We start from the raw sequence: 72,089 nt of genomic DNA on the forward strand, positions 1-72,089 counted from the left end.
CAAATATCAGAAGGCAATTAATGGACCAAATCGAGATGTATTCGCTGGCGATCTCGTGGCATCGAAAGGATACCGAGATCGTGCCAGAATACAAGCTTGGTTACAGAACGTAACCGAATTCGCGCGAAGTTACAATCGAAGTGTAAGCGAAAGAATGGAAGCAGAAAATAGCTGTCATTAGCACAGTCAAACAAAAGCACATCAAAACAAACACTGGTACAGTTGGTTATAATAATAATTGTTTTTATTAAACCAGTCGTGTTCTCGTGATAAACGTGAGTCACCACAAAAACATCCAGTAGCTCTAAAACATGAAAGTTTTACTTGACTTAAGAATGGGTTATTTGAGTATGATTTATGTTAGTCTATTCGTGCTGAATTGATGTTTGTTAGTTTAAACTTGTTAGTAAATGCTACAAAAGGGATAAAATTGTGAAAATAAAAATGTTCGGGCTATTTTACTGATGATTTCCGCGCATATTTTTATTTTATATTTATTAGACACTTGGGTTACTGTGCTCTCGTATTATTCTAATTAATAGTTTACCTTTAGAGCGTAAAACATTTTTGAGGGTTTTTACTCCCTTCATCTAACGTTATTCAATCAATGACCTATTAATTAGTCCTTGCTCATCTGGGTGGTTTTTATAGCCTTGTTGTAATTTCCTATTAATGTTAATGTGCTACGTACGTATAAAGTAGTACCACCTGTCATTATGGTTTTCCGCCGTTGTGAAACAAAAGAAATACAGGTTATTGTCACCTCCAGGTCAGTCATTTGAGATGCTTGTGTTTCCGTAGTCAAATAGTATTTTAATTACTTTAGGCAGGTATTATATCTCTTTCCAATTACAAATCCCCCAGTAAAACTCAAGTACTTACCCAAAACAGGAACCACTTAAATGTCTGGCTGTTCTCAGTTTACAAGTTTGAAGGACCGAACTTTCAAGGACATACAGAAAGAGATGCGCTAGGTATGAGGATTTTCACTACGTTGGGGATTTGGTCTACTCGGTTAAAAGAAAGTACTAATTCTTTATGGATCCCTGGATTTTTAAATCTCAAACCGGCTCTGAGTGTACGGTTTGTCTCTGTGGATCTCAACGGAGATGATGATAAGGTTGGACGTATTATGATTATTTAGATTTTCAAAGCCAGTTGACATTCCGGATCCGTATCATAGGACGAAAAAGAAATGTTTTATTTGTGAAAAAAACATTCCTTTAGACTACAAGGTATGAATACCGCTTCTTTGTGATAAATTATAGAATGTTCGTTTATTATCACAATTCGTTTCTCCATACACTGGCCGTATCTACGGGCGACACATTACAGGAATGTGTATTCCAATGCAGAAAAGAATATCCAAATTAATTATAAGGTCTAGACAATTCGGTAAGGTCTGTTCTCGTTTCTTACGGGCTACTTAGGTTTCATGCCTTTCGAAAGCAAAGAAAGTGTGTTCATTGGCGACCCTAGGATCACTGTTCGCTCAAGATGAGAAATTTCCACATGTACAGAACCCGGTTTACAATACACTGTTAAATTAGTTTTTTGGCCTTGTCTTTTACGTCCTGATAGCTTTCATAAGCTGTAATATTCAACTCAACTGCCTGTTACCACACAGAGGAGTATAGGCCGTTTACCAGCATTCACCATCCAACTCTGTCCCAGGCAATGCTTTCCAGTTCTTCCCAGTTGTTATTTATCCTTTTAATGTCTGCTTCCAATTCTCGGCACAATATGTTCATTGGTCTTCCTCCTTTCCTTTTCCCTTCAGGATTCCAAGTTAGCGCTTGTCTCATGATGCAGTAATGTATGTCTTATCCATCTCCAACGTCTTTTCCTGATTTCCTATCCAGTTGGAAACTGGTTTGTTCTCTGTCATAGTGAGTTATTGCCGATAGTTTCTGGCCAACGGACACTGAGTATCTTGTGTAGATAATTGTTTATGAATATTTATACGTTTTTGATGATGGTTGTGGTAGTTCTTCAAGTTTCAGCTCTGTTCAGTGGAAGTATCTTGACGTTCGTATTGAAAATTCCAACTTCAATATTAACTGACAGTTGTTTTGAGTTCCATCTGTTCTTCAGTTGTAGAAATACTGTCCTTACTCTACATCAGGTCCTCTTTAGTAGTTGATGCTGACCGAGTGCGTGAAAGTTTCCACGTTTCCCAGATTTTCTCCAACTGTGATGGGGTTGGTGTCCTCCATGCTGTATCTGAGGTTTTTGCGTTTTCGTTTGTGTATGTTGAGGCCTACTGCCTCAGAGGCTTCTGTTACACTAGTTGTCTTCATCTGCATTTGTCAGTATGTATGGGATGGAAGGGCTAGGTCATCTGCCGAATCGAATTCGTTTAGTTGCATGCAAGCTGTTCATTGTATTCCGTGCTTAATCTCAGACGTGGATTTCTTCATAATCCAATCAACCACCAAGAGAAAGGGCGAGAGTAAGCAGCCTTGTTTGACATCAGTCCTCACTTGGAATGCATCTGTCAGCTGTCCTCCATGCACGACTTTGCAGTGTAATCCGTCTCATGGGCTCCATATAATGTCGATGATCTGAAGTACACTATGGTGTCGAAGAAGGTTCCATAAGATCCTCCTATCCAGTTTGTTCAACGCTTTCTCATAGTCACGGGAGTTGATGTATCGTGATAAGTTCCATTCAATTGATTGTTCAATAATCATCCATAGTGTCGAGATTTAGTCTGTTCACAAACGATCCTTACGGAATTCGTTCTGTTGATCTCAAACTTGGGCATCTAATGAACCTTTCTTCCAGTTTAGCAATAAGCTGTAATAGTTTGGTAAATACAGTAGTGTTGAATGCTGTTAGAGTTATGAGGGCGGTTATCATATCCCGGTTGCCCACACAGTGGAAGGGTTCTTTTAAACGTACCTGAAAAGGAAATCGGATTCAAGGTGGTCTTAGTGACCTAAGAGTGACAGTAGTACTAAAGAGACGACTGCTTGGGGTCGGTCACACATGACCTTTCTGTGAGTAATTTTCGTGTTAGCTTCGTACTTGTTGAGACCTTACCGTGGGATAAGGTGAGGTGTGCATTTTTAGGGTCGACATTTCCTAACCCCATTCTTCTTTGTGTGAAGGCAGCATCGTTGTTATGCTGGTTGTCTGAAGGAAACACCTTATTGTCGTCACATCTCTGTACAGCCAGCGGTATGACTCCGCCCTCAGACCTCGGGTTTGCTGCTTTTAGTCTTAGCGCTCTTTAACCGACCTGTCTGGCATGGTAGGACCTTGAGGAACAATTGTTTCAGCCAGTATAGCTCGATTGGTTCATCACGATAGGCAAGTCCGACCACCACGTCAAGGTGGCAGCAACGGTTTAATAGAAAACAAAGGAGTATTCAAATTTGTCTCTTCACCAAACCTTAAAAGTTTGGAACCCATCTTTAATTGAATTTAGAATCTTCGCAAATCAATTGAATTAGCTATATATCATAAGTATGTTGTATCATGTCGTTCTTCATAAGTGGTTCCCTCGAACTTGGTATCTGAAACTAGAGTGTACTTCGTGTGTTTGATCTCTTGATTGTGCTAAATGCTTTGTAAAAGTGTTCACAATATATATCCCTATAACATTCAATTGAGTAGTAATATCGATTAGATTTTACTGTCCATATGTTAATGATGCCGAATAATGGTCTACTCAAGAGCAGTTACTGTTGTTGATTTGGTTTTACTGTGATAGGTGTTTGATAGTGAACCTTAGATAATAGATATAGTCAGGTAGATTTGCTTCAGCCGGCTAGTATCCATAATGATACTATCATCTCATGTTGTAAAATACATCTTGTGAAAACACGTATTAGAGGCGCTAAGTCTTTCTCGAAAACACTCAGTTTCATAAAAAAACTGGCACTTATGCGGGATGCTTCTAATGAACATAGATGTCACTGAAAGTAGTTTTCTGTGAAAAATGTAATCTTTCATAGTTCAAACAGCCGAGAACCATTAATCTGAACTATTTCACCAGGACGTAAAGACCATTTTCTGCTCCGAAATGGCCTTTCATGTATCTTTTGGATGAAGTTTAACTTAAATGATAGGTTGCATTATTAAAACCAACTATGGATAACATCGTAAACTTTAATGAGAATATATGTCATAGTTACTCTAAAGTGAGTGGTGAGTCGTTCATACTTCCGGTGTAGTGGGTTTAGAGTAGTTTGAAAGCCCCTTAACGAGTTGAGAAAATAGCTAGAACTTACGTGCGAAATGGTGGCTTATTAGTTAAACGATTCGATTTTCAGCTACTAATGCTTTCAAACTCTACTCCATCTCAGCTCATGCAACTACATAGTATCACTAATCGTCGTACAAAAATTTTTGTTCAAAAATAAGTACACAAATGTGTATCTAGTACATGATTAATGTTAAATTACACTTAAGAAGCACTTGTTTTATGTTCAGAAACATTATTTTTAAGATAATATTGTATAGTCAACTAATCTGTTCTTTGTTCTTACCTTCCTGTGCATAATCAAAGGAAATAAAGTTGATTCTAACCCTGTAACTCTGTATTTGGCAGTCTCACCAGATCTGTCTTATTGGTAATCCTGACAGCTTAGTCGCCTGTTCCTTCTTACTGTTTCTAGGAGAAATCATTAGCAATTTACTTAGCTGCTGGTAAACAAATCGATAATCCCCTCCCTCAGCATACTTACTGCTTACATGTGAGTAGTTTTTTGTGTTATGGGTGAAGGTATTTATTCCACGAGTTCTAACTTTGTCAAATAAATTATGGTTTTACCTTGTGTTATTTTGATCGTAATAAATTCGAATACCAAAGTGATCTAGGATATAGATAAATTTAGTTTCTTATCACAATACTTATCAATGGCGATTCGGATTCTTCGACTCACTGTCTGACAGCCAACATTTGAAGTGGTCAACTAAGCATTTGACACTTAACTTCTGAGTCATGGTTTTAAATACTACTTCAATGATAATATTTTCAGTCAGCTACAATGTAGGACCAGGCACATCTGTGCATCAGTCCAAGTTGCCATACCTCATTAGCACAGCAAGATGAACACCGAATTCATTGAAGTAGTTAATTAAGTGGTAGTAATATATAAAAGGAGGTTTGTGTATAAGGATGTAATACAGAAAGAAAGAATTAGTTGGTAGAAATAAAGCAATTTAAACTCACGGTTTAAGGAAAGACAAAGAGTGTATACACCGACGCCATTGTGATCGATTCTGAGCCAGTGTCACCTAGAGTCTCCAACCATTGGTTACGATAGTGACGCGGACCCCAAACAAGTAGTCCGCATCTAACAACATGGCTCAGATCAGAAGTTAGCGACTTCAAACACTGGTGCCACGTTTTGATTTGACCGCCTCTAACTTTATTCCACCCGTCTCCAACACTATTCAACATTGCGCGTCATGGTAATCGGTGTTCAGGCATACGTAACACGTGGCTCGACCATCTCAGTCGATGAAGATTTACAACTTCACCACCTGATTTACCATCATTCCCTAATACCCTGCGTCTAACCCCACTATTACTTACCCAGTGATCCCAGCAGATGCAAGCAATATTTTAGTGCTTCAGTAGTATTACCAGCTCTCGCACGGTAGGTACGATTCTGTTTGGTAAATAAAAATGTTTGTTGTCATCCGGTCACGTTGAATTTAAAACTGACTACAAATAATCATTATTCTATTAACAGGACTACCAGGTTCCTAGTTTTCTGAATATTATGTGGACAAATCATCATAATTATGTGAATATTAGGTTCAAAGGAAACTTTTTTCTGCTTGCAATATTTTCCGTTTTCAGATAACTTTGTAATTATGAGTATACCAGTTATTCTTTGTTTCTACATATGTTCTGTTCGTTTTATATAGCTTTAACTTAACTGGTTAATCCAAATATTTACCTTATTTGATGTTGCAAACGAGTCGATTTTCTTGCTGATAATGTTAGTAAAACTTATTCTAAGTCATTATAGATGTATTATGACCTGAAACACACCTTGCAAAAGTTCTAGAAATATTCAGATCATCTAACTAGATTTTATTGGGGAGGCTTCGAACTTCTGACTGGCTAACTGATAGTTGAATGTTTTAGCATGTAGCAAAAATATCATTAGTTAGTCAGAAAGCGAGACTGCCAATTTTCGTACACACATCTAATCACGTTACAATAATTATTATTATTAGCTTTATTCAATATTATATTTTTGGTACAATATAGAATTCTCAGCGTAAAGTGTTTCAACAAGTTTTCGTTTCTTTCTTCTTGGTCGGTCCTGGAGATAAATATTGAGTGATCGCCAGTTAGATGTTAACAGTTCACTAAATGAACATCTGAATAACGTACATTCTTTTCGTTGTATATTGCCAGCAACCACATTGTCTCTTATTGAGTTTTTTGTAGCTTTAACAACGAAAGGTTGTACACTTCTCAGAAACGCAGCAGAATAGGTTATGCAATTAATAAACATAATGATATATTAAAACAAACATAGATAACTTGTTGAAATATCTAGATGACAGGAACAGGTAGCCCAGATGCTCAGGCAGGCCGCCCGTGAAACTGGAGTTAACTAGAAGGAAGGCATAATTATGTATCTCTTTACTAGTTTTTACCTATCATCAAATGGTATTTTCAATCTCGGAAAAAAACTGATATCTTTGAAACTGCGTCACTTAAACTTTGGGGCTTAGTTATTCAGAGCATGAATGATCAATACGGTGCTCAGCCCCATAATAGCGATGTTTATTGACGAAGTAGTTCGTCGTGTAGTTGATAAAATAATCTAGCGATATCCATTTCAGCGGCTTTCTGGAATGAGTTTCATTTCCTTCTAATTTATATACAAATTACTTTTTCAAAACCTTTAAACTTGGCTCTCAAAGGCAAGTAAATGGTCAGTTGAGAAATGGATGTTCATTTCCAATTTATACGATCTTCTCAATACATTTGGGGATATTAGATCCTCAAATAAAACTTATTAGAAAAAAATCTCAAAGTGTACCTATTGACTTGGGCTGATTTCTGTTCATTCGTATTTCAGTGTAGTTTCATTATATCAATCAATTTAGTGATTTTTTTGTCCGAATGACCTTTATTCAGTTTTAAAAATCCTGTAACTAATATTCATTTGATGTAATGGGGATATAATTGAATAATCTGAATTGTGGATTAATCTTCTTTAGTCTCCTTTCACTAAGTACCGAAATTTGCGTATTGGACTAGTCACGACTAGAAGAGAAGAGAGCTTTATTATCCTGGTATCAAAGTCCAGTTATCACTGCTATCGACTTGGTTTATTGGATACTTGTATACTTAAAGTCCCCATATTTTTTTCTGTTGAAAGAAGGCAAGATCTAAAATACCTGAATTGATAAACAACATTTTTGACAACAAGTTTACCAGAGAAGAAGTGGAAAACAAGTTTTCATCCTTGGATGTTTACATCGATTTATAAGATTATAGCTACGTTAGGAGAAGAGGTCGAGTAATTTTCTCTTGTACAAATAGTCACCCTTTCTATATATGTATGCAAGAGACTTCAAAAAATATAAAAAAAACTAAATACATTGCGTTTGATGAATTTCTATTCATTTTGTAGTTGATTCTATTGAATTTATTCTTCTTTTTCACCTTTCAATTTGTGAGCATATTACTTATTAGTCATAAGTAGTAAAACAGGAAATACTAAATATTGTTATAAAAGTTCTGTCAAGACAGATCAATTTGTAGTTTGTAACATGTGGGTCCAATCTTCAGGGTCTACACTACTGAACGGCTAGACAAATTTCCAGTGCTTCCTAGTCCAATGGTTATTTAGTTGGAGGCAGTCTGTTACGTTAGCTACAAATAACGTTTTAAACTTGACACGTACATTAATGAAATCGGCCATTTCGAACGTATAAAATCATTTCCCTTTCATAATCTGTGAATCTTCCCACTAAAATGTTGCAATTCACTTTTAAATTTAATGCAATGATAATGTCAAATCTGCTTTATAGTACCAGTTATTATGATCTATTGACTGGTATGTCAAAACAATGTCATGTGACAACAATCCTACAAAAACTTTTGTTGGCTATTCAACAAGGTATTCTTCACTCTTCTACAACATTCCGCATGGAGTCGTGGGGGTCCACTTATGAAGAACCTCAAATTAGTGTGAAACTAATGTCAAATACTTCCTATTTCCAAATAACCTATGAGAAAAATCATTCTTAAGTCGTATAACCCAACTTAATAAAACCAGTACTTATAAATTATTTGGAAATGAGTTATTGGCAATGAGAGTCGAAATTGAAGTTCCACATTTGGTTTAAGAAGTCAAGACAAAAATACTAATAATATCTCTTTGTGTAACACAAGAATTCATATTTCGTAACATTAATACTCGCATGATGTAAAACATCTAACTGACTTTCATTCATATAAATTAAACGGAATTCTATCCTTAAATTAGGTAGGAAACGTCATTTTCACCGAGAACAATGATTCAAATGTACAACTGGATACTGTTTGCAATCTAACTGCTAAACTCATATTTATAATCCTAGTCAAAAAAATTACACCGACAAAACAGAAGTAGACCGATGCGTCCAGTGCGCATTATAGAGTGAAATCAATTATCCATTTATTACAAACAGTGATAAAAAAAACTCATAAGACAACCATATATAACATTTCCGTTGAAGTATCATTTCTCTCGTTAGCCCTCAATCATCATAAGAGTTTGAATAACTGATAGGGTTATGCTGTAAAAAACATTATCCGTTTGTAGTGACTTTGCTTCGTTAATCGATCACCTTGATTACCATTATAATATAAATCTCAACGATGATGAAAATCAAAAGGTAATGAGAAGCGGCAACTACAGTTTATTAGGGGATAGTGCAGATCACAAAACTATAAGCAAATCAAGCGAATTTGAAGCGCAGGGGCAAATAAGTATAAACGAGCAAATACAGAAGCGAATTTATAGTCAAATTGTTGGGGTGATCCAGAAAACTTCTCTCAAAAGACAAGAAAGAATCAGGAAAACACTAAGAAGCATTTTATCTAATCAGCGTGCACTTGAAGTTTAGCCAAAAACATTAAGAAAGTGAAAAGTCACATGTAGAGTTTCTGATTGGCTGATTACTATACTGTTATTATGTTCAGTAGCATTCCAGAATTTTCAGTAAACCCAAGGACATCTAAAATATTATAAAAACCTTATATTTTCTGTGCTAAAACGAACCTTTGGAGTAAAGTGCTTCTCAAATATTTTGTGCCTTTTCTCGTGTTCAGGCCGCTGTATAATTCTAGCTTGGGGGTTACAATGATAGCTTAGGAACCGAATATAGCGTTCAATTAGCACGACTTATCACAAATCGAATACGGCATAGCTAGGCAAAGGCTAATAATAGGATCTGAGTACATATATACATGGGGAGGAGGATAAATCATCAAGTGATATTTAAGTAATCAACATTTTAGCTGGAGTCTGTCTAGTGATCATAATAGTACAAATAAATATGCGAATTATTACTGTTTAAATAACATTGTCTATTAAGTAAGTTAATAGACGAGCTTAACGATAATCGAAATTGGTTATAGGATAGTTACTATCCATTCATTCACAAATTCAAATATACTTTTCCTAATTTATATCTAAAAGATATAAACATAATGTTGATGCTTAACTTCAGAAATATTTTAACTGATATAATTTGCTAATTTTAATAGTTGAGATCATGAGTCAATTGAAGCTCGACAACCATGGAAAACATGGAAGCACTGGACGGCCATTTTCTCCTATTGTGGGACTCCTCAGAAGTGCGCATCCACGATCCCGTTTCGCCAGACTCCAACCCAGGACATATCAGTCTCGCACACGAACGATTGAGCACTAGACCACTGAGCCGGCCGGCATCCAATTGTGGTAATGTCTAACTTCAACTAGTCCACAAAATTGAGCGACATATCCACCATTTTCTTCAGTGAATTACTATCTCACAACTGATCCGATTGAACGCCATCGGTTACTACTTCTCAATAGAACTTCAGGAAATACTTTTTGATTAATATCAGAAACGGCCATCCAATGCTTCCAGGTTTTCCATGGTGGTCTTGTTCATGGTCTCAACTATTACAATTACTATAATATCCCCTTATGATAATTTGCTTATATTTACATTATATACTTTATGAAATATTCATATTAAAACGATAATTAGTTAATGTTAAATATACACTATTCAATCAATTAAGTATTTCATAGATGATTGAAAATGTAGCCAATTTATTGTACAATTAATCCAAATGCTTACGTTACAAAAACAACAAACAAACGTATGACAATGAACACGGCATCTCATTAAAACAAACAAAAAAGAAGAAGAAATATTAACACTTTAAAAGAATATAACTTAATTATAAAATGAACGTAAACGTTTCATAGGTAACATCAACTTTTGTATATATATATATATATATATGTTTGTGTGTATGTATTATCCACGTGTGTGTGTGTATGAGTGAGTGAGTGAATGTGTGTCAATTATGTGCTATGCACTAATCAACACTTTTATTCATATACAAGCATAAATCCATATATATATATACCATGTAACCAATCTCATAGTTCAGATTTATTAACCAATATTAAAATGACCTTTGTAGTTTTTTTCTCTTTTCTGCACAGACCAAAAATAAAAAATAAAATATGTTTTCATTAAAAAGAATAACGCATTTACCTTACACGTACATATTCTATTACAGAAATAATTAAATTATAATATTGAAGTGTATGGATTACGTGTAATATGTATATGTATAACATAATTGTGATAGGTGGATGGGATCATATTAATGTGTAATAGTAAACCTTCTTTATCCATCCATTGAAATTCATGAAAAAATAATTAAAAAAAAAGAAAGAAAAGAAAACTAATCAAACAATATGGATTTATATACGAATTGCTTTTGTTGCTAAGGTCTAATATTCAAAGTTTCAACACTGTTTATGTATATATATATGTGTAAAATCAATTTATTTAACCGTCGATGAAGTTACGTAATATTGTCTAATAACAAGTAATCATTTACTAATCACTTAAATTATAATACTACTCTCTATCAAATGTATCCTAATCTTATTCAATCTAATGTTGTAATCAACAAGATTATCATTATTATTATTACTTTCTATTTATTATTATTCACAAGATCAACATTATTATTGAATTCATTACATTTTAATCAAAATCATTTCAGAAAAACACAAAAATTTAATATTGAATTATGTCATAATTTAACATTGAATACATTAGCCCATCATTTAAATATTGAATTATTATCTATTAAAGAGATATATAAATATATACCCAAAATAAGTATTATCATTATTGCATATAATGAAAATTCAATCATTATAAAAAATACATTACAAAGTATATTAATGAATACATCATTATTATTATTTAATAATAATATAAAAGAGATTATATTAATTGATGATTATAGTAATCCACCTATAGATGATGATCAAATTAGAACATTAAGCAAAATTGTAAGTTATTAATAAATTGATAGATAATCGATTATATAATTGATTTATTTATATTTTGTTATTGATAAATCAATATGTATATATATATATATATATCAGAAGGGGGGTTTTGTGGAGATGTTAGTCATTTCAATTTCTTGTGAAATGGTCGTCTAGTTCTTCCAAGTTTTTCATGTTGGTCTAACTTCAATTAACTTATGATTTTGTAGTGTCTGTTATTATTGTTAAGCCCATATACCTTATTCTAGCTTTCGGACAGCCCATTCTACTTGAGTCATATTCGGACCTTGTTAATTATTTGCTTATCAATCTTGACTGTTTTTATATGAGCGTGTAGGTGTGTGTACATTTCTTGTCCCATTACTCATCACATGACTGTAACTTACTTTTGTGTAACTATAAATATTGATTAACGCTTGGTTAAAAGGGAGTTGGCTTACCCGACATCTCCACTGCGCGTCGTTTCCCTTATCTCGATTCCATTCGCTTCATATACAAAATATATGTATTCAAAAATCCATTCTCATTATTTGACTTATTTAATTCTGCTAATGACGAACGCGATTTAAGTCGATGATTATATACGGGGATAAGTGATAAAAAATATTCATACAATCACCTTGGAGTCAGATCTCGGGCCACTAAGGTGGAGAGGCTGTCAACAAACATCGTCCGATCTAAATGACAACAAAGTAACGGGCCTCCACAAAAATCTCAATAATTGAATATATATATTTCGATAATGTAATATATAGAAAACGAAGATTATCAGAACTATGTAATGATATATTGGTGCAATACATTTCGAACAATCTGATCTCACACTATATACTTGTTAAGAACATTTATATATATAAAACGATAAAAGGTTAAGTAGACTAGAAATGGATGATAAGAAGAGACACATTATTATTATTACTCTTATTATTATTATCATCCTTGTCTCTTCTCACTCTCATTTCTAGTCTAGTTGACCATTTATTTTCTACATATATAAATGTTCTTAACAAGTATGTAATGTATGATCAGATTGTTCGAAGTGTATTGCACTAATATATCATCACATTGTTCTGATAATCTTCGTCTTCTTATTACATCATGGAAATTCATCAAAGGGACTAATTGTTTTGAATATATATATATATATATATATATATATATATATATATATATATATATATATATATATATATAATGGAGATTGGTTTCTCCGAGAGAATTGGACTTTATAACCGCTATAAGTCATCAGTATATTTAATAACTCAAATACTAGTTATCTGTTAATTGTCAAACAATCTAAAATAAAAAAAGTTTATCATAAAGATTTCTAGGAAAATGGTTTGAATTTATAACCTTCGAAAATGTTTAAATGTATGGAAAATGGGAACTATTTGAAGTTTACTGATAACAGTTGTCACTTTTATCACTAATGATTGTTCATTTATTGATTCAAATGTTACATTAGTGGTTTTATTTAGGGAATGCTATAAATCTTTAAGATGTCTATAACATGTATTATGTACACTAAACATATATCTATCTGTCTGTCTACATAGATAACATTATTGTATAAAGGTAATATACATTAAACCAAAACGTGGCGATATACAGTCAAATAAAATGATAACAACAGTATCTACCTCAGTACAATGGAAGATGGTTGTGCAATTTCGTGGATTGGTTGATGTTAGACACTATCACCATTGGATGTCGGCTCAGTGGTCCAGTAGGTTAGGCGTTCGCGCGCGAGACCGAAGGCCCTGAGTTCGAAACCAGCTGGCGGGATCGTGGATGCGCGCTGCTGAGGAGTCCCACAACAGGACGAAACGGCCTTCCAGTGCTTCCAGGTGTTCCGTGGTGGTCTAACATCAATCGGTTCATGATCTCAATAAAAAAACTTAATAATCTCTACAATCCCTATACTAATATAAATCATGTCGGATATAAAGGAAGAAAGAAGATTTTCTTGTTGTTGAAAAAAAACCCTCACCTCTTCGACATTCAATGAATGGTTAGAAATTATTGTACATACGCTGTGTTGATTTATTTTAATATGTATCAGCTAAAATATTTATGTTTTCCAATTTATCCATAATCCATAATGATGTCTTATTAGGAAAATGATAAATGTGCGGAATAATGATCAAACTTGCTAAGACTAACTTACACGAGCTGATGTTGTATACAAGTTAGATGATTTCCCTTAAGTGTGTTTTGAATAAATAAACTTAATGGCTTGAATTGGAGCTGATTGGAATAACTTTTTAAAAAAACACCGATATTTTTGGTTCAAATATGGTTTATCAAGATGCGAAAATTCGGTACTCTAGTTCTCTTGTCCTACATAAGTTGCATTTTTTTTGTCTGAGTTACATCAGAATTTTGATCGGTTACTGGTCTTGTTTTCTGCTCGCTTAACTACAGGAATCATACAGATAATTGTGTTTCGTTTTCACTAAAATCATTAACTGCTTTATGCTCAGTTTTTCTATGCATGAGACATAATCCATTGAACTAGTTTTTCAAATAAGTCTTTATGTTCTGCGATAATCAGTCACTGATTAACAGTCAATGTCATGTTGTCTATTTCTTAACTCTAGCTGACTTATGTCATTTGAGTTTTCATTGTAACCACTAATGATGTGACGTCGTGAGACAAAATGCTAAGCTAATGGTTTTTTGCTAATCTCATTCAACTATCGAATAAAAATTCTAAGTTAAAACACATATCAATGTGAATAAGAGAGACAGATCAGTTGATTGATTGATTGATAATAACATGATCTAAAATAGTTTACCATTGCCGACCTAAGCATTACCACAAGTTTTCTTGTAAATCCGACCAGTATTTTTATCGTCACCCTTGTATGATAATATAATTTATTATTGGTTTGTAAATCTTTTCTCGACTCACTAATCTAAAGGTTTCACGGAACCTGAGGTTTCAGATCCATACAGAGGTCGACGATGCTTACGTTTGTGAAGTCGTAGACAATAAAAGAAACAACTTGTACATCTGATATCAGTTTATGAAGAAAAAAACAGTTTCATATTGGACAGATGTCAACTTTTACACCTACTTATTATTAAGTTATATATATTTGTAAAGTCTATATTCAACACAACAATGAACTATAAGGATAAAATGATAGTTAAACTATCTTCAACAGATCATTGTTCATATCTTAGTCCACCGACTGCCATTTAGGTACTTTGCTTACATTTGTTAATGTACATGAAATGAATATAATCAATTACCCGTTGGTAGATAAATGTATATGGTTATTCAAAATCAGTTATTAAGCAACGCTAACACAATGTATTTAATTAAAGTAATTAACTATAAAATAATATACTTTGTTTATTCTATCAAGAATTAAGTTTATAAAAACTGTGAGCAGCTCACACTATCTAGACAACACAAAGCTAATGAAATATACAAGAGGGTTAACCATCGAAATTGGAATCAGTTATAGAAGTTATGCTTACGTGATTGTAATTTATCTTCTCTATTTGATCTACAATTATCTTGTTTAGAACCTTCAAGAATAAACGTTTATTCATTTCTGATTACTCAAACAATTAATCAGTGATTTTATGTATTAATATAATATCTGATAGACTATGTTCTATTGGGAGTAACAGGTGTAAGCTAAGCTAATGATATTTGATGTTGTAACGGATAAAAAACTAATTAATATTCAGAAGGGGTTTTTTGAAGATTGTAGTCATTTTAATAGTTGAGATCATGAGTCAATTGAAGCTAGACCATCATGGAAAATCTGGAAGCACTGGACGATCGTTTCGACATATTAAATTTACTGAATGTTTAATTCTCTATTTATATTATTATCTACTAAGCAATAAGTCACACTACATATAATTTCCAATTACATTTATTGTCTTACATTGTCATTAAAATGAATATATTACGAAAATTATAAGTGTTATTGATCAACTGTTCACTCTTTTTCACCGCCATTTACTTGACAACCATCAGTGAGTGCAAAAGAAGCAGTTATTTTCAATTGATTATGTTATTGTCCTACTGAATTATTCAGCCATTAGTGTTTTAAGTTGAGATCACTCTCAATGTTTTGAATTTTTAACAAATGTGTTGTGTCTAGTACTTTCGTTTATTTTTCCAATGGTTTAGTGGGCAAGTCATTCATATTGGAGTATGATCTTTATTGAAAGATATCATTTCAAATGAATGAAGTTTTTTATTAATGTCAATGTAACATATGAAAGATAAAAGATTTTATAAAAGTGTAACCGATAATAGAAATTACCCTTTCTTGTACAGAATTTAATTATTCATTAGATGAATAGGAAAATAATCGAAAATGCTAGACACTATACACTTATTGAACATTGAAAGTGTTACGGAGAAGCTCTGACTGTACGTTATTCATTACATAGATACTTTAATGATAGTGACATGAACGAGAACTCAGGCAAGGACAATCAAATACACCTGAACGCAAATAATTTATTTGTAAAATTTTCATCAATTGTCTTAAACGTTATTGTTTCTTCATCATCACATCAATCACTCTGTGTTCTTTTTCTCTTCGATCTTCACAACCTTCTGTTACCAGGCATTCCACTTTCAATCGGTGATGCATAGTACTTATGTTTGTCGACATCAATAGCGCACACCATAATAGTACTATTACATTAAATTATTAAATACTAGTTTACTCACATCTGACATTTGACAAGATGTATCATTCTTCATAAACATCTTTAACCAAGCTTTAATTTCTTATTTAAAATAAATGAGTTACTGAAATAATTGAGATCATGAGTCAATTGATGCTAGGCTACCATGGAAAACCTGAAAGCACTAGACGGCCGTTTCGTCCTATTGTGGGACTTTCCAGCAGTGCGCATCCAGTGCTTCCAAGATTTCCATGGTGATCTAGCTTCAATTAACTCATGATATGAACTATTAAAATTACCATAATATCAGCAAAACCCCTTCTGATAATAGTGTTTTAGACGATAACAGCAGGTGGTCAAAAGTTAACATTTACAAATTTACAATTGAAGCATAATAGTTTTCTTTTTTTCTATCAAAACGAAACAAATTATTTGACAGTAACACACACACACACACACACAAAAGAGGCCACTAGACTGGTTTCAATTTTGTTTATATACTTTTTTTCATTTGTTGAAGTAATGATAATTCTGGACAGATGTCTTGATTAACATGGAACTAAGTTTGAGAAATATTGGTGAATAGTTTTCAATTATCCGCAGCTTTCGGAATTCCATGAGCATTAAAGACTAAAAAAACAAAATACTAGTTACTGCATAGTATTCAATGAATTGTGAATGCCTCAGTTCCCCTGGAGGTTAATCGCTGCCTGAATAATCCGGTGATGACATTTCAGGCTATGAAGCTGGGTGAAACGGTTCCATATCGTATTAGAAGCGACATTTTTCTGAAGATCACAGATACGCCATGGTGACGATTGCCAATCAGTATGAAGCTGACGTTTAACAGGGTTTCCAACTACATAGCAGTAAGAATGTAAGTGAAGATTTACCTCATTTTGTATAAGCGAACCCTTACTGGTTATTAAGATTTGTGTGGTCACTTCTGTTCAGAGAAATTTTTGTTTAGGATAAAAAATATTCTATCCAAAGTCAGTTTTCATTATGGACTATCATTAACCTCAGAATCATTGAAATCTGAAGAGAATAACTGCTTTATTCTAGTTTACGACTCTTTAGTAATGCAATTTTAACGAAATCACGCATAATCAAACCTAGTATTCATGGACACTACAAAACCTGAAAATTCTAAACTGAATTTCGTGTCGAGTTATTGGTTCATATTTTTAAGAATTTTTTAATACTCCCTGGTTATTTGTGACTATCCAGATGACATCTCTTCATTATGTAAATCAGATCCTGGATATAAAATAACCTCTAAATCAAATCTAATTCATCAAAATGTATACAGTTGAACCATTCTAGGTTGTACCATAACAATATTATTTCTTTTATGATTAATCATTTTGTATTGATCAATGGGCGTAGTTGAAGTTTTTCCAATAACCAATGTTTCATAATAATAATAATAATAATCAGGCAACAATATTCCTTGTTCTACATTCTTTAAATGTTCTGTTATTCATTGCATATTTCATGGGATAGTTATAGATTAGAGTTGAATGATCATATTGACATGTGCTATGACTTGATAGTTTAATGAACAGAAAGGTTTTATTTTTAAATATAATAAAAAAGACAACTCACTTGATAAGAAAGTTAATTCTAATCCTCTGAATTCTTCATGTTCCTTTTTCTTTGCTCTTTCCAAATTTATTTCGCTGAATTATACTCCTTGAATAACATCTTCAAATTTTAATATTTCTGATTACTGCTTATACTTTTACTACCTCTACGACTATGGGATTTGAATCGATAATTGTATCTGTGTGCCAATGTAATATGGCAACTCGAACTGATGTACGTATATAAGAAGTTTTCGTAATGGTTTCCTTACAAGCAACCAAGAATCAAATAATTTAGTGGTGTAGCGTCTACATAATCTGAATTGTTTAATTTGAAGTCTTTATTGTTTATCTGGCTAGCATTATCAATGTCTATTTAATGTAGAAATGAACAATTCATGAGATATAATAAATAAACCCAAAATTAATTCATTCTAATGATCGTATTTGTGGCTGGTTACACTCTGTGGTTTTTGATATTTTCATGTGTTTCATCATTCTTAGTTGATTGTTCTGTTTAGTTTACTACTGACGAAATGGTCGATATACTTTTTCTATATAATTTCAGTGGTTGAAATCATGAGTCCATTGAAACTAGATAACCATAGAAAACCTGGAAGCACTGGAGGGCCGTTTCATCCTATCGTGGGACTCCTCAGTAGTGCGCATCCACGATCCCACCTCGCGAGACCCCAACCCAGGACATATCAGTCTCGAGCGCGAAAGCTTGACTACTAAACAACTGAGCCGGCCGGCATTAAATGGTGTTAATGTTTAACTTCAACTAATCCACGAAATTGAGCGACACATCCACCATTGTCTTCAGTGAATTACTATCTCACAATTGATCCGGTTGAACACCACTGTTCACTGCTTCTCACTAGAACTCCAGGCAATACCTCTTGAAGCCAGTCACTAGTGAGCATATGTTGATTAGTATCAGAAGGGTTTTGTGGAGATTGTAGTAATTTTAATAGTTGAGATCATGAGTCTATTGAACCTAGACCACCATGGAAAACCTGGGATCACTGGGCGGTCAAACAAAATATCCCTTCTTAACTCTTTTAACATTAAAACTTGATGAGAAGATAAATTACCTATGGTAATAATAACTATTTCACTGGTTGAAATCATAAGTCAATTGAAGCTAGGCCACCATGGAAAACCTGGAAGCACTGGAAGGCCGTTTCGACGGGTTCTGTTGTGAGATAGTAACTCACTAAAGACAATGGCGGATGAGTGGCTCAATTTCGTGGATTATTGGAAGTTGAACATTAACACCATTGGGTACCGGGCGGCTCAGTGGTCTAGTTGGTTAAGCGCCTGGCGCGGTGTCTATAGGTCCTGGGTTGGAAACTCGCGTGGGGCGGGATCGTGGATGTGCACTGCTGAGGAGACCCATACTAGAACGAAATGGCCGTTCAGTGCTTCCAGGTTTACCATGGTTACTTAGCTTCAATTGACTCATGATTTCAACCCGTGAAATTTCTAAAATCTCTACAAAACCCCTTCTGATAATAATAACTATTACTTAGAATTCTGACAAAATGAAAAGTAAAGAATTTCTATGTAGTACACTATTGTAGTACAATGAAATACAATATACGAATAATTATTCACGTAATATAGACGTATTTAAAATCTCTTTAAGTAGGTTTTATTATTTTTTATGTGTGAAAAATTTAAGTAAAAAAAGAAGAAAATGATTATCAATTCATATGATCTGGTACCATGATCATAAAACATGATGAAATGATGAATAACTGTGATCAATTTTTCAACTTTGTAATCTTTTGTATACCGTAAAGTCGTGTACATTAAGTTTTATAATAAAGATATTTTTAATCACACACCGATATCATGTAAAAAACATCCTTGAAAGCTTTGATTAAATTAAAGTAGAGGGCATAAATTAATCAAGTTTTAGAATTTACTCGCAAAATCATAGTGTCATGTTTAAGTCGCTCAATTTCGTGGATTAGTTAAAGTTAGACATTAACACCGTTCGATGCCGACTGGCTCAGTGGTCTAGTGGTTAAGTGCTCACGCGTGAAACCAGTTGGTCCTGGGTTCGAACCTCGCAGGGGGGAGAGGTCTTGGATGCGCACTGCTGAGGAGTCCCATACTAGAACGAAACGGCCCTCCAGTGCTTCCAGGTTTTCCATGGTGGTCTAGCTTCAACTGACTCATGATCTTAACCATTGAAATTACTATAATATCTGCAAAACCCATCTGATATTAATCAACATATGCTCATTAGTGACTGCCTTCACGAGGTATATCCTGGATTTCTAGTGAGAAGTAGTGACCAGTGGAGTTGAACCAGGTCTGTTGTGAGGTAGTAACTCACTGATGACAATAGTGGATGTGCCACTCAATTTCGTGGATTAGTTCGATGGGATAATTTAGTTCAATTGGAATAAGAAAATATATATCTAGTTGATTTTTAAGACAAGTATGATACCGTTAAATTTAAATACTAACTATGTTAGCATAGAAAGTTCATTTCAGCTGGATTACATTTTACTCGTTTCAAAGTTACTCTTCAATAATTAATGATTTTGATTGTGAATTGCGTCATATAAACATCCGTAGTGACTGTAAATGCTCTAACTTATGTTAATGGAATAAAATCCATACAATAATATCAGAATTGAAGAGAAGTGTTTTCAGATATTTTTCGATTATAACAGTTCTATTTATCGGCAGGTTAGGTAAAATTGTACGGATTGACGGAATAGTTATTCGGTAGAGAAATCATTATAGTGGCATATTTATCAAAACAGAATGGTTTAGTTACTTTTATAGGCTGACTGTAATAGAATTTTGATATCTGAGACAGATATCGCAAAAAGGCCTCTTTCAAAGTACACTAGATTAAATGATGCTTACTATGAAGTGTATAATTAATAAACATAATCTCGAACAACTTGTTTGACATCTCTAGAAAATTCAAGTAACCTTGAGAAACTTGTCGATCATGTAAAGTTGGTACATACATTCTCGTTTCATTTGTCTATAATTACTTTTTATTAAATCAGACTTAATCATTTTTATAACTTGCTTACTAACTGGCTAAAAATAACAAACACCTATCAGAGCAATTTAACAACTACTTAATTTCTTTCCTAAACTTTATTCTTGACGAAAATCTAACTACCTCCTCAGTCTACTCTGGAACTCACTAAGAATATACCATGATGATCTTACATAGAACAGAAGCTAGAAACCTCGTTTATTGTAGCAGATACAATATAGTTGAGTATTTCCTATAAATCAAAGTCCATCGGGTCACATTTTCAATTTTAATCAGTTTATAATATTGGACAAGAATCATTCGATTCTATCCTTGATATTTGTCTCAGTTTTGAAATAAGTGAATAATAAAAATGTGAGATTCCATCACAAAGCTACCTTATTAGTAAACACATAATTGTCGTGATAAGCAATGTTTTATGTTATTTAGAAATTGAGGGATTTCGACACCTTAATTTCTAATGCCTTTATTTTGCTTCTGGCTATCTATCCTTTGATGGATTAACGTTTCACTTTTAATGAAAGCTAATCGTTGGAATATAACTAATATTAATATTGTGTACAGTGTTCAATCTTCACAAACTCAAGCTGTATTGCGTATTGACCAAATTAAAATGGTTCTTTCATGTTTAATGATGATCGATAGTTGATATTTTGGTATTTTATAAATAAAGGACGTTCCAGATTTTAAGAACTGAGTCAATTTCAGCGGTTAAAATTAATTTTAATCCATGTTTTAATTACATACGTAGTCATTGAGAGATTAGAGTTAAGGGTTGGTAGAAATAAGTCAGTTAGTTAAGTTTTTGTCTGAGCATATGCTAATAATATACTGTCTAACTCTTGATATTAATCGAAATATATCGATCTAGTGTGCCCAGTGACCAAACAATGAAATTAAATGGTATTAGAATTTCATATGATCAGGATTAATTAATTATTGTTAGTTATTTAAATACTACTTGTCGACAAAATCTCTTGGAAACCTTGAATAAGTTCATATGATTGAAGGAGCCAGCTGGTCAGTCACTTGCATACAACATGAAAAGAGATTCTGTTCTTTTAACATTACATGAACTTATCGGATATCCACATAATTATCCTGTAGATATCAATAGGGAAGATACTCATTTTTGGTTAGCTAGTACAAATGTTTGTAACTATAAAATCTATTACTGGAAATTCTATTGATTCATTTACAGGTCTGGGGTTATCTTTAACGTTTTCAGTGTCCTTCAACTGTTCTATGCCCATTATTTCCAGTTAATCTTCCGTTCAGTTAGTTAATAAGTGATAAATGTTTTAGTATAATCTTTACCGAAGATGTAATTTCAAGTGTCTAGAGTCATCTATAGCTAACTGACATGAGCATATCATTGTAGCGCAATCCAAATTCTTTTAATAAGAACACAAATATACCAAAAGTTAAGGATATAAATAAAATCATTTCTAAGAAGTACATTCTAATATCCAGCAATCACCAATTCAATGAACGGAATAATGATCAAAAGTACTAGGATACGATCAAATTAATGAACTTTGAAAACATTGTGAATAATCTCAGCTATTTATAATCACTTAAAAACAAACGTTGTTGATTGATAAATTCAGTTACAAAACATGATAAACATACCGTACAGAATTTCTGTTCAAATTGAAAACACAATATACTACTTTTTAAAACTTAATGAATAGTCAGTTTAATCAGTTGATATGAAACACTACTTAGGTTGATAGGAAATAAACTATCGAATATTGACTAATCGGTTTAAACTGATATCGTTTCGGATCATAATATTGTCTTATGGTTCATGGTTCGAACCCCTCTGATGGTACTGTTATTATTATTAATATCTATTCAAGATTATATGTTTAGTGTAATATGAAATTCTCAGCATGAATTACTTCAACAAGCTTTGTTTCATAAAACAGGAAAAATAAAGGAAAACAATCGATAATTGTATAAACGTATACCTGAATTAAGTAAATAAACTATCTGGAATTAAGTGAAATGGTTTTACTAGAATCAGAATATGAATAATTTTTAATTAGAAACATGTTTAAAAATACAAGGTACGGACTAGCTCAGCTGTTACAAACTGTTCATCACATTATATTTACTAGATTAGATATTGTAGAGGTTACACTACCTTTGTTCTTGTAGTTAGATTCTAATGTATTGACATGTTGTTTTACTGGAAGATATACAAGGAAAATGATATGAATGAAGTGGAATGGTTAATATGTGATAAGACAACACTTGTCAGAAGTTTTGAAAATTTCAAATATTAATCCATAATCATATACATTATGACCTTAAATGATTCATCACATATAACCTGATAACTATCTTCACCACTTTCCTTAAAACATTAAAATCGTTTCTCTAAAGCCCAGGAAAAAAAATATAGTGGAACAATAAAGGTAATGATTGAACACTGTCAATAAGATTTATACTAGGATGCAAAGCTGTGTCATTTCGACGTGATTTTTAACAGTACCTTAAATTTTACATCATTTCATACTTTACTCGGTTATGTATGATTCAGAATCATTTGATTACTTACTTACGCCTGTTACTCCCAATGGGGCATAGGCCGCCGACAAACATTCTCCAACCCACTCTGTCATGGAACTTCATTTACACTTCTATCCAATTGTTGTTCATTCTTTTATGTATGTCTCCATTTCTCAACGAGATGTGTACTTTGCTGTACCTCTTCTCCTTTGACCTTGAGGATTCCATATGAGGGCTTGCCTTGTGACGCAGTTGGGTGTTTTCCTCATTGTGTGTCCTATCCACTTCCAGCACTTCTTCCTGATTTGTTCCTCCGCTGGAATCTGATTTGTTCTCTCTCATAGTAGGTTGTTGATGATCGTGTTTGGCCAACGGATCTGAAGTATTTTGCGAAGACAGCTATTAATAAACACTTGTATCGTCTGGATGATGGCTTTCGCTGTTCTCCAGGTTTCTGCCCCATACAGTAGAACTGTCTTGACATTTGTATTGAAAATTCCGGAGAACAGCGAAAGCCATCATCCAAACGATACAAGTGTTTATTAATAGCTGTCTACGCAAAATACTTCAGATCCGTTGGCCAAACACGATCATCAACAACCTACTATGAGAGAGAACAAATCAGATTCCAGCGGAGGAACAAATCAGGAAGAAGTGCTGGAAGTGGATAGGACACACAATGAGGAAAACACCCAACTGCGTCACAAGGCAAGCCCTCATATGGAATCCTCAAGGTCAAAGGAGAAGAGGTACAGCAAAGTACACATCTCGTTGAGAAATGGAGACATACATAAAAAGAATGAACAACAATTGGATAGAAGTGTAAATGAAGTTCCATGACAGAGTGGGTTGGAGAATGTTTGTCGGCGGCCTATGCCCCATTAGCAGTAACAAGCGTAAGTAAGTAATTAAATAAATTTATTTAAGTAGTATCATATAGTATGAACTTAAAGTTGTTCAATTATCTCTGCATATCTGACCTCAAATCATATTTCTGAAACATTATTCTATGTACCATATAACAAACTATTTGGTATTTACTTTAAGATACATTAATAATAATAATAATAATAATAATAATGACAATTTATTCAATAACATATAAGAAATCAATTGACGTATTACTTATGAAAAGCACTAATGTATCAAAGTAAAGAGTATAACATCATTGAAGATATATGTATATATATATATATATATATGTTCAACGGTATTTAAATGCATCTTCTACCTAATTAGTTAAGTAAACAGAAGTCATTTGATCTATCAAGTATATAATGAAACGTAAATTCATTTTGTTTTGTTTAAATGATGGTAGTATTTTGAACCATTGGATTTAAACAAAAGAAAATCACGAGAATAATCAGTTCATTTAATTATTTACTTTGTATATATTTTTCTTTAAAATAAAACAAACAACAGAATAGAATAATAATAAATAAAAAAGATAACTATAATATATCAGTATGATAATTAAGGTCAAACCACCTAAAAAATATATGAAACTATTATCATTTCTTATAGGTAAACTTAGTATCATTCACTTAGATATTGTATTAAAAGTTGATTGATAAATTTTCAAAGTATTGATGTATTGAAAAATAAACATGAATTAATCTTTGTTAGGAATATGAGGATTATGAATATTTGTCTAGATTTATCGCTCCCAAATGCCTTAGTACGAACAACGGTGGGGAGAGTTAACTCTCCCTATCGAGATGATTTCACTTAGCTACTCGTATACAGCCACTGCTAGGGAAGTTTTAGTCACTACTTTCTCGCGCCATGGGTGTTGTTTACGAAATTGAGAGGACGAAAAGCGGATGTCTGGCACTTTAACCGGGTTGGTGGATATGAAGAGTCCACCTATGGAAGTTGGAATACTCTGATTTCAAACCATTAGTACACATGGGATCAACGATCCTGAGAGAACAAATGGCGTATGAATCAATTATTACTCACCGGTCATCATGACACTGCAACTCCTGACGTTACTCTACTGCCTTGTAGATCAGACCTTTAGGTCGAAGGCTTCGGGTGTGGCTCTCTGAGAAAACCACCTGTTTCGGTCTGTGCACCTGAGTAGTATCACAGTTCATACACAAATGCAGTGAATTGTATGGTGCATTTGTATTCGGTGCCCCTTTGTACCAATATTAATGTGTTCAAATGAACAAATTAAAACTAGATTTAGCTCTTTTGTTAAAAATTTCAGCATGGTTTTATTGTAGCAATCATTGGAATCATAAACTCATGTTACATCTTACCTGAAACTTGTCATTTAGATATACCTGAATCCCAGTATTGGTATTCACAATAAAGTTTGAACCTAATAATTGTCAATGTAAACGGCAATTCATTGTCCACGGAGCTACGAAGTGAAGATAGATACAAACTTGTAAAGGGTGTATCGTGTTAATTCTTAAAGGTTTGTAATATCTTGTTGTTGATAATCCGAACATCAACACTTAATTAATGAGTCACAAATAAGACGAAACACTCCTCTTGAATTTCCCTGTTACTCATAATTTCAATGTTTTAATACTTTTATTATTCTCAATGACTTCACGGCAAATATTTGGAAGAGTAAGCGTTGAGTGTTGGTTTATTCTCACTAATTCTCGTTTCTTATTGATACAACACTAAGCCTAACAACCATACGAATGGCAAAAGGTATTCTAATGAAAATTAAACTTTGATTAATATTTAAATTACTGAACAATAACAAACTGCGAAATATATAAAGAGCTTTTAGTATCCAGTAGATGTTTATCTTGATCAACTATGCAAGTTCCAAGTCTTCTGTGTGTTATTTATTCATATCTGAATCTGTTATATCCCGATGAGAATAATGAATGGTGACTGTTGGAACCTGTTTCTGGACTAATACTATACGTATAGTTTTATTGCATAATTATTAAGTAGCTAAACTATGTATATTCATGTTCCTCCTATTATAAGCTTTATTATTATACGATTTACCATTCTTGAGTTATACCCTATCTATCAATTACTATCTCCCTTATTCACAGGCACATATGGCTAAGTTTTGTACAAATGTTATTTCCTATTTTATGGTACGATGTGGTCTATCTGGTTGTTATATAAACCCAGTGTGTTTGAAATAAATGATTTATATCGCAGAGGCTCAGATTGGTGTTCTGGACTTAAATGGTTGGGCTAGGCAGGAAGGAGGACCGATAAGGGCTCTAGGCTGCTCGTATGTGTTTTATGCGTCATTGATCCGGTCGATAAATTACTGTTCTCTAACTGACGGTATCATTACGTTATACATTGATAGGCGCACAGGGCACAAGCTATAACTGAATGGACATACAATTGGTAGGTATCAAAAGATGGAAAGTGTAACACTAGAAACTTTTAATTAAAATCACTTACTGTTTTGACGACTTTAGTATAAATAAATTCAACTACATAGGTTAAATGTTGCGGAAACAGAAAAAAATTGTTTGATATTAATGAAACTTTCTAAATGGTCAACTAAAAAGTTAGATTAATTTCATTCTATTTTAAATAATTTCCTGTACTATGGCGATTCGTTTCCAAAACTTACTTACTTACCTACGCCTGTTACCCTCATGGAGGAGCATAGGTCCGCTCACCAGCATTCTCCATCCAACTCTGTCCCAAGCAATGCTTTCCAGTTCTTCCCGTTTTTTATCTATCCTTTTCATGTCTGCTTCCAACTCTCGGCACAGTGTGTTCATTAGTCTTCCTCTTTTTCGTTTCCCTTCAGGATTCCACGGCAGGGCTTGCCTCGTGATGCAGTTTGATGATTTCCTCAATATGTGTCCTATCCACTTCCAACGTGTTTTCCTAATTTCCTCCTCAGCTGGGAGTTGGTTTGTTCTCTCCCATAGTAGACTGTTTCTAATTGTATCTGGTCAACGGAAATTAAGTATCTTACGTCGACAACTGTTTATAAATACTTGAGCCATTTTGATGATGGTTGTGGTAGTTGTTTAAGTTTCAGCTCCGTCCAGTAGGACTGTCTTGAAGTTCGTATTGAAGATTGTGACACCGATATTGATTAAAAGTTGTTTTAAGTCCCATATGTTCTTCACCCGTAGAAATGTTTTCCTCGATTTGCCACTCTTCACCTTTACGTCTTCATCAGACCTCCACGTTCATCGACGATGCTACCCAGATAAGTGAAAGTTTCCAGCCCTTCCAGAGTTTCTCCATTAAGTATGAATGAGTTAGTGCTGTTTATGTTGTATTTGAGGATCTTGCTTTTTACTTTGTGTTATTTGAGGCCTACTGCTATAAAGGCTGCTGTTACACTGTTTGTCTTGACCTGAATTTGTTCGTGTGTATAGGATAAAAGAGATAGGTCATCTAAGAAGTCCGAATCTTCTAGTTGCATCCAACCTGTCTATTATATCTCGTTCTTCCCCTCTGTTATAACTCTGTTTCTTACGGTTATGACCCAGCTATTCCTATTGCTTAGTATTCTTGGACACCGATTCACTCGACAAGACCCCAAATCAAAACACGGTTGAACAGGAAAGAGATTATATTCCAAATAACAAGGTTAGATGGAGACAAGGTGCAAGCCAGAAGCCAATAGGGAAAACGTCAGTATATTTATAGTTTTTACATAAGAAGATTCCAGAGTATTCTCCAACTATCGACTAGTGCTGACTGGATAAGAATTAGCCAATCAGCGTGCACCAAAGCAATCATGCATTGAGCATGCTTTAATCTAGTCTATGTCCCGCTAACACCCTCAGATGTCTGGGTCATCATAGACCAGTCAACCACCACTGAAAGGTTGCATAATAAGCAATAACGTTTTTTACTTAATCTATTTATTTACAGTGGTGTATAGCTTTCATTACCTTGTAGAAAGATGTTTGATGGTCGGAGTATTTGATTCCTAACCACTAGGTTGTGTCGTCAGATAGTAAAATTTTCACAAAAAATATTTGGGTGAATTCCAAGTACCAAGTATGCTTTTTAGATGAATGATATTGTATTTTCAAAGTTTACTGCCTACATAGCTTCGATTTCTAAGAATTCGATTAACACTAAGATTTACATTCATCTATCTATCTATCTATCTATCTATCTATCTATCTATCTATCTATCTATCTATCTATCTATCTATCTATCTATCTATCTATCTATCTATCTATCTATCTATCTATCTATCTATCTATCTATCTATCTATCTATCTATCTATCTATCTATCTATCTATCTATCTATCTATCTATCTATCTATCTATCTATCTATCTATCTATCTATCTATCTATCTATCTATCTATCTATCTATCTATCTATCTATCTATCTATCTATCTATCTATCTATCTATCTATCTATCTATCTATCTATCTATCTATCTATCTATCTATCTATCTATCTATCTATCTATCTATCTATCTATCTATCTATCTATCTATCTATCTATCTATCTATCTATCTATCTATCTATCTATCTATCTATCTATCTATCTATCTATCTATCTATCTATCTATCTATCTATCTATCTATCTATCTATCTATCTATCTATCTATCTATCTATCTATCTATCTATCTATCTATCTATCTATCTATCTATCTATCTATCTATCTATCTATCTATCTATCTATCTATCTATCTATCTATCTATCTATCTATCTATCTATCTATCTATCTATCTATCTATCTATCTATCTATCTATCTATCTATCTATCTATCTATCTATCTATCTATCTATCTATCTATCTATCTATCTATCTATCTATCTATCTATCTATCTATCTATCTATCTATCTATCTATCTATCTATCTATCTATCTATCTATCTATCTATCTATCTATCTATCTATCTATCTATCTATCTATCTATCTATCTATCTATCTATCTATCTATCTATCTATCTATCTATCTATCTATCTATCTATCTATCTATCTATCTATCTATCTATCTATCTATCTATCTATCTATCTATCTATCTATCTATCTATCTATCTATCTATCTATCTATCTATCTATCTATCTATCTATCTATCTATCTATCTATCTATCTATCTATCTATCTATCTATCTATCTATCTATCTATCTATCTATCTATCTATCTATCTATCTATCTATCTATCTATCTATCTATCTATCTATCTATCTATCTATCTATCTATCTATCTATCTATCTATCTATCTATCTATCTATCTATCTATCTATCTATCTATCTATCTATCTATCTATCTATCTATCTATCTATCTATCTATCTATCTATCTATCTATCTATCTATCTATCTATCTATCTATCTATCTATCTATCTATCTATCTATCTATCTATCTATCTATCTATCTATCTATCTATCTATCTATCTATCTATCTATCTATCTATCTATCTATCTATCTATCTATCTATCTATCTATCTATCTATCTATCTATCTATCTATCTATCTATCTATCTATCTATCTATCTATCTATCTATCTATCTATCTATCTATCTATCTATCTATCTATCTATCTATCTATCTATCTATCTATCTATCTATCTATCTATCTATCTATCTATCTATCTATCTATCTATCTATCTATCTATCTATCTATCTATCTATCTATCTATCTATCTATCTATCTATCTATCTATCTATCTATCTATCTATCTATCTATCTATCTATCTATCTATCTATCTATCTATCTATCTATCTATCTATCTATCTATCTATCTATCTATCTATCTATCTATCTATCTATCTATCTATCTATCTATCTATCTATCTATCTATCTATCTATCTATCTATCTATCTATCTATCTATCTATCTATCTATCTATCTATCTATCTATCTATCTATCTATCTATCTATCTATCTATCTATCTATCTATCTATCTATCTATCTATCTATCTATCTATCTATCTATCTATCTATCTATCTATCTATCTATCTATCTATCTATCTATCTATCTATCTATCTATCTATCTATCTATCTATCTATCTATCTATCTATCTATCTATCTATCTATCTATCTATCTATCTATCTATCTATCTATCTATCTATCTATCTATCTATCTATCTATCTATCTATCTATCTATCTATCTATCTATCTATCTATCTATCTATCTATCTATCTATCTATCTATCTATCTATCTATCTATCTATCTATCTATCTATCTATCTATCTATCTATCTATCTATCTATCTATCTATCTATCTATCTATCTATCTATCTATCTATCTATCTATCTATCTATCTATCTATCTATCTATCTATCTATCTATCTATCTATCTATCTATCTATCTATCTATCTATCTATCTATCTATCTATCTATCTATCTATCTATCTATCTATCTATCTATCTATCTATCTATCTATCTATCTATCTATCTATCTATCTATCTATCTATCTATCTATCTATCTATCTATCTATCTATCTATCTATCTATCTATCTATCTATCTATCTATCTATCTATCTATCTATCTATCTATCTATCTATCTATCTATCTATCTATCTATCTATCTATCTATCTATCTATCTATCTATCTATCTATCTATCTATCTATCTATCTATCTATCTATCTATCTATCTATCTATCTATCTATCTATCTATCTATCTATCTATCTATCTATCTATCTATCTATCTATCTATCTATCTATCTATCTATCTATCTATCTATCTATCTATCTATCTATCTATCTATCTATCTATCTATCTATCTATCTATCTATCTATCTATCTATCTATCTATCTATCTATCTATCTATCTATCTATCTATCTATCTATCTATCTATCTATCTATCTATCTATCTATCTATCTATCTATCTATCTATCTATCTATCTATCTATCTATCTATCTATCTATCTATCTATCTATCTATCTATCTATCTATCTATCTATCTATCTATCTATCTATCTATCTATCTATCTATCTATCTATCTATCTATCTATCTATCTATCTATCTATCTATCTATCTATCTATCTATCTATCTATCTATCTATCTATCTATCTATCTATCTATCTATCTATCTATCTATCTATCTATCTATCTATCTATCTATCTATCTATCTATCTATCTATCTATCTATCTATCTATCTATCTATCTATCTATCTATCTATCTATCTATCTATCTATCTATCTATCTATCTATCTATCTATCTATCTATCTATCTATCTATCTATCTATCTATCTATCTATCTATCTATCTATCTATCTATCTATCTATCTATCTATCTATCTATCTATCTATCTATCTATCTATCTATCTATCTATCTATCTATCTATCTATCTATCTATCTATCTATCTATCTATCTATCTATCTATCTATCTATCTATCTATCTATCTATCTATCTATCTATCTATCTATCTATCTATCTATCTATCTATCTATCTATCTATCTATCTATCTATCTATCTATCTATCTATCTATCTATCTATCTATCTATCTATCTATCTATCTATCTATCTATCTATCTATCTATCTATCTATCTATCTATCTATCTATCTATCTATCTATCTATCTATCTATCTATCTATCTATCTATCTATCTATCTATCTATCTATCTATCTATCTATCTATCTATCTATCTATCTATCTATCTATCTATCTATCTATCTATCTATCTATCTATCTATCTATCTATCTATCTATCTATCTATCTATCTATCTATCTATCTATCTATCTATCTATCTATCTATCTATCTATCTATCTATCTATCTATCTATCTATCTATCTATCTATCTATCTATCTATCTATCTATCTATCTATCTATCTATCTATCTATCTATCTATCTATCTATCTATCTATCTATCTATCTATCTATCTATCTATCTATCTATCTATCTATCTATCTATCTATCTATCTATCTATCTATCTATCTATCTATCTATCTATCTATCTATCTATCTATCTATCTATCTATCTATCTATCTATCTATCTATCTATCTATCTATCTATCTATCTATCTATCTATCTATCTATCTATCTATCTATCTATCTATCTATCTATCTATCTATCTATCTATCTATCTATCTATCTATCTATCTATCTATCTATCTATCTATCTATCTATCTATCTATCTATCTATCTATCTATCTATCTATCTATCTATCTATCTATCTATCTATCTATCTATCTATCTATCTATCTATCTATCTATCTATCTATCTATCTATCTATCTATCTATCTATCTATCTATCTATCTATCTATCTATCTATCTATCTATCTATCTATCTATCTATCTATCTATCTATCTATCTATCTATCTATCTATCTATCTATCTATCTATCTATCTATCTATCTATCTATCTATCTATCTATCTATCTATCTATCTATCTATCTATCTATCTATCTATCTATCTATCTATCTATCTATCTATCTATCTATCTATCTATCTATCTATCTATCTATCTATCTATCTATCTATCTATCTATCTATCTATCTATCTATCTATCTATCTATCTATCTATCTATCTATCTATCTATCTATCTATCTATCTATCTATCTATCTATCTATCTATCTATCTATCTATCTATCTATCTATCTATCTATCTATCTATCTATCTATCTATCTATCTATCTATCTATCTATCTATCTATCTATCTATCTATCTATCTATCTATCTATCTATCTATCTATCTATCTATCTATCTATCTATCTATCTATCTATCTATCTATCTATCTATCTATCTATCTATCTATCTATCTATCTATCTATCTATCTATCTATCTATCTATCTATCTATCTATCTATCTATCTATCTATCTATCTATCTATCTATCTATCTATCTATCTATCTATCTATCTATCTATCTATCTATCTATCTATCTATCTATCTATCTATCTATCTATCTATCTATCTATCTATCTATCTATCTATCTATCTATCTATCTATCTATCTATCTATCTATCTATCTATCTATCTATCTATCTATCTATCTATCTATCTATCTATCTATCTATCTATCTATCTATCTATCTATCTATCTATCTATCTATCTATCTATCTATCTATCTATCTATCTATCTATCTATCTATCTATCTATCTATCTATCTATCTATCTATCTATCTATCTATCTATCTATCTATCTATCTATCTATCTATCTATCTATCTATCTATCTATCTATCTATCTATCTATCTATCTATCTATCTATCTATCTATCTATCTATCTATCTATCTATCTATCTATCTATCTATCTATCTATCTATCTATCTATCTATCTATCTATCTATCTATCTATCTATCTATCTATCTATCTATCTATCTATCTATCTATCTATCTATCTATCTATCTATCTATCTATCTATCTATCTATCTATCTATCTATCTATCTATCTATCTATCTATCTATCTATCTATCTATCTATCTATCTATCTATCTATCTATCTATCTATCTATCTATCTATCTATCTATCTATCTATCTATCTATCTATCTATCTATCTATCTATCTATCTATCTATCTATCTATCTATCTATCTATCTATCTATCTATCTATCTATCTATCTATCTATCTATCTATCTATCTATCTATCTATCTATCTATCTATCTATCTATCTATCTATCTATCTATCTATCTATCTATCTATCTATCTATCTATCTATCTATCTATCTATCTATCTATCTATCTATCTATCTATCTATCTATCTATCTATCTATCTATCTATCTATCTATCTATCTATCTATCTATCTATCTATCTATCTATCTATCTATCTATCTATCTATCTATCTATCTATCTATCTATCTATCTATCTATCTATCTATCTATCTATCTATCTATCTATCTATCTATCTATCTATCTATCTATCTATCTATCTATCTATCTATCTATCTATCTATCTATCTATCTATCTATCTATCTATCTATCTATCTATCTATCTATCTATCTATCTATCTATCTATCTATCTATCTATCTATCTATCTATCTATCTATCTATCTATCTATCTATCTATCTATCTATCTATCTATCTATCTATCTATCTATCTATCTATCTATCTATCTATCTATCTATCTATCTATCTATCTATCTATCTATCTATCTATCTATCTATCTATCTATCTATCTATCTATCTATCTATCTATCTATCTATCTATCTATCTATCTATCTATCTATCTATCTATCTATCTATCTATCTATCTATCTATCTATCTATCTATCTATCTATCTATCTATCTATCTATCTATCTATCTATCTATCTATCTATCTATCTATCTATCTATCTATCTATCTATCTATCTATCTATCTATCTATCTATCTATCTATCTATCTATCTATCTATCTATCTATCTATCTATCTATCTATCTATCTATCTATCTATCTATCTATAGCGTAATTTGTGTATTTTCAGTTTCATTTTTAGTGTCATACAATTACATTGAACTATCATATTATAATAGAATTATTATGAAGACTAAAAAAAGAAAAAATCTATTACTTAGGAAAATGTCAAGGTTGCATGAATTTCGGCCGCAGTTTTTTTCTTTTCACAATAAAAAAATTATTGACAGTTGTTTTTCTTTTCTTTTTTTCTCTATAAAAATAGATAAATATCTTAGTTAAGTTGAAAGAATAGACAAAAGAAAAAATAGAAGAAAAACAAAAAGAAAAAGAAAATAAAACAAAAAGAATCACTGAAAAATTAAAAAAAACAGTGATTTTTAATTTTTGTTAAAATGAATATGGTTCTATTTCTTAGTTAAATATTTACCTAGAATATTAAATGATAAATGAAGTTCAGTCTGAACTCTTGATTTTACTTGCTAATTGATTCTAATATCTTGATAAAAGGTTGCATTGATTCTAAATATTTTTTGTTTCATCATTGTTAGAATTATTAGCAAATTTATTAAACAATGGTGGTACAATTTCGTGGATTAGTTGAAGTTAGACATTAACACTATTGGATGAAGGCCGTCTCAGTGGTCTAGAAGTTAAGCGATCACACGCGAAACTGATACATCCTGGGTTCAAATCTATATATATATAGTGTGATTGTATATTTCAAGGGAAATTTGGTTAAGACCACTTACATTCTACCTTTCTCTGAGTGGATTTTGTTGCTCTGTATTAATAATTTTCAGGATTAAAAGATAGTATAATATATTTTTATTCATGAACGACTTTCTGTTTGAAGGAAGATATAATTGGCAGAGATATAGGTTATCAAAGGAAGTATCTTACTGTCACTGTAGTTTGATACAGTCAGTGACATGACTTCGGGCTCTGACATCCCTTTACAACTAACCTGACTGATATACTAGGATCTCAAAGTAAAAATATTCAAAGTGGTATAAGATGTTTGGTTTGACACAGTAAATAAGCCATGAGATCATTCCAGGCTAGCAGCTATTGTTGAGATCATACTATTTAACCTACCAAACGATTATCTTACTTTACATTTACTACTAACACATACAGTTTTTGGAAAACCTCTTATTAGTAGTATTTAACCGTAAAAGGTTCTCTAAACAAATATCTGTGAAATGATTATTATTATCATAACCAAATGATATATTGAAGGTGGCTTCTAAATTTTTACAGTAATTATATTAAGGAATAAGCTTAAATTAAACATCAAATCTATTTCTTACATCAATTCAAAGATGTTTTTCTAGAGTTACACTTTGTACTGAAATTATTCATCTAATTATTGGTTAAGTAACTACAAGTTAGAAACAAAAAGTTTTTCTTTTAAATAATACCAAGTTCATGAATTAATTAAATAAATGTTTTCCGTGGTGGTCTAGCTTCAATTGACTCATAATTTCAACTATTGAAATTATTAAGATCTCCAAAATCCTCTTCTGATAATAATCACCTGCTCACTAGTAACTGACTTCAAGAGACACTTCTGGAGTTCTAGTGAGAAGCTGTGACCAATGGAGTTCAATCGGGTTTGCTGTGAGATAGTAACTCACTGATGACAATGGAAGACATTGGCGTGGTTTTGTGGATTGGTTGAAGTTAGACGTTAACACCGTTGCATGCCGGCTGGCTCAGTGGTCTAATGGTTAAGCGCTCGCGCGCGAGACTCATAGGTCCTGGGTCCGAATCTCGTGGGGGTCGGGATCGTGAATGCGCGCTGTTGAGGAGTCTGGCGATAGGACGAAACGGCCATCCACTGCTTCCAGGTTTTTCATGGTTGTTTAGCTTTAATTGACTCATGATTTCAACCATCGAAATTATTTAAAATTTCCGCAAAACCCCTTCTGAAAATGAATGTTTGTTAGGAAGGAAACTGAAAAAATAATGTAGAAATTCGAAAATTTCTATTTTCTTATTCTGTAACATCAACTTAACAGTTGTTTCATTGTACTGTTATATATTCAAATTTATAAGCCTAATATTTTGTTATATCATTACTCAGAAATAGATGAAAAATATGTCACTGGATTTAGTTTTTCTTCTTCATTCTTGTCATAGATTTTATGTATTTTTAAATCATCATCTGTCGTGGTTTATGTCAGGAAATTGATTATGAATGTGCATTATTATTATAGACCTGGATTTATTTTATGTATATAGTTTAGTTAGTTGGTGGAATAGAATATTGACTATTCATATTGTAGAACCAAAATGCCCTAGTACAGCCGACAGTGGGGAGAGTTAACTCTCCCACTTCAAATGCTCTCACATAACTACGTGCATACAATCATTGACACGGAAGTCTTACTCACTGCTTTCTCACGGCATTACTTTTTTTTGCGAAATTGAGAGGACGAAAAGCGGATGTCTGGCGCTTTAACCGGGTTGGTGGATATGGAGAGTTCACCTATGGAAGTTGGAATATCCTGATTTCAAACCATTAGTACACATGGGATCAACGATCCTGAGAGAACAAATGGCGTATGAAACAATTATTACTCACCGGTTATCATGACACTGCAACTCCTGACGTTACTCCACTGCCTTGTAGATCAGACCTTTAGGTCGAAGGCTTCGGGTGTGGCTCTCTGAGAAAACCACCTGTTTCGGTCCGTGCACCTGAGTAGTATCACGGCCCATACACAAATGAAGTGACTTGTGTGGTGCATATGTATTCGGTGCCCCTTTGTACCAATAATTATGTGTCCTAATAAATAAATTCGTGTTGTAAGTTAGTCATAATATCAGTTATACTACTTCCAAGCCTTACACCTTAAAAGCATTTAAATTCTAGTTTTAAGAACATGGAACTAAGTATCTTCATTTAACATGTCAAATAGGTACTGTATTGAAACCTAACTATTGTCATTTATCCAATTTCTGTTCACATAAAATCTTTCTTCAATGTCAACAAAGAGCAATTTATATATTTGAACACGTAAACATTTGTAAAAGGGGCACCAAAATATATATGCATCACACAGTAAAAATGAAATCGTGAAGAGATAGAGAAAAGGTGATTGTAATAAGAAAAAGAAAACTCAGTAGAAATTAATACTTGAGAGTAGAACAATAACAACAATCGGGAAAGAATTTCAGTTAAGAGAAATACAACCAAAAAGGATTCTATCGATTGAAGAAGTTACTTTCAACTTTATGAAGAAAGTGAAAGAATGTTATGGTAGGAACGCCACTCCCATTCTGAGACATGTATGATACCATCTCAAGCCACTGAGTTATACTATCATTAGGACTGCAACTAGAGGTTCGAATAGGATTAATAAATGCCATTCCTGTATAGGTTTTTTCATAGCGCGACAACATGTCATACACTGATCACCTTTCTACATTTTCTAAGCAGTTCCAGCGTCGGCAAATAATACAGAATATGGAGTTCGCTAATATAACATTCGTTGTATATGTGTTTCAAAATGGTGACATCAACCGAATAATCATCTCTGTGCCAGAAAACAAGTTTCCAAAACTTCATATTACTAACATGGTGTCTCGGTTGAATGTCAGCAATCCTCCGGAGAAAACGAGAACTAAACGGGGATAGTCTCTTAATATCCTCAACTCAGAGAGGCCAGGTTTCACAAGCATTGAGAAAAACTGTTCTCACTGACGCGTTGTAGATCCTGTCTTTTACAGCCAGACTAACATCATAAGGAAGTCAAAGATGGCCTAAATTGGCATAAACTCGTCTGGCTTTCACTAAGCGTAAATTAATTTCACTACTCAAACTACCATCAGTACTTACACTACTAAGCAGATATACGAACAGATGCTACAAAATGTTTTCAATCATGAAGTTGAAAATTTTTCATTTTAAAGAAAATTACAAATGACTACAGTATAATTATTTATGTACAACTTGTATATGATAAATAAGTTACTTTGATATATAATTCTTTAATATACATTATACTTATATAGATACGTGTAATACGAAATGAAAATCGAGTGGGTTTAATTAAATCACGTATGAATGGTGCACGGAATGCTACTGGTGAGATACTAGTATTTCTTGATGCTCATGTTGAAACATTGGAATATTGGTTAGAACCATTAGTTGTCCAACTGATAAGCTTAAGAAAACAACATCAACAAGAAAAACATGGACAACTAAATCTACCGAGTCAACAGGATGAGAAAAGAACTTCGAAATTACCATGTAAGATTACCATTTGATTATATCATTAGACTTATTTCATAAACTATGCTTTCATCACATGATACGTGATTACATTTAAAATTTAACCCAAACTAATTAGTATAGAATTAATATCCCATGTGTCAAGCAAATAAAGAAATTTTATTTTACAAGGAAATTTCGATATATTGACTGTGAGTGCCCAACGCTATCTTCATTCACTTGATGTGAGGGATTGTTTGAAGTATAAGATAAGATGAGAAATCTAATATTATAGAATACTCGATGGCTCTTTTGTTCCAATTTGAGATTTCAAAACTAGAACCTCACGAAGGATTTTACTAAAGATCTTCAGTTATTGGTAGTAACAAGATTCGTTTATACCAATAAGTTTGAACAAAATTATCTACTTGGTAATCTAAATGTTCATTAATTTGAAAATAGAGTAAATTAGGGACTGACATAGTTTGAAACACCATTGAAAACCTAGGGAAATTGGATGATTGTTTAATTCCAGTACTTGGATTTTTAGAATTGTGAACTCGTAAATTTCGCTTGCATAAAATCTCGGACTATCAGGAATTGCAGTGACCACGCTACTTGAAAATTATTAGGTACGTATATTACTGTTCACATTTGTAACTGCGGTCATTTTTCGATATTTTGTGACCCCTAAATGTCAGTGACGTCTATCTTATTCTCACGTTTGTTGAGCTTCATTGATTATTCCTGCTTACCATGCGTTCGGGAATGTTTTCCCATACTAGTGAGGACAAAGTGAGACAGTATGGGGTTTCAGAAGAACTGGGGATTGGTAACCTGTATTAAAATGAGATAAAATAGTCGATAAAGCTAGCTGGATGAAAAAATCTTTAAAAAATGCTAAGAAGATCATCTTTTTAGGATCACATAGTCTTAAATGGTAGTACGCTAACTACACAGACCTCTTCCAAACAGTAACACAACCAAAAATAACTAAATAATTAGGACCGCCTGATCGTTGAGGGAAGTTCAGTGAGAAAGTTTATCTACGATAGGTAGCCTCATAATATTGTGCTGAGAAATAGAGTTAATCATTAGTCAAACTACTTTCTACTACATTCGATTCAGATATGTGTTTAAGAATGGGGAATTCGGCATTAAAGTATACTGAGATATTGAAGAAATCATCAGCCATAGGTTTTTAAATATGTAAACTTAATAGGGAAAAATTGTTTAGTCAACCAGTTGTACTGAGATGCAATGTAATCATAGAAGTGTACAACATTATTTCCTGTTAAAACTTCAAACGATTTCCAACTACAAAGTTCTAGATTCCACTGCTTACCACCATCTGTGTCTGCTTATAATGCTTGTGACTTAATGGTGATATTGAGACAATCCTCATAAAATGCACATATGCTTAAAGAGAATGGTTAACAATAATTGGCAGAATTTCGGGGTTACAGTTCTGATGTTTAATCTAGGTTTATAAAAATATCAAATGTATGTTAATTGTTCACTTAATAGTTATTTTAGTCTTGGATATTGATTAGATTGAACTATTTTAAATGTGGCCATTGCTTTAAATTATTTGACGTCTCGTTAAGCTTCGTCTAATCTTTGGTGACTGGGGATAATCAATATTGTGCAAAGAAAGCTTGAATAGTTTTAATTGTAATACATCAGGTGTTTTAGGTCACAATCTCAAGAGGAATTTTGACTTCCTCGAGTTTATAGGCATTTCTTGCTGGCTATTATCAACCTGGACATGATTTCCTCCTGCTTCCCTCCAGCCTCCTACTAACATCTTATGCCAGATAAAACTAACATGTAAGGATGGCTAAACATATACTGAAGTAGCTATGAAAACGAATGAGTTCCACTGGTTGAATAAGAGCGCAAGATAGATAAATATCTTCCTCGATTGTGAAATACTTGGTTCGGGCAAGTCACTAAATTAATATTATATCATCCTTTGTATTATTATTCAACGTTTATTTAAGTCTAAATCATATGAAATTCAACCATCATCATTTGTTTAAAAACTGTATGTTCTCATATTGAACTTACCGTAGGATTATTGATTTATTATCCAGAATGGCGTATCTACATTGTTTTCCAATATGATCTTTCCTTTCACTTACTTTCTATTTTATTTAATTGAGCTCCAATTAGTTTAAAAACCCTTTGTTGTGAGAGAACTAACTCATAAATATTTAAGCCACTACTAATTATGATTAAAGAAATTAAATAGAAAACGGTAATGATAATTTGGGCAAGATATGCAGTCCCATGCTAGCCGGTGACAAATAATTGCTTCATACGCCATTTTTCCCTCAGAATCATGAAGCACATGTGTATTAATGGTTTGGAATCAAGGTTTTCCAACTCTCATAGGTGGATCCTCCATATCCACCAACCTGGTTAAAGCGCTGGACATTAGCTCTTCGTCCTCTCAATTTCGTAAAAACACCCGTGGCACGAGAAGGCAGTGAGTAAGACTTCCCTGGCAGTGGCTTTATACGCGTGGCTAAGTGAAATCTCCTCACTCTCGGCCATACCAGGGCATTTGGGGGCAATAAGTCGAAGGCTACGGGCGTGGCACCCTAAGAAACCACCTGTTTCGGTCTGGGCACCAGGGCAGTATCACAGCTTACATACAAATGAAGTGACTTGTGTGACCCCTATCTATTCGGTGCCCCTTTGTACCAATATTTATGTGTTCAAATAAATAAATAAATAAATGAGGGCATGATAACAAAATCTTATTGTAAGTTTTATAATTAAACTATCAAGACTGATTTGATAAACTGTGAAGTTATTCAATACTTCATTCTGTTGATTTCTATCTTAATAAATTAAAAATTCTTTAATCATTATGAGCTCTTATCATTATATTTGTAGAGTAAAAAAACTTAATTTCTTATATTCTTGGGTTCGAATCTCGCCAGGCGGGATCGTCGATGTGCATTACTGAGGAGTCCCACAATAGAACGTAACGGCTCTCCAGTGCTTCCAGGTTTTCCATGTTGGTCTAGCTTCAATTGACTCATGATCTTGACTATTGAAATTACTATAATATCCACAAGAAACCCTTCGGATACTTATATTAATAATAGTTTAGAACTGAAATAAATTTGATCTAAGAAGAAGGAAGTTTGTGCTGATGATATCGTTCAGAAGAAAGATGAAAGCTCCACAACTAAATCTTCCAGTTCAGCGAACAAAACTCCATCATAAATTTAATCTATATAGTTAAAATCTAATTTATTGTGATATATGTTATGTGAGATTTATTAACGATATGGTCCAGGGAACATGTTTTTTTTAAGGTATTTTCGAGACATTCTAATGAATGTATACAGTAGTACAGAGTAAGATGACTGAAGACAGTTGATAGGATGTCTTGAACCTAGTTTATATGCTAGTTGGAATATATCAACAAAGAGTATATGCTATCTTAAGAGAATTGATACTCATATAGAGTTTGTAATCTATACCAACAACGAGTGGTGTTACCACTGAGGTAATCAAGTCGAAGGATATTCATTTTTACCCGGTTTTAATGTACAACCTAGTGACAAGTACCAAAAAGAATGAACTAAAAAATCCAATGATTCTTGTTGAACACATTTAGTATGTAAAATTAAACAGCTTAATGATATGTGAAGCGACCTTATATAGTGGCTATATTGCAAACGTGTTTAAAAGAACTTGGTCAGAACTAAGAAATAGATAAACTGACATTGTTTATTACTTGGTGATTGGTTAGTGCAGATAGTCTAGTGACTATCAGATAAAAATCTCCAGGGTTAATTTTTTCTAAAACTGAATACTTTGCAAATTACCCAGATATAGTTGGTGTTTTTAATTTAGTAGAACGGTATAACTGTTCAATGTTCCCTCGTTTTCACCTCTAATCCAAATGATGCCAGTTTGTAATAAAAATTACTTGAAATATATGAGTATATTTACTTGTGGAGACTGTGATACATGAATGTTTATAAATTCTACAGTATCTATTCAAGAATATCTCTTTATGTTAGAAAAAACCACAAACACTATCCATCATTTACGATGGCTCGGATAATTCAAGTACTATTTAGTACTATTCTAGTGAGAAGCCGTTACCAGTGGAGTTCAACCAGGTCTGTTGTGAGATAGTAACTCACTGAAGAAAATGGTGTACGGTGGCGCGACTTCGTGGATTGGTTGAAGTTAGACATTAACACCGTTGGATCCATGCTCAGTGGCCTAGTGGTTAAGTGCTCGCGCGCGAAGCCAGTAGACCCTGGGTTCGAGCCCTGCGTGGTGCGGGATCGTGGGTGCGCGCTGCTGAGGAGTCCCATACTAGGACGAAACGGCCGTCCAGTGCTTCCAGGTTTTCCATGGTGGTCTAGCTTCAATCGACTCATGATTTCAACCTGTGAAATTTCTAAAACTCTCCACAAAACCCATTCTGATACTGTTTATGTATTATATTTATCATAAGTAATTCATGACTAAGCTGACATTCACTGGAATTATCACAACTGTTAATTGATCCGCTATCACATTAGAAATAGTGTAAAAGAACTGACAAGTTAATAAATGTCCTTGTATGAATGTTCCAGTATTTAATCACAATTTTAATGAAAATTTATATCTTAAATGCAGGAAATTTCAATAAGTTATGATATACAAGAACTTAGATTATGATTAAATGTTATAAAAATTACATTAAGTTATCTTTCATATAGTTACGAGGTAGTGATAATTAGTTTAACCAACTTTTCATCTATCTCTTGTAAATTAGATATTACTCAATGAAATCGAAAATGTAAGATAAGAAATAAAGAATATACCTATATTTTCTTCAGTTACATTGGTATGAAAGCAGTCAACAGGAAATCTTTGTCTTGGATTTTAGTCTGTCTACTACTCATTAACAAGGCATTATTTCAAATCATGTTAAATAGCTCAATGCTGACATCTTAAAGTGTGAATGTGTGTGTCATAAGGCAGAATTTCACATGGGACGTCATTTCCTTCAAAACTGTAAAAAACTCCTTCCTAGGATGGAAGAAAAATGCATCTTGACAAGTAAGCATTTAGATTATTACATTCTTAACTGAAGATTAATCACTGTCAGTCACAGAGTGGATTATTCAAAGCGTAGAATGTTAGTCTAAAGACAATATGGATGTACTCAGGATAGAGAATTACAACTATGATTCTTATTGGTACATTAATTTCTAAAAATGCTTCAATTCAAAATGATTATCTCATTCTTCTAGTAACGTTTAATTTTGTTTTATTGTTTATATTCAATTACAGATGATGTAAGACATTTTATTGTCAGTCCACTTATCCTGTCAACACTAGACAAATCAAATTATGATAATATTGAAGATAATTTATATTTAGGAGGTTTCACATGGGATTTAATATTTCGATGGCATCATATTCATGAAAATGTAACACCATTATCAATTAAATTTAATAAAACTGATGTATATCATTTAATTTATCCAATTAAAACACCAGCATTAGCTGGTGGTTTATTTGCTGTATGGAAAGATGATTTTTTTAATTATGGTGGATATGATGAAGAAATGAATATATGGGGTGGTGAAAATATTGAATTATCACTTAGAACATGGATGTGTCATGGACAAATTGAAATCATTCCATGTAGTCGTGTTGGTCATATATTTCATAATGAACATCCATATACATTTCCTATGGGTAAAGAATTTACTATTCTACGTAATCATAAACGTACTGTATTAGTATGGTTTCAACATGATACTAATTTAACATTAGCTAGAGAATATCTTTCTTATTATTATACAGTATCACCAATGTCTAAAATAATACCAGCTGGTGATTTAAAATTACGTAGAACTATTCCTAATTCATTAAATTGTCATACATTCACATGGTATTTAGAGAATATTTATCCTTTACTTAAACAAGAAGCTAAAAATATTGAAATCAATGATGATACTTATTATTTAACTGCTTTTGATAGTTTATAACTAATAGTCTTATAAATTGTAGAGTTTTTGTTGTTGAAAAGACAATACAATGAATACATCTCAATGGAGATCTATTCAAAAGTGAAGAATTCAATTATTATTTCAATTCGTTTAGTTATCAATAGATGTTTTTGTTTTCAGCGCGAAATTTGTTTATCTACTCTTTTATATAACTGTATAGATAGATATTCAATATAAAGTGTATATTTTGTATGATATGGGATTCTTATTGATTTGTTTATGGGGAGGAATACTGATCAATCAATGTTAGGTTGTTTTTTTCTTCTGAGGAGGTATAATTTCAATACAATAGAGTTGAGTGAGATGATGTTGTGTTTGTACATGAACATAATTTTACGTCAAGTTATCATGTATTTTTAATGGTCATAGTTAAAAACGACAATATTTAAATAATTTAATAGTTGAATTTATGAGCCGATTAAAGGTAGACCACCATGGGAAACCTGGAAGCACTGGACGGCCTTTTCATCTTAATATGAGGCTTTTCAGAAGTACGTGATCCCGCACGCAGGACTTGGACTTAGCACCCTCGTTATCGTGCGCGTATGCTTAACCTCTAAACCACTGAGCTATCATCCAATGATGGTAATGTCTAACTTCAATCGATCCATGATCTTGCGCAACCATTTATCCGTTGATTGAGGTACATACCTATCTCTACCCAACACAGATTGGACTCCATTGGTCATAGCTCCTCACTAGAACTCCGGGAGATATCTTTTGAGGCCAACCACTAGTGAGCTCATGATTATTATTATCATAATGGGGGTTTATGGGGTTCAAATTTGTCTGTTATAAGGTAGTGACTCATTGAAGACAATTATGAACGGTGGCGCAATATTCTGGATTGGCTGAAGTTGGACATTAACGCCGTTGGATGACGGCTCAGTGGTCTAGAGGTTAAGCGTGTACGCGTGATATCAAAGGTGCTGGGTCCAAGTCCCGCGTGCGGGATCACGCACCTCTGAAAAGTCCCACATTAGGATGAAAAGGGTGTCTAGTGCTTTCGGGTTTTCCATGGTGGTCTAGCTTTAATCGACTCATAAATTCAACTATCAAATTACCACAGTCTCTACAAACTAATCGTATTCAGAGTTAACTACTAGTTTGTATGAAGTATTTTTGTAATGCGAATTTGTAACCTCTTGTGACATTTTTGTTTGTGAATCATAGAAATATCTAAAAATAGTATATGGGTTTAAAATTATAGAAAGTATTTTTAACTTGGGCGTTTGATTTGGGCTTGTTAAGTAGAATATTAAGATAATGAATTTTATGTTAACAAATAAAATTGATGAACTCAGCATTAGGCTAGATATTTTAGATTTAGACTAGTGATGCTATACGTATGGGCTGAGTGAAATAATGGGGAAAAGTATTCAATCCATCTACTGAATAGCTTAAACTTAAATGTTTAACAATCAGTCACCGTTAGTTTTATACATCACTGATCGATTTCACTTGGGATATCATTCAAAATCAGGGAGGACAGGATATTTGTTTCGTTTTAGTTTGTTACCGATAAGCATTACGCACCTATATAATCACCAGGCACCTAAATAAGGACCTTCAGGTTTTACAATAAAACCTTAACAAACAAAATCATAGAATCAACTTGAGTTACATTGTAACAATCATCTATTTCATTGATAACAGATATTTCTCTCTCGATATGCCTGAACTCCATATATCATGAATTCACGCTAGTTATTACATTCTTATTTAAAATATCCACTTTAGATCTCTCAGAGTATTTCTTTTTCAAACAATAATATACTATTTATAACAATGGTGTGAAGGTAGAATAGTTGCATTGATATACTTCATACTTTATAAAGTAATATAATAAACTGTTATATTTCATACTAAATTCACTATTATACATTTGTTTGTAGTATCTTGGTAAGAAACTATTAAAGAGAAGCTAATCCTAAACAATTGAATGAAAATATCAGTAAATATCTGCGAAAGTTTTAAAAATCAAATTACTTTTAGAAGTAGTAGTGGTAGTAGTAGTAGTAACTATCATCAGCAGGATTGTCTGTTGAGATATTTTTTAAACAAGTGTGAAATCTACCGGTTACATAATTGTGTTGACTTTTACTCTGTGAAAATATAAAGAATTGTTTCTGTGTGAATGTGTGTAGTATTTAGAGGAGGAGGAGGAGGAGGAGGTGGTGGTGGTGGTGAAAATATAATATCAAAATAGAAAAAAACAAACGAAGACGTATATACAAACTGTTCGGTTCTTATTGTATTTTACTTTCTAATTATATTTGTAAAGAAAAGTTCGCATACATCTAGGTTTTTTAGGATAATTTTCAACATACCAAGTTAAATATGTTCTTGGAATTTTATTTATTTATTTGAACACATAATTGTTGGTACAAAGGGGCACCGATTACGTATACGCGCCACATAACTCGCTTGATTGTTGTGAGGGCTGGAATACTGGCCGGGTTCCTACTGTGTTAAACAACGCGGTTAAAGCGCCAGACATTCGCTTCCCATCATCTGACTTTCGTAGACAACACCTCCGCCGTGAGAAGGCAGTTCGTAGGACTTTCTTGGTAGTGGTTGTATACACGTGGCCATGTGTGAGAATTCGGGGGCTGTTCTCGGATCGATGGAATGAATGAAAATATAAAATTTTGAAAGCTATTCCCTTCGGGAAATCAATGTAAATAAATTTAATATGTATTTGTTAAACAACTGATCTGTGATATTTGTGTATTTTGCACTTGTCTTTTGAGCTCATTAACCATTGTTCTGTCTTTAATCGTTCATAAATTTTAGTAATATCATTATACACACATCTACTCATGTTTTTACCACAAATATCTTTCTTTCTTACTTACGCCTGTTGCACCTCGCGGAGAAGTATAGGCCGCCCAACAGCATTCTCCATCCAACCAGATTAAACAGATATCTTAGTTATATAATACTTAAAATTTACTAATGATGAGTTGTTGTCTTATATTTTGTATTTATAATTACATAATATTAAAATTCTAAATTGTGAAGAAGAATAATACGGGAAGCTTGACGCATCTTCCTGATGTTCTAGTTAGTCACTAGGAGAAAAGTGAGAATGTTTTAGAGTCTATCGATCAGTAACATATACAGAAAGTGGATTGTCAAACTGGTTTTTAACTAGATTTTGAGAGAAAGTAACAAGATAATCAAATATCTTCTGAAAAAAGCACACCATTTTATTCGATAATTTTGCACTAGTTTTAACTAGTCGAAATTTTGTAATGAGTTAGAAAAATTATATATACCTTAGTTAATTAATTTTATATAAATTTTTAGCTAGAGACATTGTAGTGTGACTTCGAGTCACGGTTGACTATGATCACCAGTACAAGAAGACTGCCTACCAGAACAGGTTAAACCTTCGAGTAAACCAGAAACCAGAAGGCGATTGTAGGTTGTAGCGAAATATATTTGTTGGCGATCTCGTGGTATCGACATAATACCGAGATCGTGCCAAAGGAGTACAAGTGGAACTACTGAGCAAAAGTAGGTTCGTGCAAGGTCACAATCAACGGAAGGAAGAATGTCTTTGGTACCGTTAAATAAACGAGTGCAGTAAAACAACCACTGGTACAATTGGTTATAATAATAATTGTTTCCATGAAACCAATCGCATTCTCTTGATAAAAGTAGGTCACTACAACAGGGAATCAAATTAGTAAGACCCACTAAACACATATAACGTAACGTAATTGCGATTAACGCATTATAAGGATCTCAGAGTTATTCATTTAAGTTATGTCATCTCCTGAATAGGTAGGTATATCATTATTATACTTATGATATTTTAAACAATCACATTCAGAAAATTCTGCAGAAGCTCTTCCTTTAGGTCCTGTTATAAGTACATAGAAATTCATAAATACAACCAGAGTTGATCTTAGGGGGGGAGACAATAATATTTTTCACTGAGTATAGCTTCATTCCAGTGTTAATTTTTTACACCAAGAATTAAACCTAATACTCATCAATCTAATTGTCGTATTGTAGTATTCTCTCAAAGGACTTATATTTTAACACATAGTAATTAAATGTATTCTAGAATACCTACAACAGAAATAAACAAAATCTTATCGATAATAGAAAAAAATTATGAATATTTTAATTGAATAGAAATAAGTAGAGTATACAAATCAATTGGAGTGTTTAACACTAATAACTGGAAGATTTAAACCATTATGATATAACGAAAAGAAAATCCATTTTCGATTGAATAACTCATTATTCAACATTGACATCCGTTTTGATTCAACGTGAAGATCAGTCAGTGTAGTGTTTGGTTTGTTTTCCCAGTATGATATTTTCTTTTGTATAATATACGATATTCTTGTATTCAGTTGACATGAACTATGCTCAGTAATTGATTTGTTATAACTGAGTATATGATTTAATCCTAATTATTCATCAAAATGGGAGTACAATCAATATATAAACCAGTGTATTTTAGACGATATTGCTTCGTCGTTGTCATAGTGTTTTGGGGCTGATAAATCTTCACTTATACCAGTCTTTGTGTTCTTACTTTCGCATCGTGAGAATTGCAGAGGTCCCTCGTTCCGAGTATAAGTGATCAGTGTTTTTTTTTCTCCGGTACAACAATCAGCGACGACCGGATAAAACACATTATAAATTAAATTTATACCTATTACGCAATCTAATGGTTGTTTCAACTCAGTAACTTAGTAGATAATATGCTAATCTTTACAGTAGAAGCACTTGGTTATAGTTTCTATGTGAATATCGATACTGAAATTCAACTAAATTTAACTGATCAAGCCTAAACAAGTTAAAATGGGCATCCTAGATCTCATTAGTAAACATAATTGAACTTTACTAAACATTTATGCTAATTTCTATTTATACTTAACTTAATTCCTTAAAATACAACAACTATTTGAAATATAAAAAGAATGTACAAGTGTATACATTCATAGAAATACAAGGGCAATATAGTTCCATTTAATGTCAGTTCAAACTTCATTAGAAGCTTGAATAAAGATAAAGATGAACAAATAGAAATCATTATTCTATAATTTATTTCATTCCACAGTTTTATGAATAATGTATAATTTGACATTAAGATTATCATACATATATATTCTCCATTTAATGTAATGGGTAGAAAGGGAGGTAAGAGGTAAGATATTCTTTATTATTACTATTATTAATAGTAAAAACTAAGGTTATGAACTATGATAATCATTATTACATCATCAATTAATAATAATACCGATTGTCAGTAAGTAACCTTAAGAATTCTTTTCATTGAAATTGTTTTATTTTATCTGATGAACTTCTATTTCTTTTACTTTTTTCTTCAATGATGCTAAAATGGTTATTATTATTATTATTATTGGCTTTATTCAATATTATATTATTGGTACAAGATAGAATTCTCAGTAAAAAGTCCCACAATAGGACGAAACGGCCGTCCAGTGCTTCTAGGTTTTCCATGGTGATCTAGCTTCAATTAACTCGTGATCTCAACTGTTGAAATTACTACAATCTCCACAAAACCCATTCTGATACTAATCAACATATGCTCACTAGTAACTGGCTTCAAGATATATATCCTGAAGTTCTAGTGAAAAGCAGTGACCAGTGGAATTCAGCCGGGTCAGTTGTGAGGTAGTGACTCACTGATGACAATGGTGGATGTGTCGCTAAATTTCGTGGATTAGTTAAAGTTATACATTAACATCATTCAATGCCGGCCGGCTCAGTGGTCTAGTTGGGTAAGCGCCTGGAGCGAGACTGATATGTCCTGGGTTTGAATCCCGCGAGGCGGGGTCGTGGATGTGCACTGCTAAGGAGTCTCGCGATAGGACGAAACGGCCGTCCAGTGCTTACAGGTTTTCCATAGTTGTCTAGCTTCAACTGACTCATGATCTCAACTGTTTAAAAAAGTATTTCAACAAGTTTCTTTTTCTTATTTCTTGATGTATTCTGACGATAATCAATGAATGATTTCTAGTTAGATGTTAGCAGTTCAAGAATCAACATCTGAATAATGTATATTCTTCTTAATGCATATTGTATTTTTGTTATAATGGTTGGTTTTCCACATTTACACGAATATCTACACTAGTTTCCTTTCCAGTGTTTATTCTACAGGATTTCAACACAACTCAGATCAAGAACATGTGATTAGTCTGACTAGAACGTAAATATATTTCCATACCAAAACCCGACACAATCTAACAACAATAATAATAAAGATAAGGGAATATTTAACTCATCTGACACCTTTCAGACTATCTACATGTCTGACTAAGCAAACAACCAATCACTATCATCTTGTCCACACATCAATTTTGTACAGTGAAATGTCATAAACTTTTCATAAACGCGCCTGACATAGGTTATGTAATTTATAGACATAATTATGTGTTAGAATGAATAAAAAACAGGTAACTTGTCAAGATATTTAGATGGTAGAAAAAGGTAGCCCAGATATTCAAATAGATCGCCAATTGTTGTTATTCAATTTTAACAACTTTTGAAAACATATTTATACATCAATGAATTTATAGAGTTACTCATTTATTTACTTACTTACGCCTGTTACTCCCAGTGGAGCATAGGCTGCCGACAAGCATTCTCCAACACACTCTGCCACGGGCCTTCTTTTACACTTCTATCCAATTGTTGTTCATTCTTCTCACATTTGTCTCGGAGTAATATGTTCTTTGGCGTACCTCTTCTCCTTCGACCCTGAGGATTCCACGTGAGGGCTTGCCTTGTGACACATTTGGATGCTGTCCTCATTGCGTGTCCTATCCACATCCATCGTTTATTCCTGATTTCTTCCTCCGCTGGGATGTGGTTTGTTCCTTTAGACAGTAGGTTTTTGATGATCGTGTTTGGACGACGGATCCGAAGTATTTTGCGAAGACAGCTATTAATAAACACTTGTATCTTTTGAATGATGGCTTTCGTTGTTCTCCAGGTTTCAGCCGCATACAGTAGAACTGTCTTGACATTTGTATTGAAAATTCTGACATCGATTAATCATTATTATTATTATCGGCGAGATCATAATTTATGGATGAACCAATTAGTTATGGGGTGACCGATCTCGGGTCTTCCTTTCAAGTTCTATCTAATTGTTGTTCATACTTCTCATGTCTGTCTCCATTTCTCGGCGTAATACGGTCTTTGCAAACAATATATCTTTATGAGCAAACTATAAAATCTAATATTTTAGATAAGATTTACTAATTTACTTACTTATCTTGAATACTTTGTTAGAACTCAATTCTAAAACTAGAGCATAACTGTATTGAAATCCTGTGTGTAGTTAGAATTAAGCCTGGTGGATTCTAGAATAAAATTTTAGAAATTATCATTATATACTAGCTACTCATTCTACAAAAAAGATCTAACTGTAAATCTTCTGTTTTACATATTCTGTGTCAACTAACAAGTGCACAATAAATTATTAGTGAACCTTATGGTTTGTTTTGGTATTTCTTACAATGATTTTATCATTGAGTATTGTATATAAGTAATTATCCGTATTAATCATTTGATAACAAAACATTTATTGAAGTGAAGTTGGATAATGGCAAGCAGTGAAATCTAGGACGTGCTTCTAATCTCATTTGAGATTCGTCAGATAGATATAATTGTACCCCGATGTTAGTGTTCGCAAAAAACTCCAACCCTGTACTTTTCACTTCAATTACCCAAAGAGTTGTCTACTTAGTAACTGATTCCAGGTAGAAATTGTCTTGACGACGGTATGAGTTTGAATTTATTTGTAAGAGTTGTTGAAGTTTTCCCTTTGTTGATGTTAAGGACTGGAATTGACCAGTCGCAATTGGAATATGTGTATTCTATGCAGATTGACTCTATATTTCCAATAAACCACTCTATAGAGTCTGGATGATATTCGACAAAAACACAGTAAACTTTATTGAGAGGTAAAAATTTGTCAACTGACATGGGTTGCTAACGACAGTTCTAATTTTGAATAATTCATAATTATAGTTTATATACTGTCTATAAAATTAATTTCACGTACCATTCAGACTGACGTAAATTAAATTATCAACTCAACAGTTAAGCCCTAGATTTTGTATTCGTTTACATTGTAAGTCGAAAGAAATATACAATGATATCATGGATGAATTGGTTATTACTGAGATTTTTAAGCTCTGTAAGTGTTATATCTGCGTCACTTAATACTTATACTCTAAAAACGAGGAAAAACTACAATTCCCACAACGCGAAGTTAAAAAAGGAACAGAAGACTTGTACAAGTAAAGATGTGTTTACTTCCAAACATCACGAAAACTATAGTAGGAAATACACTCACTTGTATATTGATTTGTACACATATTTTATGATTAATTAGGAAACAAATCACATGTACGAAAACTACCCAGAATTATAACAAATCATATACTTCATGATTGGGATCGTGAATCGATTGATGTTAGACCACCATTGAAAACCTGAAAGCACTGAACGGCCGTTTCGTCTCATTTTAGGACATACACGATCCCGCTCGCGGGATCCGAACCGACGGCCTTCGGTCTCGCGCGCTCACGCTTAACCTCTAGACTACTGAGCCTGCCGGCATCCAACGGTGTTAATGTCTTACTTCAACGAAATTACTTGACCATCTTTCATTGTACTGAGGTAGATACCTGTCTCTACCCTATCTCTTCCATGTTTTCAATGGTGATCTAAGATCAATCGTTTCATAATCTCAATCATAAATTTGATAATTTCCACAACTCTATACTGAAAATCATATACTATATATCATGCTAAACATAATTCACGTTAATTTAATACAAAGAATAAACAATACACTGAAGAAAATCAATATTAAATTGAAGAAAACAGTACACGGAAGACAAAACAAGTATTACACTGAATAGCCAACATATTAAATTAAAAACGGATGCAATATTGAATAAGAATTTTAATGAGTTGAAAATGTAATTTTATCTTTTAATCTCATTATATCAGTAAGAGTGTGGTGCGTGCTACTTATATTGATATAAGTAGTATATGACGCGAGTCAGAAATGTAATGTCTGGTGGCAGAAGATGATGAAGATCAAGAAAGGGAGAGTGGGAATAGAAAGCAATTAGTATGGAAATGCAAGAACAACGAAGTTCGAGACAATTATTGAACATTTTACAAACTAAATATTGTAGTATGGTTTTTCTATTTTACCAAATAACTCTGTAATTTTGCGCTAAATATAATTCGATTGTCCCCACCCGTGTTCTGTTCACTAAAAGAGAACATGGGATCTAATAAACTAAACTGATCAATAAAAAACCAGAAACATTTTACACAGAAAGAGATTATGAAGGAACAAACTTAAAGCTTTAACTATTTAGCGCTCTGTCAATCCAGTCTAATCTCGTAACTGCTTAAATCTTTGAATATATTTCAACAGTTAGCCGATGTAAAATAAGATATCGTTTCTTCTTAAAACCAAAGCTTACGTAATTAAGTTTAAACAGAAACTATCTTTTTTTTCCTTTGAAATGATTTCTATCAGTTAAGAAACATTCAGTATATGCCCTTGTATATATGTGTATATATCCGTGTTGAATGTGGATTCCTCAATGTACACAAGAGAAAAATTATCCAGATCAACATTAAGATCTGAAAATTAAATTAAGGAAAGAATGCTAATAGGTTGTTTGTTAGTGTATTGCTAAAAAATAAGTCATGTTATCCGTTAATTTCAGTCAAATAAAGTATTCAGAGAGTTGATCTGTCAAATCAATCATTCTAAACAATAATGATATATATCAAACAAAAGGAAGCAATAAATAATAGAACAATGCTTTTATATAACCTTAAACTGAACAGTGTTAAGCTTGTTTAATCAAAATACTGAATAATGTTCTTGTTAACTAAGAATCATATTATTGTAATCGGAGAGGGGTTTTGTGGAGATTGTAGTAATTTGATAATTGAATTCATGAGTCAATTTAAGCTAGACAACCATAGAAAACCTGGAAGGCTGTATCATCCTAGTATGGGACTCGTCAGCAATGCGCATCCATGTTCTCGCCCCGCGTGATTCGAGTCAAAGACCTATCAGTCTTGAGCGTAAATGCTTAACCTTTAGATCACTGAGCCGGTATCCATTATATAATTTCCACGGACAAATTACTTAAAACTAGTAAAAAGGTAATAGTATGAGCGATTACTCTCATGAAGTTCATCGAATTCTATTAATCATGATATGATCAAAGTTGACAATAAAAACATACTTAAATGAATAAACCGTGTTTAAAAACTCCTGGATCAGTACTAGTTTGTAATTAAAACTAAACTTCGACTAACTCCAATTTTTACAAACTAGCTAACGAAACAAAAAGTATGAGACATTTGACTAATGATTACCGCTGAACTCAGTTTCCTGAAACTCCAGTAAAATGCTTCGAAAGAACGAAGCATTTGCTATTGTCAGGATTAAATGTTTGATAAGCTTTATAGTCACCTGACTGAAGTTAAAAATTTTGATCAAATAATCTCAAGTTGTTCTCAATAAGGATGAAGTTTAAGAGTCTACAGTTTTACCCCTAGTGATGTTGTGTTTGTATAGTGATAAAGATTTGTAAATTAAAATGAATCGACTATTAACTTCTTCCATGTCGTAAATGGATTTGTAATTGATTTCTGGTTAAGATGAAATTTTTTATCTAAGAACTTATATTCATTCCATTGTTGTTTGTTATTTACAAAATCACTTATATCAACAAAGTTTATCATCATGACCTTCATAATTAGTTGCATGTCATCAGCTGTAAAGTCTTGAAAATGATAATTATTATAGAATATTCTTTATGAAGAATTAGTTATCTAATTTGACAGACATTTTAGACCATTTCTAGGTCGGCTTAATTTATCCAAAACAACACTTTTCACCTTATATCATATTTCATAAAAAATTAAAACACTTTGAGGCGAGACTCTAATTTAGGGACGAGCCAATCAGAAGCGTTTGAGCAATTTCAAGGTCACGGAGAAAAGTTCGACACGCGCTGCTAACATACGATCGGTTCACAGCGGATTTGAGAGAGTAGGTGATTAATGGGAGGTTACAACAGATAGGACAGCGAGATTCTAATTTAATGACGAGCCAATCAGAAGCGTTTGAGCAATTTCAATTATTAGTCAATCAGAAGACAGCATAAAGTAAAAATATATTAAAAAAAAGTAATAAATTACAGTGGATATTCTTCTTTGACATGATTTAAAAACTCGTATGTTAGCATCCTAACCCTAACCCTCAACTAACCCTAACCCTAAACCTTAACCCTAAACCCTCACCTAACCCTAACCTTAACCCTAACCCTCACCTAACTCTCACCCTAAACCCTAAACCTGAACTCTAACCCTTAACCCTAAACCCTCACCTAAACCTTAACCCTCAACTAACCCTAAACCCTAACCTTAACCCTCACCTAACCCTAACCCTAGCGAGTTTCTATTCCATATGCATTGTGAATTCAGAACCTCTGAACCTTAACCAAACCTTAACAAGTTTTTAAATCATGTAAAAGAAGAATATCCACTGTAATTCATTACTTTCATATAATATATTTTCACTTTATACTAACTTTCTTCTGATTGGCTAATAATTGTCAAGGTCACTTAAGATTCGTTCAAAGGTCGTCCTTAAATTAGGGTCTCGCCCACTTTGAATTCACTTGGTATTGTTTAGTTGAATTTTCCCATTGATGTTTAGGACTGCAATTGGTCAGTCTCTTACTGGCACATGTGCATCCAGTGAGTATTGTCTCGACGTTGTCTTTATTCACAAGTATTCTAAGCAAAGATGGATACTGGCTAGCAAGGGAATCCAGGACGCATGTTTTGTGCTATTTGGGACTCGTCAGCTGGATGTACCTGTATCTCACATATTAATATAGTATTTTATATTACTGTATATTAGAATAAAGCCTGATGAGGATCTAATCGAAAATAATAGTGTTCGCTTATATATGATATTCCTAATTGTCATACAAAGTCTGCTCCACCAGATCATTCGTCATTCTTTAAATGAATTTAAGTTTAACTGCGATACTGAAAAATAATTGCCTCTAAGGAAGAAAATTTTAGGAGGTATTATTTTCCCTGCGCTGAATAGTTTAGTAATGAAATCTTCATTGCCTCAAAGTTTTTTTCTGATGATTTTACCTGGAAAGACAATCGAAGATTCATGACTAAACTACCCAACCCAAAGAACATACTACCATCACAAAGTATAACCACTTAATAATATACTAACCCATTAAAACACTTAGTCATATAGTATAGAACATGGAAAACCAACCCAGTTCTAACAAAGATTACAGTCGATTTATGATTAGAAAATGATGAAGCATATTTTTTGGTTCACACACAATTAAATATTTATTTAACACAAAAAATAAAGTTTACCCCCCCCCTCAAAAAATAACACCCCTAACAATTGCAAACTTAAATAATCATTCAGTATACTTTTCTTTTTAACTTTTTTTCTCGTTTCACATACAAACGTTTTGTTACGATGATTTGTGTGATATATCAGTTTGTTTCTCATCCATATCTGAATTTGTATCGGTTTACTAAACGACTTTTTTTTCTTCGCCTTCTTCAGAAAAGTTCCATGACATTTAAATTACAATTTATTTTTTTCTTCTATGTAAACAAAAATCTGTGTTATCTTTATTTGTAAATAAGGTGAAATTTCGAGAAGAAAAAGACTTTCGTCAAGATTATTAGTCAGTCAGATACAATGTAGTATCAGGCACATATATTCAACGGTCCAAGTTGTCATACCTCATTAGCATAACAAATTGAATAACGAATTCATAGAAATAGTCACTTTAATGGCAGTAATGTATAAAAGAACGATTACATATAAGGATATAATACGGGAAGAAAGAACTAGTTGGTGGAAAGAAAAATATGAAGCAATTTTAATCTGGTTTGTTCTCTCCCACAGTAGGTTGTTGTTGATAATGTCGGGTCAACGGATCCGAAGTATTTTGCGTGGACAGCTGTTAATAAAGTCTTGTATTATCTGGTTGATGGCTTTCGTAGTTCTCCAGGTTTCTGCCTCATACAGAAGAACTGTATTGACATTTGTATTAAAAATCCTGACCTTGGCGTTGGTTGACAACTGTTTTGATTTCCAGATGTTCTTCAGTTGTAGATACGCTGCTCTTGCTTTGTTTACATGAATTACTCTGCCGTTAACTTGACCATTTTTACGGATTATTAATTTGGATATGAGTTAATTGTAGAACCTGATGGGAAATCCATTGAAAAGAATATTCTTTGTTCGTATAATTGTATTTTAGTATAATGGGAATTTTTCAGTGATTCTGAGAAAACTTGTTTGATTTGATTAATTGATGTATTCTGTATTGAAAATAAATAAACTGATAGTTGGAATATTAGTTTCACTGAACCGCTATAAACAGCTCAGTTTTATAACATAACAATTTGAGTCTGACAAACATGTCTGTTTGTGACGCTAAATCACATGAGATATATCAGTTTCTAAAAGACTGAAAATGTTTTACTGATCAGTACCAACTAGCACGAAATTTGTCTTCAACTGCCTGAAATGAATGAAATCATTATCAGTGTTTATTAATAGATAATTAGCATATCATCGCTAAATTACTAGTTACTATTAGGTGGAGAACATTTTTAGAAATGTCATAATGTATTTCCTTCATCTATTTGACAAACATAAAGTTTGTTGTTACAAAATGTACAGTTAGTGTAAATATCTTAGATGTCAGTCACTAAAACAACAGCTCAGTAACCATCTCTTAATGTGTGACCAAGTAAAGTTTGTTCTAGTCCTATTGGTTTCTCCAAGTGTGTAGATATGCTTTGTTTAGGAGGACAGAGTGATATGCTTTTCAGGTTTAAGACTTTATGTTATGTATATTCAGTTACCCAATAGTTGTTATGCCTTGAGACCGCCGATCAATATTATGTGCCAAGTCATCAATCAGAATCTGGATTCTAATTTTATTTATTTCATGTTTGCTGTTTCTTCGACATACTAGTATCCCCAAATTGACCAGTTATACGAACGACTAGCACTATTAACCTTGTCAGGATAACCCGGACTTTATTAATCCTTTATTCGCAAGATGCGACCTCCCTTGAGTCCAAAAGAAGCAAACGATCTCTGATATATCATATTTTAAACAAATGTATTTTATATCCACAGACACCCTAGACTGTATCACACCATAAAATAGAAAATGACAATCATATGTAAACAACATGAAATTGACTGATGTAAATTATAGACCGACAATAAAATAGGAATAACAAGTCGCATGATAGTAGTTTATGGGTTGACCGAAAGCTTATGATAAATGGAATACATAGACATGGTAATCCAGTTTCTTAATCACTGTTCAGTAAGAGTATATATAATGATAATAATAAACCATGAAGTAGTTCCTGGAGTTACGGTTCCTTCAGTCTTGATTCTGATAAAACAATTAAAAAGTCTTCATCAGAGACGGTTATAATATTGATTCCAGTAATAGTATTAATGTACCCAGCAATTATTGAAAATCGAAATTCTTTTTGTTCTTGGCAAAAAATATGCAAAAACGATGTTTTTTTTACTTTGCTTGATGATTGCTGCAGGTCTCCTGATTTCATAAGGAATTCACTTGTCAGCGTAGGGAAATAAATGTCCACACCTGTTTATTCATGATGGGTAAAAATGAACATAACAAGGTACCAAATACTATCAGAAAAAGTGTTATGCATCTAGTTTTCTGTTGATTAATAACCTTTACACGTTAGAGAAACAATTGTCGAATACAGTAAGAAGGTTTTATTGTAGACATTTCTATCCAGAATAAAAATACCTTTGATCCCGGATCACTATTATTGACAAATAATGCTAATAATAGAGTTAATATTATTATCATTTCTGATGATTGCTCTTTGATTATTAGATGGTTGGTGGTGAACACCAGGGAACTTTGCATAAAATTCTTACGTCAGATGACTCTCGTTATCAGGAGTGGTAGTTCTCTGCTAAATCCACAATTGGAAGCATCATCAGAACTTTTAATATTAACAGTTTTAATTCCTAGATATGCAGTGTGCCTATTACTAATTATCCTAATAAAATGAAACATTTGCTCAGTATTCATTGGTTTTCAATGTTTTCATTACTCAAATTAATTTATGGTTTAAATTAAAATACACAGTTTAAAAAAATTTCCATTCTCTCAAAACTTTTCTAAATCTATACCTGCTGTGAGACAAAAGATTTATTCAAAATGGAACAAAGCGTTTATCAAATATTTAATAATGTTCTGTATTTGATTGAGATCATCAACCGATTGATGTTAGATCACCATTTAAAACCTGGAAGCACTGGAAGGCCGTTTCGTCCTATTGTGGGACTCCTCAGCAGTGCGTATCCACAAGCCTGCTCTCAGGATTCGGACCCAGAGCCTTCAGTCCCGCGTGCAGTTGCTTAACAACTGAGTAGGTATCCAAAAATCTTAATGTTTAACTTGCATGCTGGAAAATACTAAAATCTTCCATCATAAAACACATTTAACTTTCCAATTAATTATTACTCTTTTTATGTAATAAGATTTTGGACATTAATTATTATTGATATTATTCATTGGAATATCTAGTAAGTATACTCTGTCCATTATAATAAAAAATAAGTTAATGCTAATAAAATATCATATAATCTGGCTGGTGGATATTTTTAAAGATTACCTACTTACTTATGCCTGTTACTCCCAGTGGAGCATAGGCTGCCGACAAGCATTCTCCAACACACTCTGTCCTGGACATTCCTTTCCATTTCTATCCAATTGTTGTTCATTCTTTTCATGTGTCTCCATTTCTCGGCGTAATGTGTTCTTTGGTGTACCTCTTCTCCTTTGACCTTGAGGATTCCATATGAGGGCTTGCCTTGTGACGCAGTTGAATGCTTTCCTCATTGTGTGTCCTATCCACATCCAGCGCTTCTTCCTGATTTCTTCCTCTGCTGGAATCTGATTTGTTCTCTCCCATAGTAGGTTGTTGATGATCGTGTTTGGACGACGGATCCGAAGTATTTTGCGAAGACAGCTATTAATAAACACTTGTATCTTTTGAATGATGGCTTTCGTTGTTCTCCGGGTTTCCACCACATACAGTAGAACTGTCTTGACATTTGTATTGAAAATTCTGACTTTGTCGTTGGCTGGAATATATTACTGATGGAACTACGGTACAAACATATAATATATTGTTATTAAACACATTATAACATTTGAGAAACCACTTCTATAAGCCACAAACTACTGAATTTTAAAATAAAGTAGTATGGTATTATTTGTGTGCTCAAAAAAAGATTGTTGGTTCTGTTTGTTATATTGCCAATGATAAGTTCGATTACATTCACTTGTAGTTCACATGAACTACGTAGAAAAACATCTCACTGAACTCCTTCTGCTATCTAATAATAAGGATCGTTACCCTCAAAATTTGCATAACCTTCACATATACCATCTTATTTAATTGAAGAAATCAAAAGAAATCGAATCATTGTTTATTTTTCGGTATAGAATTGTGTCGATTATTGAGTTTTATCATGCTTGCGAACCAATACAGGATAAGCAACAAGTAAAACTCTGGGCGACCGTCACTTCATATTATAAAACTCTTCATCAGTGAGCATCAACGATCCTGTAACCTGTGTTCTAAACAGCTACCATCCTGATAATTACTGAATACTCATTAGTGACTAACTTTGGGAGAACATTCTAGAATTCTAACGAGAAAGTATAAATACTAGAGTTTAATCAGCCTAAAACAATGGAAAATAGTGATGCAATATCTTAGATTAATTAAGCTATAAGCTCAATGGTCTTGAGGTTAAGAGTTCAGGCGTAAAATCGAACATGCTAAGTTTGACTCCTGGCTGTGGATTCGTAGATATTCACTGATGAAGAATTTCATACTGGTTGTCTAACTTAAATCATTTCATGTTTTGAATAAAAATGTTTATTTTAACTGAATATTTGGTTATGACATAAGAAAAATAAAGTATTCTGTATCAAAATTTGTATTCAAAAAATATCTAACATTTTATATTGCAAAATAAACATTTTGTCTGTAGGGGGTACGCCGATAAAAATCTTACTGATGATTAAAGAATCACAGCCATAACCCTGTTTGACCTAAAGGAAATTAATGATTCACTCATCAATGTACATTTTGGATTAGTTACTTATTCAATTGGTTACTTGTTTTTAACAAAATTTCATATTCAATACGTACATTATGCTTAACAAGTATAAGTGTTAACATGATAGAATGTGTAATAGGAAACAACTTATCAAAGTTGTTGATTTTTTAGTATTTTACAAAGGTCAAGGTTAAAGTTCGCTTTACATAACTTAATTTTCTTCAGTGAATAATGATAAATTTATTGAACACTGTGGTAAAAATGGTTTTATGTTTAGATTGGGTAAAAATATCTTCAGATAGTAGAGAAGATTTGCAGCTCAGGTGAATGATTTTGGTGGAGTTTTGTTCTCTGAGCTGGATAGTTTGGTCGTGAAGCTTTCATCGTTCTTCTGAATGACATGATGATGTCGCTCCACGACCAAACCATCCAGATCAGAGAAAAAACTCTACCAAAAAAATATCTGCATAATTATTTACAGAATGGAATATTGTACGAGGATTCCATGTACTTAAATAAAAGGTTGCTCTGGTTGTCAGAATGGGCATCAGCCTCGTGGCTTTCGAAAGAACTTGGCTTTCACCATAAGGCGTCGTAACTCTTCTTAATGAAGACCTTTTGACTCCCAGAGCAGAGTTTAAGTGGTTTGAATAATTTTTTCCGGTTAGCGTATTTTTAGCGCGTTGGTTTTCTACGAGATGGGGTCGCTAACTCCATGCTCGATCCTCCTCCCTTGTTCGGGCTTGGGGCCGGAAGTAGCTTTAGAGGGGCTCCAGGAGGAGTTTCTCTAGAGAATAAACCAGAGGTATTTATGATTCAGCGTGACGTTTTTGTGTAGAATACCGATGTGGGTGATCTAGGTCAGTGATGAGTGTCCACCTTAGCTGAACATGATTAGTATGAACCCCAAGCTACATCAAAGTCACATCTTACGGTTGATACGTAATTTGGCTTATTCTATCATGATAACCAGGAGAATTGGATTCCTTGATGACTATACAGAATAAACAAAACCTTACTGAAACAACAGCATGTATTAGTAAGAAAATGTTAGAGAAAAAAGAGAGTAAAACCAATGTTGCATGACTAGGCTATGATATTCTATTGATTCACCTACGATGGTCATCCTTGAGCTCGACAATATTCGGCAAACTATTCAACGTTCAGGGATTGATCGTCTAATATAGAAGCAGTTCACTATGATGGGTAGTTTGGCGAGAACTCAGTAACAATTAAATGACACTACGTTTGTAATTCCAAAAATTGTTTACCTTCATTGAAAATTTTATAATGAATTATTAACGTTGAATATTGATCAGATTTACCTTTGTCAATTTAGTTTTGATTTATTTACATGATGTTAACTTGATTACATTCATTAAAGTATCCAATAAATATCTGAATTAGTGATTTCTGATGAATTAAACGGATTCTTGATTCTCTTCTCTTACCATATTTCTAACTTTACCGTTTAAAGCGAAAATTCTTACAATTCCTGCATGATTTCGCGTACATATTCTGTATCTTAGTATTTCAAGTTATTTCTATCATTATTAGAAAGGGTTTTAGTTTTACCGTCGGTGATACTGCTGATCACATTTTTATCGCTCTTTGTTGGTGTAGGTTCAGCTTGTGAAGATTGCCTCAAAATAGTCACTTCATATTAAGTTATTTTTATGAATTTTACCCTGTCATTTATCACATGACAAAATCATCAATCAGAACACTAACCTATATAACCTTATTCTCGTGCTAAACCGATGATATGTCAAAAAGAGAAATGGCAGTCTTACGTTAACTCTGAATCATTATTGGTCCTTTTCGCCTAGCCCTGCCAGTTGAGTCCAGAACACGATATCCGCCTCTAGTGTATAATTAATATATTTCAGATATGTAGCTTATATATAAGCAAACTGGACTGCATCACACCATAAAATTGAAAATGGCAGTTATACATGATCAAGCTAAAAGTGGCTGTGAGTATGAGAGGCTGTAGCTAATAGATTGGGAATAAATTAAGAATAGTAAGTCGTATAATAATAACCAATATATCAATTGAAAGCTTATGATAAAAGAAATATAAAAATATATATTCTAGTTACTTAACAGTTATATAATAAGAATATATATTTATAAATAGTTCTCGGAAGTTACCCATAATTTAATCTTCTTCGGATATATGAGTTACATATAGAATACATGAATTGTGGTTAGCATTAGGACCCCGAACGCGCGTCTCAACCAATATAGAACTTGTCAAATGGGTGTACTTACACTCTAGTGTTTATGTTCACAAAGGGACTCCATTCCAGTACTCTTCGCATCGAAGGCCGACACCTTATCCACTTAGCTACTGAGTCAAGATAGCCAATGACTTGTTCAATGGGTATCATATATATAGTTTGTATGGTTTATTCAAACAATAAATTGTTTTACATATGTAAACACTACGATTATCGGTTATTCACTTGTGTGCACACCTATGATGTATAAATGTGAGCATTCCAACAGTCAGAGATTTTCTACATGAAAAAGAAATCATTAGATATCTCAATTTTTATGGAATGGTGGCCACAGAGTGTAAGATCAAGTACGCGAATTAAGGAACTAGAGAACCAAACGACATTTGAAGTTGTGTATTCATCAAGGTATTTAGACCTAAGCATTCAGGAAGTCCAGGTTGTTTAGACCAGCATTACACCATTGTTGTGATTACATTCTTGCTTATATCCCATTGACTTATGAACCAACAACGTCAACGTAAATTTTGTACCATTCTAAGATAAAACTAAAGTGTACAAGCAACTAAATAACTTTGGGGAACTTATTAGAAAGATAGTGTGGTGACCTACTTTTATCAAGAGAGAAAGTGATTGCTGTAATGGAAACAATTACTATTATAAGATATTGTACCGGGGATCGTTTTACCGTACTTGTTTTTCTAACCGTACCAAAATACATATATTCTTCCGTTGATTGTGACATTGTAGGAATTCGGTTACGCTCAGTAACAACACTTGTACTCCTTCTGCACGATCTCGGTATTCTTTCGATACCACGAGATCGCCAACAAATACATCTCGACTACAGCCATCAACTGCCTTCTGATATTTGGCCTGCGAGGCAACTTATCGGTTAATTGGCACTTAGTTTTCCTGTATTGGTGATCATAGTCAACCGCGACTTGACGCTACACTACAATAGATTACAGTGAAAAGAGAACATTCTTCAAATCTTTAGCCATAAGCCTACTAAACTATATTTTTAGTAAACGAATACTTGTTTTTTCTCCATTTCTCGTTTAGTATCGTCAATAGGAAGAAGTCATACTGTCCATAGTTCACTTCATGCGTTAGAACTCTAGTCTCAAGTACAATATTTTAATGACTTACAATGTAGTAATAAAACAAAATAAAACTTTTATATCGACACTTCTGTTATTTCAATCTTTTGTGTCAAAAACATAGGTATTTCATTGACAAAAAGAACACAACTAATAATGTCATGTTATTCATTACTATTAGCAAAAATCTATATGTTGTTAGTATTCTGAATTGAATCGATCACTTTCTGACATGGTACTAGCTTCTTGAATGAATTCCTTGACGTTATCCAAATTTAGAATAATCTGAATTATAACTTTTAATCAAATCCAGTATTAATGTTTCATTCTATCGTTGAACTCATCAGTAAGACAAACGTTTAAGGAAAGAATCCCACATGTATCATTTAACCAAGATAATAATAATGGCACACTGATATTTTAGGAAAAAATATTTACTTATCCAACATTCAACTGTCATGTATCCCATGTCATTTAGTTCCCAATAGAATAAAAAATAAATTTACATTGAATAGTAAAATCTACCAAAATTGGTTTGATGTTGTTGTTGTTGTTGTTTTTAATCTTATCTAAATGATGTCTTGTAGCTAGTCTATAAAACAAATGAAATTTCACGTATTTTTTTCCAATGAATTAAATTAAACTAAAATGATATATTCTAAGAGAATATTTTATTTGTGGAGGAGCATAGGCTACTCACCAGCATTCTCCATCTAACTTTGTGTTGAGCGATCCTTCCCAGTTATTTCTAGTTACTATTCATCATTTTTTATGTCTGATTCCAATTCCCCGATGCAGTGTGTTCTTTGATTTTTCTCTTTTCGTTTTCCCTTCAGGATTCCATGTTAGCGCTTGATGGAGTTTGGTGATTTTCGTAATGTATGCCCCACGCCCAACCCTCCTCCTTTACCCGGGTTTTTGACCGGGGGTAACTCTAGAAAAGCTATAGGCAGAGTTCATATTGATATACACGTAAATTGTTCAGTTGTCTGCAAATTAGTTGTGAAATAATCACTATTTATATTAAACAAAATGATAACATAAGTATAGTATAAGTAAACTATATTGACGAGAATTGTAGCGGTAAATAAATTCTCCAAATAAATAGCTCTGTAAGTCTTCGACATTGGATGCTGACCACATTAGTTTTAATGGACTCACCTAGCTGAAGGCGCTCGGTCATGCATCCGCACCAGATCACGAGTGGGAACGCCGTGCTCAACAACCCCCACAGTCGCTAGCCAGATTACATCAGACGATCCTTGATATATTGATAGCTTATCAAATGTATCTTCGAACGTCCTAGCTTCTGTCTTTTGATTTCACTTGGTGGGTATGCTTAATATTAGGTGTTACTGGTTAAAGCGTTGTCAAACTCGAAACACCTGTGGCATCTTCAGAACTATTGAAAATTGAGTATTCTTTTTAATTATATCACATTTTCAGGGATCAAAATTTAAATCGATAAGCTTTAAGATAAGCATGTTACATTTTGATCATTTAATCTTCAATCTAATAGTTCAAATTTTCATCAATCAATTCACCATACTGTGTGGTCATCATAATATCTCCCTTACTCTTGATATTGCTCAAGTCTACCAATTATGGCTTCTGATTAGAATTTCGAAAATGGTTCTCTGAGTCAGTCTAGAATGTTCGGTTTTATAAATTTATTGATCAAAGTTTAGCAGCATAGGTTAGTCAGAAAAAAATACTGATATTTTGAATTATCTTATCAATACTTTAACAAGGAGTTAAGATAATTCAGAAGTGACCATACATTTGATTTACTTCGAATTTGTTAGTATTTGGTTATCTGTTGCGTGGATAATTAAAGTACGGCTACATTACTTTACGGTATGTCTGGGTGTTTTTTTTTCATTTCACAGGTTGAAATCATGAGTCAGTCTAAGCTAGACCACCATGGAAAACCTGGAAGCACTGGATGGCCGTTTCGTCCTAGTATGGGACTCCTCAGCGGTGCGCATCCACGATTCCACACCCCGCAAGATTCGAACCCAGGACCTATCAGTGTCGCGCCAAGCGCTTAACCAACTAGACCACTGAGCCGGCATCCAGTGGTGTTAATGCCTAACTTCAACCAATCCACAAAGTTGCGCCATCGTACACCATTGTCTTCAGTGAGTTGATATCTCACAAGAGACCTGGATGGACTCCATTGGTAACGGCTTCCCACTAGAACTCCAGGAGAATCTCTTGAATTCAGTCACTAGTGAGCAGATGATTATTATCAGAAGGGGTTTTGTGGAGATTTCAGAAATTTCGCAGAATGTAATCATGGGTCAATGGTAGCTAGACCGGAATCGTGGATGCGCACCGCTGAGGAGTTCCATACTAGGACAAAACGGCCGTTCAGTGCTTCCAGGTTTTCCATGGTGGTCTAGCTTTAATTGACTCATGACTTAAATCTTTGAATTTCTTTTTCATTTCTCGAGAAATATTATATTCCATAGAAAAAATGAACTAAGCTGCGGAAAGATAATGATGGAGTTACCATTAGCCTGGATAAAACAAACCTTTTATTTTGGAAATCTGACCACTGAAGCCTATTGGAAATAAAAAAAACTCTACTGAACATAAAATCAAATGAGTAAATAGAACCTGTTGGTCACATGACTAAATTATCTTTTAACAGTCAACCTTTTGATAAGCGATACATGTATTGGTACATGACATTGTTCTGTTAAAAAGATTGAATAGAATGAAGTGATTGGTAACAGAAATGTTATATTAAAAAAGAATCTGTTAGTGAGATTCATAGAATCATACTCTTTATTGATATTTTACCATTTATATTGTTTCACAAAACTTTCACAAAATCAGTTATCGTTTGATGAAGTGTGTAAATAAACTGGCTTTAAACATTATTTGTGTGTTATTTGAGTTTCAGTCTAGATGTGACTTGTCGACGGGATATATCTGAATCGCAAATTTAATCTTTACAATAAAATGTGAACCTTGCACTTATCTCTACAAATACAAACGTATTATACACTGATCTACTGAGTTCACTTTGTTATTAACTTATTCAATGAATATAAAGTTACTTTTCAGGGGTTATATTTTCCCGTTGTTGATATCTAGTCAAAATTATTTTTTCTGGTTAGCGTTTTTTTAGAGAGTTAGTTTTCTACGGGATTAGGTCACTAACCCTATGCCCAACCCTTCTCCTTTACCCGAACTTGGGACCGGCAGTAACTATAGAAGAGCAACAGGTAGAGTTATCTAGTCAAAAGCTTGTGATTAAATGACAATATCAAGACAGTCCGCTTGAACTAAACCTATGCAATAAAGACGAACAAATTCCATTACACACTAACAACAGCTTACAAGTTTAAACTCTTACAAAAAACTTTACACTTATGGATATGGGTTTGAAATACACACATGAAAGTTTAAAATCAAGCCAAATAACAAAAACGTAGTCATAAATCAATTCTCTGTCATCCCAAAATTTTACCATGTCTAAATTAAGCAATAAAACATAGTACTAAGTTACTTTTTTAAACAAAAAGAAAATCATGTTTTAACATTTAATGATGTTAATTTCTTTGAAATCTTTATTGACCATATAAACAAAATATTCACCTCATAAATTATGGTGTTTTCTCATTAAATATCCATTTTATTAACAGAGATATTTGTTGTATTCAAATAAATTTTGTTTTGATTGAGATCATGAACCGATTGATGTTAGACCACCATTGAAAATCTGGAAGCGATGGACGGCCGTTTCGTCCTATTGTAGAACTTCTCAGCAGTGCATATCCACGATCCCATCTCGCGAGATTCGAACCCAAGACCTCTCAGTCCTATCAGATCTACTAGTGTTTACTTAAATATAAGTTGATGATTTATCCTCCTCCTCATGTATATATGTACTCAAATCCTATTATTAGCTTCCAACTTGTCTAGCTGTGCTGTATTCAATTTGACAAAAATTCGCTTCTGTATTTGCTTGTATGTACTCATTCGCTTCTCTGCTTCAAATTCGCTTGATGTGCTTATAGCTTTGTGATCTGTGCTATCCTCTAATAAATTGTAGTTATCGCTTCTCAGTGCCTTCTGATTTTCATCACCGTTAAGATTTATATTATAACGGTAATCAAGGTGATTGATTAACGAAACAAAGCCACTACACTGTATTGTGGTTTCATTTTAATACAGTCATATATAATTATTTTGTAATGCGATCGTGTTATCCACTTAGCTATTAATTCCTGATAGCCACGTGCTTGCGCGATGGGTAGAAGCTTAAATTCACTTGGTATTGTTTGTTTGAATCTTCCTATTGTTATTTATGACTGAAATTGACCAGTATACAGTGCATAGTATGCACATATGATCAATTGCGATGCTAAACATCAATGGGAAGATTCATGTAAACAATACTAATTGAATTTAAACTTCACCCCGTTGCACAAGCAGGTAGCTATCAAGAATCAGTAGCTAAGTGTGTAAAGCGATGGCATTTCAAGCGAACAGTACTGGGTTCGATTGCCGGAATGAACATCAACACTGAAATGCATGTACATTTAGCTGACGAGTCTCAAATGGGATAAAACTCCCATCTTGAATTTCACTGCTAGTCACCATTCATTTTTATCAATTTATTGATTTGTAAAATTTATTGATTTATTACTATGTAGTAACTAAGTTACTCATCAAACTACTTCGTATTGATACTGACATTACATGATTATATAAAGATTTCAGAAACAGTATGAAAAGTAACGATAAAGTTTTTCAAAGAAAAACAAAACAAAACACAGCTGTTTTAAAACACTCTAATATGAAAGTGATTCATCAAATGTTTCGATGAGATTATTCGTGGTAATCATTTTATGAATCATCAATGATCCTTATCATCCTATTAATCAACATCAATAAAAGTAGTGTCAAATATAGCAAAGCGATTCATTTATTATGTTATATGTAGATAGGGGTAATCAACCCTGACAACTAGTTTAAATAATAAGTTAAATATTTTTTTTGTAAAATCAATTATGTACACTATTACAGTATCCAATAGAGATGTAACAAGAATTATTTGAAAGAAAAAGAAAATTAAATATAAAATTACTGGTCAGCGTTTTTTTAGCGAGTTAGTTTTCTACGGGATGGGGATGCTAACCCCATGCCCAACCCTCCTCTTTTATCCGGTCTTTTGACCGGCAGTAGCCTCCAGAGGGACTCCAGGCGGAGTTTAAATATAAAATTACATACTACTAAAATTTATTGACTTTCATTTGTTATATAAACGTTTTATTCTAGTCAGTGTAGGTATTATCTTTTTGTGTGGTTAAATGTTATTGAACATGTCACAGGTATTTGAAGTTTGACAATGATTTAACCAGTAATAACTTCTACTATGAATTGTGCCCACCTAGTGAAATCAAAAGTCAGGAGTGAGGAGGTTCAAAGATATATTTGATAGGCTATCAATATCTCTAGAATCGATTGATCTAGACTGGTTAGCGATTGCAAGGTATGTTGAGCACGACGTTTCCACTAGTGACCTGGCGTGGATACATGACCGAGCGCCTTCAGCTAGGTGAGTCCATTAAAACTAATATGGTCGAAAACTTACAGAGCTATTTATTTAGAGGATTTACTTACCAATACTGATCACTCCCCCCCCTGGTGGGGTAGTGATGACCCTAAGACGTGGCCAGCCAGAAGTTTGTAGTTGGTAAACACTCTTCTGATAGCATGCTATGTTGATCAGCGCATGGTCGTCTCTCCTTACTACATTGTACTACATGGTCCCATATGTACTATATATTTGTATTCGCTATTGATTCAATATTTATTAGAAAGAGAGATTTATAAACGATTTATTGACATTATACCAGATGCTATGATTGATTAGTCTAAATATATACAGTGCCTAAAGATCTTAACTTCATCCCTTATGTTGGAATTGCCGAGATTAGATAGCTTATTCTATGTTTGTTACTTTCTAGTCGATCAATAACGTTTACTAAAATAAAAGATCAATTATTTCACTTTGTTATTTTGATGTGTATTCACCAATTCAGTTACTCATGTAGGGAACAATACATCAAGCTTATCACCAGACAACTCAGCTAACAACTGTGTCGTTTGGACAAGGTCAAAGTCAATACCCAACTCGTATGACTATAAATATCGATTCATGTTTGATTAAATCTAGTTGGCTCACACGCTTCCACCTCGTATCATTTCACTTTACTTCGTTCCTTTGATCATCTGTCTGGATCAACAATTGTATGAAATACACATATTCGAAATTCGTTCTCATATATGACTTATTTAATTCCATTGTACACTAATGTGAGCTAAGTCGATGATTATATAAGAGAATAGTGAAGATGTATATTTTGACAGCAATTATTTGACAACAATCCGATACGATCCAAATGGAGTCAGATTTAGGGTCACTAAATAATCACAAACGATAACAAACTGAATAAAAACTCCTATCTATATTTACAGAAGAAATAAGAATTAATAAATTACTTTATTGATTTTTTATA

General features: G+C 32.7%; 2 protein-coding genes across 2 annotated transcripts; both read left to right on the forward strand.

Moving 5' to 3' along the window:
- Window positions 1-976: 976 nt before the first annotated feature.
- On the forward strand, window positions 977-2,143 carry MRPS18C (28S ribosomal protein S18c, mitochondrial; the record flags this gene model as incomplete). Its single annotated transcript, XM_035733498.2, has 5 exons — window positions 977-1,120; window positions 1,155-1,235; window positions 1,269-1,400; window positions 1,431-1,540; window positions 1,813-2,143. The coding sequence occupies 5 exons, from the start codon at window positions 977-979 to the stop codon at window positions 1,943-1,945; spliced, it is 600 nt and encodes a 199-aa protein (XP_035590110.1). The 3' UTR covers window positions 1,946-2,143.
- Window positions 2,144-10,729: 8,586 nt separating this feature from the next.
- GALNT2 (Polypeptide N-acetylgalactosaminyltransferase 2) lies at window positions 10,730-45,148 on the forward strand. The gene is made up of 3 exons (XM_035733499.2): window positions 10,730-11,564; window positions 38,717-38,954; window positions 44,232-45,148. The coding sequence occupies exons 1-3, from the start codon at window positions 11,136-11,138 to the stop codon at window positions 44,933-44,935; spliced, it is 1,371 nt and encodes a 456-aa protein (XP_035590111.2). The 5' UTR covers window positions 10,730-11,135; the 3' UTR covers window positions 44,936-45,148.
- Window positions 45,149-72,089: the final 26,941 nt, after the last annotated feature.

This window comes from Schistosoma haematobium, chromosome 4, assembly GCF_000699445.3.
Source record: "Schistosoma haematobium chromosome 4, whole genome shotgun sequence".
Taxonomy (NCBI): domain Eukaryota; kingdom Metazoa; phylum Platyhelminthes; class Trematoda; order Strigeidida; family Schistosomatidae; genus Schistosoma; species Schistosoma haematobium.

Excerpts from the sequence above, each read along its gene's own strand:
- GALNT2 (XM_035733499.2), top strand. The coding sequence starts at position 11,136 with ATGTATCCTAATCTTATTCAATCTAATGTTGTAATCAACAAGATTATC. Across the intron at positions 11,565-38,716 it reads TTAGAACATTAAGCAAAATT|ATACGTGTAATACGAAATGA; the intron begins GTAAGTTATTAA and ends ATACTTATATAG. Across the intron at positions 38,955-44,231 it reads AAGAACTTCGAAATTACCAT|ATGATGTAAGACATTTTATT; the intron begins GTAAGATTACCA and ends ATTCAATTACAG.